Below are 72,089 nucleotides of genomic sequence, written 5' to 3'. Positions count from 1 at the left end.
AACGACTTTGCATCCTTTATCATCTCACGTGAGGGCAGAGTAAAGGCGTTCAAGCTGGTTCACGTTTCAGGGGCAATCTATTGTTCTTCTCCAGCAATCAATAAAAAACCAAGCACGTGGGGCTGCAACCATTGGGCGTTTCCCGAAAACCATTTCCTAACAATCATCTCAAATGCTAATAACAAAATTATTATACAGAAAACACACGATTCGACTCAGGATAAATATGGGAAAGAGTTTTTGTTAACGGCAAATGAACCGATGGATTTTCGAAAGAATGAAGAATTAAGAGTATGGTACGGAGAAGATTTTCATAATACTACTGAACATGATAACACTGGAAGACAATGCATACGTGTTTATGCTAGATTTTGTTGATTTAAAACGCTACATTGTAGATTAAATTGACGTACTTTAAAGTTCTTATCATCAAACCAAAAAGAATTCCCAGTGCGAAAATTACTCTCATGATTTCAAAACTGTTATCTGGCTTAAGAACTGTTTTTAGTTCAAAGGTTGAGAATCTACTTCGGGTTAAAGGCTTTGGAACACGAGAAGTTTTTTTTGCTCTATCCCATACCAACACAAGAAAAAGGTGTGTGTCCCATGGTTTCTTTTTTGCTTCATGGGACAAAACGTGAGAGAAATACCCAAAAGACACGCTGATTTTGTCCCCGAGACAATTGAATAAAGATCCTCCAAAGAATTGATACCAACAATGTATATGTTTTAGTAATATTTCTATTGAATGTTAATGATCTAGAAATATAAATCAAAAGAATATATTAATGTCTTTCTATGATCCTTCATCCCCCCCAGTTTGACGAAGTCAAAATCAAGTCAATAGGAAGAAGTACAACATCAGTTTATGTACAGTTCATAAGTATCAGTTCGTATCATTTCCAATGTCCAGTTTCTGGTTCATAACGACGAGGTGAACGACGTTGGCGTTGTGGTCGTGGGGTGGACACATCTGGGGGAGGACTCTTGTTAGGTGACTGATCTTCGGGATGGGATGGTTCGTCTTGTATGGGGACGTCAGGGATGGGACGGATTTTCATGGGTGCAGGAACCGTTGACGATGGGGACGTCGCAGGAATGCTCGGTGCAGGTTCCTGTGCCTTGGGAGGTGGAGATTCATGTCTAATGGAAGCGGGTATTGGCTGACCGACGAATGATTGCTTGCTGACAATTTCTGTTGAAGCAGGTTGGAATCGGCGAAGATGTTGACGGTTACGACGTGTGACGCGACCAGTTCCGTCGACTTTTAGTGTGTAACTACTGTGGCAATGGTCTTCCACAACGGTACCAGAACGCTCCCAGAGTTCTGGATGGGGACCGGTTTGATTCTGTATGTAGCATCGATCGCCGAAACGAAGAGGAGGTAGCGGTCGTGTGTGGTTGTTGCGTTCTTCGGCTGATCGGTGGAAACGTTGTCGAAGGGCCTCCTCCTTTTTCTTCCAAGCAGTACGCCAAACTGGGCTGATGTTGTCATTGTTGAACTTCTCCAGTCTGTTAACGAAAGCAAATGCATCACAGATTTGTCGACCGAATACGATTTCAGCAGGTGAGTTGTTGCAGTCTGGATCTGGAGTGTTTCTGAGATGCATCATTGCGCGGAGGAAGCGATCATTGTCAAGTATTCCTGATGGAGATATGTTTGATCGAAGGAGATGTTTGGTTGTCTTCACAGTAACTTCAGCTCGGCCATTTGACTGCAGGTTATAAGCAGATGATAGGCGATGACGAACTCCCCATTTGGCAAGGAAATCTTCTGTAGCTTTACTGACAAATTCTGGACCTCCATCACTAGAAATTTCTTCTGGAACACCGAATCTGGCGAAACAATTTCGAAGGCAGCAGATAAGCCCCTCTGATCCTGCTTGTGGCGATCCTTTAGGTGGGCGAAAGACATCCGACGAACCAGACAATCGATCCCCGATGACGAGGTAGACCGACACATTCAAAAAAATCAGCAAATGTTTGTTCGAAAAGTGTTGCGGGTGGGGCGGTCACTTCGCTGGGAAGGCGTGGTTGAGAAGGTGCATTCTTGATACAATCTCTGCATGATTGACGTCGACGTTCAATATCATCCGTCATGCCAGGCCAAAAGACTGTAGCACGGGCACGAAGGGCCATAGTGGAAGCTCCTTGGTGGGCTGAATGAAGCACGTCCAAAACAGTAGGTCGGAGAGATGATGGTACCACGACACGGTCATTGTAAACTATGACATCTTCGACCAGGTGGAGACTGTCGCGATAACGCCAGAATGGAGCTGTTTTCGGGTCTGTTCGATAGGCTTCAGGGTATCCTTGAATAATGGCTTCTCGAAGGGTGATAAATGTAGGATCAGTACGTGTAGCTGCTGACAGAGTCTCCCATGTTATCGATGTGAGATTGTGGGTGTCGTTTTGAATAGCTGAGGCAGCCAGACATTCCATCCATGTAACACAATCGTTAGGTTGATCAGCAGAAGGGTATCGTGAAGTTGCGTTGACTGCAGAATTTTCTTCACCTGGTACCCAGATTACGTTAAAGTACCATGGTAGAATCCTTTTCTTTAATTTAAACAGTCTCTCATTAGAAATCTCATCAAGTGTTCTATCACCGAAAATTTTGACAAGAGGTTGGTGATCTGTTGCGATGATAAGGTTGTGACATCCAAGGGTGAAGTACTTAGTCTGCTCAAGGGCATAAACGATAGCAAGCGCCTCTCCTTCAATCGATTCGTCAAGGTTCTGCTCTTCAGGGGATAGGAATCGTGATCCAGCTAGGGTGATGCGCCATCCATCTTCGCAACAGTCTGGAGTCGTTTCTGGACAGGAACAGTGTTTTTGTAGAAGGAAGTAACCGACTCCCTTTTTCGACCAGTCGGTGCGAAGGCACGTTGGTAACTCGAGGTCAAAGATTTCAACACCCTTACGAATGGCTTCGACGATGGCCAGCTTGGAATCTTCGAAAGCCTTGTTGAGTTCAGCTGTCCATTTGAAGGGATGGCGGGGTGATAGAGAAGGACGAAATGGTTCCATGTACTGGCGAAGCTGAGCATAGTTCGCAACCTGGTTCACTAGCCCAAACCAACTTCTAATGTCTGTGGTTGATTTAGGTGTAGGAAAGTTCTTGATCGCATTGTAATATTTGGGAAGTGGGTCAATGCGTTCACTAGTAATGCAGAAACCAGCAAAGTCTACCTCGCGAGAGGCAAACTGAAACTTATTTGGGTTAAGAACGATACCAGCATTACCGACAGTTATAAGAAAGTCAATAGTTCTCCACCAATGTTCTTGGAGCTCATTATCATAAAACAACGTGTCGTCTACAATGCGCTCTTTTCGATCAAAATCAGCGAGTATAGCGTCAAAGCGACGGTTGTAACCATCCCCAGATGACAAGAAACCTTGAGGAGCACGTTTGTATCTCCATCTACCATATGTTGTGATGAATGTTGTGAGGTGACGATTTTGCTCCATTGTTATAGGGACAAAAGTCAGATTTCACTTTTATTGGTAGAAAGAAAAATGGGAAAGTTTTTGTAAGGAAAAAAACAATAACTTGAGGCCATTAGTATTGATTTTAAGCAAATTATTGGCACAAAACTTTACATCCGGGAGTTGATCTGGGGGAGGGGGGGGCTCGAAAATATTTTGAGTCAGATTGGGGGAAAACTGAAGGGAGGAATGGAAAATTTTCATTTCAGGCATGGGGGAACAGACCCTGAAGGAAACTATGCCTATTTTTATGCAAAATTTGAGTTCGTTAAGATAAAACTTCGATTCCATTTGAACTTTATACCGACGTTTCAATTTTTCAAAAAAGATTGAAAAAAGGAATTTTGGCCGCCAGGACGAGTGAAAATAACCGAAACCTTTTTATCAATAAGGATTAAGTCACGCTTTTTATGAGATAATAAGTTTGTACCCCTAAAGTATTATAACATTATTTTCATATTGGTTTGCAACATGATACGATTGCAGTGATATTCAAAGTGGGATGTTTTACGGGCCTGACCGACCCTAAAACTCCAAAAAACGAAATAAAAATAAAATTAATTTCGGTAGTATCTTCTGATATTCATTGCTTTACAGACTCTCAAATTTTCAAAATTCTGGTAGTTTTTCCAAGATTTTCAGAATTTTACGTTCAGTTTCCATTTTATCCATGAATTCGACCTTTTCGTGCCTTTTTATTTTCTATTTCACATTTTTGTCAAGATGGAGTAGTTTTTGTTGCCTTTCTAGGATATTTTATATAGGTTAAATTCTACTTTTATTTTTATTTTTTTTGCCGACCGACCGACCCTCTTTTTTGGGTAGCTTGGCCCGTAAAACAACAAATTGAATTGGCCTCGCCTTAGCAAAACAGAGAAGTTCTTAGTTTCCTCAGACACTAATTTTGAGATTGGACCTTTTGCCTTGATGACAGCGATATGGTATTATAACATTATTTTCATATTGGTTTGCAACATGATACGCTTGCAGTGATATTCAAAGTGGGATGTTTTACGGGCCTGACCGACCCTAAAACTCCAAAAAACGAAATAAAAATAAAATTCATTTCGGTAGTATCTTCTGATATTCATTGCTTTACAGACTCTCAAATTTTCAAAATTCTGGTAGTTTTTCCAAGATTTTCAGAATTTTACGTTCAGTTTCCATTTTATCCATGAATTCGACCTTTTCGTGCCTTTTTATTTTCTATTTCACATTTTTGTCAAGATGGAGTAGTTTTTGTTGCCTTTCTAGGATATTTTATATAGGTTAAATTCTACTTTTATTTTTATTTTTTTTTGCCGACCGACCGACCCTCTTTTTTGGGTAGCTTGGCCCGTAAAACAACAAATTGAATTGGCCTCGCCTTAGCAAAACAGAGAAGTTCTTAGTTTCCTCAGACACTAATTTTGAGATTGGACCTTTTGCCTTGATGACAGCGATATGGTATTATAACATTATTTTCATATTGGTTTGCAACATGATACGCTTGCAGTGATATTCAAAGTGGGATGTTTTCATAAGCGCCAAACCGAAATAAACATAGTCACCAATGATATATATCTCTTTGATTGCACCATTTGAGGCAGTGGATTTTCACGAGTTATAATAGGCACAAATGCTGCTACCATAGTTTCTTTGCAATACTTTGTACCGTTCAATGTCACCCAATTAGCGTTATGAACTAAATTTTTTCTTTGTTGGACTTGAAAGGTTTTAGAAGACCATAAGGTGGGACCAATTTGATTTGTTGTTTACGCCTCCGACCGCACTTATAATTTAAAAAATCAAAATTATAATGCCTATCATTCACACAGGAAAAATCTAAAAAAGTATATACCTTGATTTTCGGGTGAACTCACATATAATTCACTTTAAAAAGTTGCAATTGTGAAAATTAAATCTGGTAAATTCACCCAAAATATCATGGTGATTTAAAAAAAAATTGCTATGTGTGACTATTAGTATAGTGACTACCGTGAGAGTGGGTAACTTGCATCAGTGGAGGCTAACATGTATAGCCCTCAAATGAATGACCCGTCTGGTCATTAAAATACAAAGTTAAATCAAAACATAAATGGTAGAGTAGAGCTGCGAGCGGAGCTGAATATAGTTTATTTCAATGACCAGCCAGGTCATTCATTTAAGGGCTATGCATGTTAGCCTCCACTGATGCAAGTTACCCAATCTCACGGTAATTATTTACAATACAATTTATTATATATAGTTATGATTCATTCTTTTTTTTGCAAACCAAACTGATCCTCTTTTTTCGTTAGCTTGCGGCCTGTAAGAAAACGACAAATTAAACAATTTTTGATAAAGAAAAATAATGCATCACACTTACACTTGTTAAACTTGTAAAAACTTGTAGCCGATCACACCGCTAACCAAAATCCAAAATTTCCGCTTTTCTGCCAAATTGATATAGTCTAAGACAACAGCTACCCCCGTAAAAATCCCCGTCTTCACGTTTGTTCCTCTTAGCTGAAACTCGTCTTAGACTATAGCATAATCTAGTAGTTCCATCGCTTGCTTATTTATTTTTTGCTGCATGAATTTACCGTGTTAAACAAAAGCGAGAAAAGATTATGCCATTGTTTTAGAATTATGTTATATAATTTAAGTTTTATGATATTTATTAGGAATAATCGTGAATCGTAAATCGTTAGATCGTGCATCTTAAATTACACCAACCCCTTTATTTGTTCTTTTTCTGCGTAGGTACTAGAGTTCAATTCTGAGCTTGGGGTAATGCTAAATTCACAGGGAACTAATTTTTGTGGGCTACAATGGCCCCGAGGTTTCTCCACTTCTCAAAATAATATCCAGAAGAGAAGTAATTTTTTCAAGAAGAGAAGTAAATTTTTGGGTTATTTTGTTTTCAACAATTTTACTTCTCTTCTTATTATTATTTTTACAAATAAACTAATAAATGGAGAAAAAAAAACTAACTACAGAGGATAAATACTAACAGAAATGAAAAAACAATAAACCAGCCGAGGCTGAAAGGTCAGTCAAAAGAGCTAAGAGGGTTAGAGGGTCAAAGGGGTGAAAGGGATAATTTTGTCGCCATTCATTCCATATCAACCATTTAGTTAAAGCCAATAACGTGCGCAAAGATCAGAAAAATCTGCTGTTCCGAACTGCGTGAAAAATAATTTGATCAATTTCAACAAAAACTGTATATAATCAATATAATTGATCAAATTCCAAAGACCATTTGTCATAATTTTGAAAGTCCAATAATAGGAGATGTGATCGTCATCATTTGGTTACCGTCATCTGACCGACCCTGATTTACGGTCAGCATGTAGAGTCTGTAAGTCTGAAAGCTTTTCCGCTGCTTTGCTGGTTCCCACTGTCAACCTCTGCATCACGCTCTGTGTTTACAGGGGAGTTAACCGAAAACTAGTTTATCCACGGTTGATGGACGGTTTCTCAATTTTTTAATTCGGACCAGTCCACGTGGATTCCCTTTCAACAAGATGTAGCTGCTTCTTTAACAGAAAAATATTTTCGACCGACCGACCGAACGACCCAACTTTTTAGTTTCTGATATATGTTTGTATATCAGAGTTTAGATGCATTTGGTTTGTTTTGGTTTTATCCGGACTCTTGAATCAGCCTCACTCTCATGTCCTATTTAAGGCCTCAGTTTCTCCTCATGGCCCCTTTTCAGTTCTTCATTTCTTAGTGCTGACTGCTGTATTTTTTGCTGTTCTGTTGCTGTCTTCTGTATTACATTTTTATATCATGATTCCTGAAAGATTATACCTGACAATCCTATTGTTCCTGACAACTCCTCCTATTACACCGGTTTCAAATGCTGACCATGATGAATCTCCTGCTGACAATGGTACTCGTAGGAAAAAGTGCCCTGGATGCCAGAGAGCTCACTCCAAACACACCTTTGGTCAGCCAAGCAAAAATTGTCAAGGTCCACCTTCACCTACGCACTCGCCATCTTTTTCTCCCGACCAAACTGGTCGTAAAGATACCGGACCTGAAAATTCAGGGGAAAACCCAGCTTCTAGAACATTGTCTGAAGAGCAAATTCTTCAATACCGCCAACATCTGGAATTTCTCAAAAGTCAGGAAGCTGAGGTTCTTGAATCCATTAGGGTAGACCAAGAGAAGTTATCAAATGAAGAGGAGTCGCTCAGACAAGAAATACAACGGCAAACAGAAAAGTTGGATCTCTTGAAACCCTTGAAAGCCTCAAGAAGCCATGCCTCTCGTTCCGCCTTTCCGCCCGAACCTCAAAGCAACCACTCAGAGGAAAACCGTTCCGCCATTTTTAATCGTTCGTCTGCCGAAATGTCTACCTTGCTCCACCGAGCTCTCCTTTCGCAACAACAACAACAATCATCTCGTTCTTTGTTTAATTTTGCTGGTTCTGCTGCTGCTCCATTGTTGAATTTTGGTTTGTCAAACTCACATTCCCAAGACTCATCTTTAATTAATCGTCCTATCTCGCAAAGTGAACTGTTTCTTCGTGCAAATGATGTAACTAGAGGTAAAACATTACGAATTATAGACTTTGTTTCCCGAATTCGTCCAGCTGAAGATGAGAAAATCCTCTCTTACGATAATGACTGTAAACTTGCTCTGATCTTACAGGACACAAAAGATGCCAGTCAAAAATACCCCCCCTAAATGTGAGGTTTGAAAAATCAGCCACCCTTTTGCTCATAAAATGAGACCGAATGTTGGCTGACATTTTAAACTAAATTCATGGTTAGATAAATTAGATAAATAGATAAATTATCTGGCTTTATAGTGATATAACTTATATAAAAAGTGGCTGACAATATCATCAGAAAACAGAGTCTAAACTGTGAGTCATTTTGGTGGCTTCAAACCTGGTGACTGACACTTAGTGTCTTAACTTGATGGGCTGTCTATTGATAAATTGCAGTAAAAATACCGTTTTTAGTATCGAAATGGCTTACAGACAGATCATTATTATGGTAAATGTAATTTTTTGGTGGCTGACAGATTATTAAGGGAACAAAAAAGTGGCTTACAAGACAAACATGCTGTTTAAAATCAAACTATCTTATTTTGGACATATATTTTTTTATCATTATAGTTCTATATCTTTAGACTAATATTTTCTTGTTTTTTTTTAGTTGTGGGGACTATTTGGTGGCTTTCAATGAACTTTTTAAAAGTTAGGGTTTCAGGGTAGTTTATGAAAGGAGATACTTACTTATACATACTTATGAGCAATGAAAGATCTTTTTTTGTAATAATACAGTTTTTACAAAGTGTTTAGAGGATTTGGTGGCTGACAAATGCCAAATAGCGACATGTTTGAGTAAATATGGCGGCTTCAATTAGACAAAATGGTTACAGTACACATTTTGAAAGCAGATATTTATACCAGCTTTAAAGTCATGTTTTGTCGTATGTCACATACATTATTTTGTTATCGTAGTGTTTTCATTGACATAATATCAGTTCTTTTGGTGGCTGACATAATGCTTTGCTCGAAAAATTGCTAATTGAATAAATGAATGAATGAATGGATAGCAAGAAGAAAAAAATGTTGCTTCTCTACGTCATTTTTTCTTTCTTCTCTTTTTGTTTTGTTTTTTTCCTTTTCTGTATCTCATCATGTACTATGATCTCATTCATTTATTCATTCAATTTTTGTTACAGCGGAATGCAGTTCTCCTTGTAGCTAACTTATAAAGCAGATCGTTGTTCTTCTCATTTTAGAAAATAGTACTAAAGTAATAGCAATATAATATCAAGAATGCAAGAATGCAAGTTTTGCAAGAAAACGTTTGCTCACAGACAAAGCAAGTTTAAACATGAAAAGTTAAGCTGTCCCCAAAGGCTAAAGACTGATGTTAACTATCCATGTGCGGGATGTGGAAATACTTTTGCAAGGAAAGATGTCTTGAAAAAGCACCTTGAAAAGGGAAGATGTAAAGGTCATCATGAATGTGGAAAAGAATTCAACAGACCAGCAAATCTGAGAGTCATATGATGACCCACACTCCCAAAGAGCTTTTTTCTTGTGATCATTGCCAAAAATCATTCAAGAGGAAAGACCATTTCACAGCACACAGGCTTGCTTGTATCGCTAAAGGATCCTCTGCTCAAAATACACAGAGTGGTGGTAGTCTTTTCCCATTAGCTGATTTTGAGATGGAAAGAGTAACACTATCCGATCTCTCAATGGCTTTTTCATCAGAGCTTGAGGTACACAGATTTTGTCTTTTTTATTGTCATTAACTTCTCTTTGATTAATTTTTCATAATACAAAGTGATAAATCGACTAAAAGAGACTTTGCTGTTCGTCTGATTGAGCCCCGAGTTTCACAACTTAATTTAGGTTTAACTTTATTTAATCAGGGAAAAAGTGATACTGAAGAAAATAACGACCATGTCTTGGCGAAAGAAGCACCAATACCTGATTTTTCATCAGAGGTAACAGCAATTTTTTTTTACGTAGATTGGATAATAAAAAATTGTACGATTGAGATATAACTAGATAATTAATGATTTTTTTTCTCAAGGAAAACAACCGTGACACTGAACCTTCAGAATCTGAAACTACTCCCACTCCTCCTTCAACACCAAGATTTTTACATAAGGTAATTTTTTGAATCTTACTTATTTTTTAATTTACAAATGCGTGATTGTAAACTTGCTATTCTAATTTAGTAGTACTATTTCAAGTTTAATGAGCAAAATAATTAATATTTTTCAGAAACGAAGTTTATCAGGAAGAAACACACCAACAGATGAGAAGCTTTCCCCATTACTTTCGCCGAATAGCCGCCAGAGAAAGAGTTATATGGCAGGAAAGGTGACTAGTCACATTCAGCAATTTGACTTGTCCAAAGTGGATCAGGTAGAAGTGTTGACGCTATCCTTAAAGCAGTTAGGAATATATGTTCAAATGAAATTCATTAGAAAACCAACAAAGGCTGGTCGAAAGTTAGCACCCCTTGCTACTAGAAATGCAGTGTGGAGTTATTGGCATGAGAACAATCAAGAGTCTACTAACACAACACGTCTCGCAAAGTTGAAGCTCTCTGACAAGAGCAAAATTCAATCAGGTTTAGACTTTATACAAACTGTGTCAGTTGTCAGACAACGAAACAGATTACACTATCAGAGCATATGCAAAACTGTTCAGGTTACATACAACTGTATGTTAAATATATTCAGAGCCACAAGGAAGAAGATCATGTATCATGGGGTACATTTCTGGCTCTTAGGCCCTTCTACATAAAGCCTAATTCGTTGAAGGAAATGTGCTGTTGTAAGCTCCACCTACACTGTCGATGGTCCATCAGCTCGTTTATCGAATGTTGCAAGCTACAAAAAATTGAAATAGAGAAACAAGAAGTGACAGGTTATGATTCTTTTTTCAGCTTTCTGACATCCAACTGTTCGACTGACCTATCAACGTATATTTCTTGGGAATGCTGTGTTGATAAAACCACTCTGTGCCCTGACATTATGTCAAACTGGCAAAAACTTAAACAAATGACCGAAAATTGCAAGCCCAACATTACTGTACCTTTTATGCATTTTGAAATGGTAACGTACCTGACTAAGAAAGGAGAACAGAAGGAGAGGCTTAAAGCCTTAAAGAAACAAGTGAACATGGATTTTCTAACAAACTTCATAGAAAAACTTTTGCCAAAAATAATTTGGCATCGAAATATGTTGCGCCACTATCGAAACACAGTCAAAGCTGCCACAGAAAATGTTAATGCAGTTTATCTTGATGTAGATTTTAGCGAAAATCTCACAGTACCTATAAAGTACGAGCCTCAATCCCTCCATTGGTCAAATGAACAAGTCACCGTGCACTCTGGTCTTATGAAGCTTCCTGGTACCAAAAGTTACCACCCATACTTTTCAGACACCAAGGTTCATGACCAAGTGTCTGTTAAAATCGTGATTGATGAAATGTTGGAAGAGGTTCCCAACTTAGGTACTTAGGTACATTTGATGCTATAGTAATTGAATCAGACAACTGCAGAGCACAGTACAAGTCTGCAAAGCACTTTAAAGATATCCAGGATCTCTCCAACAGATAACAAAAAGATATCATTAGAATTTATGGCATAGCTGGGCACGGGAAGGGTGAGGTAAGTTTACAAAGAGGCCAGAACTGCAGATTTGTTTTCATAATCTTTTCCTACAAATAGATATCAGTGTTTTAATCACTCCACTCCAAGTGTCATTCTGAGATACAATTGATTTAATACAACAATTCAAGCTTGATTCCGTTATCTACATTTCTTCTTTAGGTAGATCACGTTGGTGGCCTTGCCAAGGTTGCTATTCGCCAACAAGTAGCTGCAGGTAGCTTCTTTCAAGCATCAGAAGATATGGTAGAATTTCTAGGCAAAAAGTTTCAAAGCCGAGAGGGTCTTGAATACTTTTTCAAAGTCATTGATTGTGATCAACTTGATGAAGCACAAGGTGTTCCTTTTATCAAAGGTCACTTTTTGGAAAGGCTATACGAAAAACAAGCATCTACTCTTTTTAAGCATTTTTCTTCAAAGAAAGTGTGATTTATCCATTTGTTAACATCAAAGAAACCAAAAAGGCATTGGAATTACAAAAGACAGACTTAATGGATATAATCAACTATGTTGAAACAAACAACTATGTCCATCTTTAATAACTTTACTTTCTTATACTTTCAACTTAATAATTGTTCCAACATTTATTTTTGTTATCATTCATATTCAAGTTACAACAATTTTCATAGTTTATTGTCTTGTTCAATGTTTATTGCTTTGTCATCTTGTCAGCCACCAAAGCTTCTCTATTTTTTCAAAAGATTATCCAGAAGATTAGTCCATATTTTTGATTAGCTAAACTGATCCAAAAAATTATTCTGAAGAAAAATTAATCGATAATTATAATTATCGGTTAAAAATTGGAAAAAAGGTCTTGTAAGCCACCAAATAGTACATTTTATATATTTTTGTTTTCTTTTGTTCAAAATTAGGTCAAGGGGGTGATATTGTGTTAATTTTTTTTTTAATTTGACCAAAATGGTGGTTTTCATAGTAATATTCGTGATTTTAAAAACTTAGAAATTGGTCAGTGTCAGCCATCAAAATGCATCTTTATATCTGGACAATTCATGTACATTTAATATTCACTAGATAGCAAAATCTATCTACTACTGAAGTTTCAGATTTATTTTTTTTAAATACAAAGGAGTAATATGATGGCTGACATTTAGTGCTTATGGTTAAAAACACTCATGCAGCCACCAAAATAGCTTATTTATGTTTTTTAAACTACTAGGGTTGTTCTACACGGTTATTCTTATGCTGATGTAAAATTTCACTTGAAAAAAATAAATTCTATAAAAGTTATGACCAAAATTAGTTTTTTCGAAGCCCAGTTAAGACGGCCAGCAAGCTGTTGTAGCTGCCTCTTTGATGCACAAGCTCGGGACTGAAAAGATAGTAGTGTATCTTTCAGATCACCTAGCTTCTTGACTGGGAGCGAGAGAGTCAAAGAGGTGGTGTCAATTTCAACTCCAAGAAATACCAGTCTTGTGCATGGTGGGACAAGCTTAGAGGGGCTGATGGTAAAACCTAGGGAAACCAGAAGGGAGGAAAGAGTATCAAAGGCAGCTTGACATTCATGCTGAGTTCTACCAATGACCAAGAAATCATCAAGATACACTATGATCAAAGGGTAGCCTCTTCTCTGCATCATACGTCTGACACTCTGAGTTAAACGATGAAAAATACCAGGGGCACTGTGTGCGTCAAAAGGGAGACGTGTATCTTTTAGATACGTGTAATGGCTATCCCCACTAAATTTCCACTTCAACCCGAGAGCATCTCAGTTAGAAGGATGGACTGGGACAGATCTATACGCATGTCTCAAATCTATCTTAGCGATGAAGAAATCCTTCCCTATCAACCTGCAGGCGTCATCTAGGATCTGGAAAGGTTGCTTCTCAATATCGATGTAAGAATTAACGCCCATACCGTGGGGCATTGAACAGTCATGGATCAAACGGAGATCCTCAGAATCAGGCTTTTGAACTGCTCCAAGTGCGCTGACTATCACAGGCTTTTCAGTAGCAATAATGTAGTTTCCAGCCGCAAGTTCTCCAAGGATAGTGGCTTCAACTTTCGCTTTAGAACCCTGGTCAATAGCAGAATTGTAGTTATCCATCTCCGCAGGGCTGATTGAAGCATCTGCTGGGAGCAATTGAAACCCATTGACCACACCATCAAATAAAAATTGACGGTCCGGATCATTTTGGAGTTCTTTGTCCCAAAGTGCAGAATCAAGCGGAGAAGAACCAGGTTCAGAAGAAAAGAGTCATTGAGAGCCACCCTCATTCACAGGATGCAGAAAACTCTGATGTGATTTTCCACAAGCCTGAGAGCCAACCTTGCGGTTAAAGGCACGAGTGAACCTACAGGGTGACTTCTGACAACCTTTTCTTGAATTAAACATCCGAAAAATCTCAGAGCCGGACGAGAGATGTGTCATTGTGGGAGGACCAGAAACCTTACTGTCACCCTGAGGAGAGAAAATCAATCTTGGGTGAGGAAATATCAGTGCCATGCCCAAGCCCACGAGGTAGCTTTGCAGTCCAGCGAGGTATAAGAACAACCTCATGTAGATGGCTATGATCAGTACTCTACGAGAACCCATAAGTATTTTGCGAAATCCGAAATTCATCGTCATATTGCAACACGGATTGCCATGTGTACTTAGTTGTCAGCTCTAAGACCTTAATCGCATAAGAAAGGTACTCCTGTACATGGACAAGGGTGGAAAGCTTCCCAGAAATCTCGTAAAAAATTCTCAAATTAGCAATATTAAGTTGTTCAATTGTAACACTAGAAAGCTTAGGTTTAGAGTCCTGTAAAATCAAGGCAAGATTACAATTGTTGTCATAAGACAAAACTTTTTCATCCTCAGCAGGTCAAATACGAGAAACAAAGTCCACTATACGTAAAGCTTTACCTCTGGTAACGTCATTGGTGCGTGTTGGGCGAAGAAAAAGTTCGTTCTGTGTGAACTGACGAGAAGAAAAAGGTTCAGTGCTCGAGCCAGAATTCAAATAAGGAAGGACATTACCAAACGAAGAGCCAGGATTCAAAGTTTGTTGTTGTTGTTGTTGAGAAGAGAGGAGCGGGCGATGAAGCAAAGTAGACATTGAATCGGCAGGAAAATTGTTAAACATGGCGGATTGAGCAGTATGGTTTTCCCCTGAGGAACCGTTGCCTGTATCGGGCGGAGGGGCGGAGCGAGACGAATTTTGTTGACTTCTAAAGTCTTTCAAACGTTGAAGTTTTTCAGTCTGACGTTTAATTTCCTCAACTAAAACGTTTTCTTCTTCACGGAGTTGGTTTTCCTTATCACGTCTGATTGATTCTAGAAGCTCAGTTTCTTGATTTTTGAGGTCTTGAAGGTGTTGGCGGTAATGATCTATCTGCTCTGTTGAGAAGGAACGAAAGTCGGGGCTTTTCCTTGTCTTTTCAGCAGATGAGCGACGACTTTGTGATGGAGAAGAAGACGGAGACGGCGGTGGAGGTGGACCTTGGCAGTTTTTGCCTGGATGACCAAAATCATTTAAGTCGTGACTTCTTTGGTATCCAGGGCATTTCTTCATTCTGGTACCAGTAGAGTTGTTATCTTCACTGGTGGGAGTAGTCAGGAACATGAGAATTGTAAAGAATAGTCTTTCAGCAAGCATTTTGACGGATAAACAGTATAACAGGAGATAAATGTAAAAACAGCAAAAAACAGCAGTCTGCACTGAAGAACTGAAGAACTGAAAAAGGCCCATGTGGAAAATCTGAGGCCTTAAAAGGGGCATGAAAGTGAGGCTAAATCAAGAGTCCGGATTAGGACCAAAACAAACCAATTGCATCTAAACCCTGATATACAAAAACATATATCAGACACTTTAACAGTAAGTGAAAATACAGGCCAGATATCAACAAGTCCCATGTTGCGTACACTCGTCCCAAGTTGGAGCAATTTACGGTACTAGACAGTCCGGTGTAGTCCGGTGTGCCCTTTTGAAAATTTAATGAAGAATACACCAGACAAAAAATAACGCCGGAATGTCTGGTGTATCGGCAGGGTCGTCTGAAGCCAAACACGTCCAAGTCCAAAAAAACACGAGTGCATCCAGTTTTTATCAAATTTAGACAGTAGCTGTATGAATTTTTGTATACTTTATCAAATTCCAATAACATTATAACACCATCAATGCCCCTCTGGAGTCAAACAAGAAAAATATGTTTTTATTGCAAAATCTACTGTAATAAAAAGCAACAATAAAAAGTATCAGGAAATTCAACATAAACAAAAACTTGAGCAAACGGATTTAAACCTTCACAAGATGTAGAAAAAGAATCCCTTGATGAAAATCATGTGTTTGTTTTGCCAAGTTAAAAAAATAAATGACAGAAATTGAAGTTTGCAACAGATTCACAGTGGAAATACCTACTTTGGAACAACACTTTATCGACTTATCGCTTAAGCCGCCATCTTGAAACACCACATTATGATCTGTAAAAACAACACACGCTAAAAGTACCCAAAAAGTTAACCCGATCGGAAGAAACCTTAGAAATCAAAGTGAGATCGGGAAATCGGATTTTTTTTTTGCCGTCTTATGATGATGATGGAAGAAAATTTTACCTATTTGAATGCTCAGCTTAAGCTGACCAAAAACAAAAAGAGATAGGAGAGCAGTTAGAGTAAAAGACTAAAATCACGGTCCCCCAAAACGACTTGTATCACAGATAGATTTTATCTTTATGCCCAATATATCATGATTTTGGACAAAATCATAAAAATTGGGTAATAATTGGTAAAATTGGGGTCGCCATAAAGGAGTATTCTACACAATGTTTTGGGATTAAATGGAAACAAGGTTGTGTCAAGTTTAAGAAGGCTGTCGAACATCAAAAGTCTGTCGTTATAGTAATCAGAGCAATGCGTCCGAAAATGCTGTGTTGTTTCTACTGAATTTTGTCGACAGTTGCAGAAGGGGTCAAATGTGTCTGCAAAATTATGTCTGAACTTATGCTCACGAAACTGAAACCAACCCTTAATCGGTTAAGGAGAACAATAACAACATCGGAGAATAGCTTGCTTGAAAGACTTAATAGTGGGAAGATTTCGTATATGATCTCCGAGGTTACTCCATTCATTTATGCAAAAGGGAAAGAAAGAGGCACGATAACGCTCAGTTCTACAGAAAGGTACCTCGAATAGTGGTTTTATCCTTCGCCCTGCATTGCGCTCTTCCTCTCCTCTCTGGGGAGGAAGAATATTGGTAACATAAGCAGGAGCAAAGCCTTTTATTATTTTGTAAAAAAAATACGAGTCTTCTAATTAATCGCCTGTCTGCCAGGCTTTCAAAGCCTAACTCAAGGTAAATTTTTTCTCTGGATGTTCCTCTGAAGTATCCAGTAATTGCAAGACAAGCATCATATTGAACAGACTCGAGTTTTTCAGAAAATGTAGAATTACCAGGACGATCATATACGATATCTCCATAATCTAGGTGTGGTCTAACATAGGTTATGTATATAGTGACAAGAGAATCCCTGGGTAGAAATTTACGAAGTCTGCGAATAAGACCAATACCTTGATTAGCTTTTTTTATCAGCCAGCTTTTGATCAAGTATGAGACCAAGATGTTTTTGATGATCCTGAACTGCGATGGCTGCATTATTGAAAGTAATTTCTGGGGGGTCAGCTGGATTAAACCTCCGGGTAAGGTACACTTCAACTGCCTGTTTAGAAGGATCAGGGTTTAAGGACATTTTCCATTGATGAGCCCACTCACTTATCTTCTGCCTGTCACTGTTCAGTTCTTGAGACCAGCGAATATGGTCTAGGATAAGCGAAAACAAGAATGGATCATCAGCAAACATTTTGATCATGGAAATGATTTCTTCAGGGAGGTCATTAATGTAAATAAAAAATAGAGAGGTCCGAGAATAGATCCCTGAGGTATACCGGCCAAGACTTCCGTCCATTCAGAAGCTTGACCATCAAGAACAACCCGCTGCCGTCTCGCGTGAAGAAAATTCTGGATTAATAGAAGAAGGGAGCCAGAAACACCATATGACTTAAGTTTGAAAATTAAACCATCATGCCAAACTCTGTCAAAAGTTTTGGAAATATTAAGGAACACTCCACGAGTATCTACAATCCTGGCAAAAAGTAAATGGAATTTTACATATTCTAGGGTTTTTTCTTGTCATTTCCCTCCCCTCCCCCTCCCTACAATGTTGAGTGTCATTACGCACGAGCGAGCGCAGCGAGCGAGTGCGATTCTTTTGGCAAAAGCGCGGGAAAAATAGCTGATATGCGGGGTGATAAAATCGATTTTTACCCTTTTTAAGCCTCGTTTCCATTCAGAATTTCGTCGTCGTGTGCAACTGTCTTAAGTCCCAATATGGAGAATTATCGCCTGTACCCGACTGTCTGTTGTTTGGCAACTCCGCAAAAACAAACAAATACCATTTAGGCGTGAGACAGCGAGGCACTAGCTTTTTTGTCGTGATACGTTGATTCAATTTGCGGAACGTCTTTGATGAGGCGTAGGTTCAAGTGAATCTGTTTGTTCAGAGTTGTACGTTTTCCGTTTCTGAAGCGTATCGTCGGCAACCAGCTGTTCATTTCGTACACTGGTCACAACCACAACCCAACGAAAGCAAAGAAAAGTTAAAAGCCAAAGCTGATTTGAAAAGATTTCAAAAGAAACAGAATCTCATTCGTTTTTCAAGTTTTTCAAGTCAACAGGTATTGTGTTGATACTTTTGGGTTTCGCTTTTTTTTTAAATAATTTTTGTAGTTTTTTTGTATCTGTAATATATGGGAACTTCCAAGAGAATTTGTTTTAAAGTTTTGCGTTTACGTTTTCCTATGGAGATGTTGTACCCCATACCGATACCGATATCCAATTGCCGCTGTACCGAAATCGTTCAAATTTCAATAGTAAGCACCCAAGTAAATAAGCAACCAAGTAAGCTTTTAAAGGTTACACAGACACGATAAGTATTTAGTTTTTTCTCAAACTGCATCAATATTTTATACACTTGACTTGCGATTGTGTTGATACTTTTGGGTTTCGCTTTTTTTTTTAATCATTTTTGCAGTTTTTTGTATCTGTAATATATTGCTGGGACTTCTAAGAGAATTTTTTTTAAAGTTTTGCGTTTACGTTTTACTATGGATATGCTGTACCCCATACCGATACCGATACCGATATCCAATTGCCGCTGTACCGAAATCGTTCAAATTTCAATAGTAAGTACCCAAGTAAATAAGCAACCAAGTAAGCTTAAAGGTTACACAGACAGATAAGTATTTAGTTTTTTCTCAAACTGCGTGATTATTTTATACACTTGACTTGCGATTGTTTTGATACTTTTGGGTTTCTCTTTTTTTTTAAATCATTTTTGTAGTTATTTGTATCTGTAATATATTGCTGGGACTTCTAAGAGAATTTTTTTTAAAGTTTTGCGTTTACTTTTTCCTATGGAGATGCTGTACCCCATACCGATACTGATACCGATATCCAATTGCCGCTGTACCGAAATCGTTCAAATTTCAATAGTAAGTACCCAAGTAAATAAGCAACCAAGTAAGCTTAAAGGTTACACAGACAGATAAGTATTTAGTTTTTTCTCAAACTGCGTGATTATTTTATACACTTGACTTGCGATTGTTTTGATACTTTTGGGTTTCTCTTTTTTTTAAATCATTTTTGTAGTTATTTGTATCTGTAATATATTGCTGGGACTTCTAAGAGAATTTTTTTTAAAGTTTTGCGTTTACGTTTTCCTATGGAGATGCTGTACCCCATACCGATACTGATACCGATATCCAATTGCCGCTGTACCGAAATCGTTCAAATTTCAATAGTAAGCACCCAAGTAAATAAGCAACCAAGTAAGCTTTTAAAGGTTACACAGACACGATAAGTATTTAGTTTTTTCTCAAACTGCATCAATATTTTATACACTTGACTTGCGATTGTGTTGATACTTTTGGGTTTCGCTTTTTTTTTTAATCATTTTTGCAGTTTTTTGTATCTGTAATATATGGGAACTTCGAAGAGAATTTTTTTTAAAGTTTTGCGTTTACGTTTTCCTATGGAGATGCTGTACCCCATACCGATACCGATATCCAATTGCCGCTGTACCGAAATCGTTCAAATTTCAATAGTAAGCACCCAAGTAAATAAGCAACCAAGTAAGCTTTTAAAGGTTACACAGACACGATAAGTATTTAGTTTTTTCTCAAACTGCATCATTATTTTATACACTTGACTTGCGATTGTGTTGATACTTTTGGGTTACGCTTTTTTTTTTAATCATTTTTGCAGTTTTTTGTATCTGTAATATATGGGAACTTCGAAGAGAATTTTTTTTTAAGTTTTGCGTTTACGCTTTCCTATGGAGATGCTGTACCCCATACCGATACCGATACCGATATCCAATTGCCGCTGTACCGAAATCGTTCAAATTTCAATAGTAAGCACCCAAGTAAATAAGCAACCAAGTAAGCTTAAAGGTTACACAGACAGATAAGTATTTAGTTTTTTTCTCAAACTGCGTCATTATTTTATACACTTGACTTGCGATTGTTTTGATACTTTTGGGTTTCTCTTTTTTTTTAAATCATTTTTGTAGTTATTTGTATCTGTAATATATTGCTGGGACTTCTAAGAGAATTTTTTTTAAAGTTTTGCGTTTACGTTTTCCTATGGAGATGCTGTACCCCATACCGATACCGATACCGATATCCAATTGCCGCTGTACCGAAATCGTTCAAATTTCAATAGTAAGCACCCAAGTAAATAAGCAACCAAGTAAGCTTTTAAAGGTTACACAGACACGATAAGTATTTAGTTTTTTCTCAAACTGCATCATTATTTTATACACTTGACTTGCGATTGTGTTGATACTTTTGGGTTTCGCTTTTTTTTTTAATCATTTTTGCAGTTTTTTGTATCTGTAATATATGGGAACTTCGAAGAGAATTTTTTTTAAGTTTTGCGTTTACGTTTTCCTATGGAGATGCTGTACCCCATACCGATACCGATATCCAATTGCCGCTGTACCGAAATCGTTCAAATTTCAATAGTAAGCACCCAAGTAAATAAGCAACCAAGTAAGCTTTTAAAGGTTACACAGACACAGATAAGTATTTAGTTTTTTTCTCAAACTGCGTGATTATTTTATACACTTGACTTGCGATTGTTTTGATACTTTTGGGTTTCTCTTTTTTTTTAAATCATTTTTGTAGTTATTTGTATCTGTAATATATTGCTGGGACTTCTAAGAGAATTTTTTTTAAAGTTTTGCGTTTACGTTTTCCTATGGAGATGCTGTACCCCATACCGATACCGATACCGATATCCAATTGCCGCTGTACCGAAATCGTTCAAATTTCAATAGTAAGTACCCAAGTAAATAAGCAACCAAGTAAGCTTAAAGGTTACACAGACAGATAAGTATTTAGTTTTTTCCTCAAACTGCGTGATTATTTTATACACTTGACTTGCGATTGTTTTGATACTTTTGGGTTTCTCTTTTTTTTAAATCATTTTTGTAGTTATTTGTATCTGTAATATATTGCTGGGACTTCTAAGAGAATTTTTTTTAAAGTTTTGCGTTTACGTTTTCCTATGGAGATGCTGTACCCCATACCGATACCGATACTGATATTTTATTGCCGCTGTACCGAAATCGTTCAAATTTCAATAGTAAGCACCCAAGTAAGCTTAAAGATTACACAGACACATAAGTATTTAGTATTTTCTCAAACTGCGTGATTATTATAATTATATACTTTTTATACACTTGCGATTGTGTTGATATTTTAATTTCTGACATAAAAAAATCTAAATTTAGACAAATGGTGTCAACGCAGTGTTCATTTTCCTTAGAAAAAACTGACATCACAATGAATTTTCCTAACAACGGGCAAATTCTGGGCAGTTTAGGCTTGTTGTCATGCAAAAAAACGCAATTGCATTGTGCAAAAAGCCGTGTAGCCTGCTTCAAAAAAGTAACTGATTAGCAATGCATATGTTATATTAATATTAACTTAAAGGTAATTAGACTATTAATTGACTAAAAAGTGTTTTCTCAAAGAACTTATTGTTACATTACTGCAACAAATAGCCACTATGGGAAGATTTTCCAAAATTTTCCCATACATCAGCCTCTATTTTCCTTTCATAGTGATGAATGTTTTATAATCTATTTTCTTACATTTTCTAGGTTATCATCAAAGTGACACAAATATCTAATATGACTGAACAAGCAAACTTTTTGGTAGCTCGAGCCTGTAGTATTGGACTGGACATGGTGCTACATCGCCCTACACCTACTGATGGTAACTGCTTTTATCATGCTATTCTTGAGCAAATTCATCGGCCCAATGTTTATTTCACACTTCCAAAGGAAAAACGATTTGAAGACATTGGAAAATTAAGAATAGCAGTCATTGAATTCCTGAGAGACCTGACACCTGAGACGGCGTTTTACCAATATTATTGTGAACAAAATCAAAATCGTTTCTCTGGCCCTCAATGGGAGATGTATTTGGCTAATCAAGAGAAGAACGAAACCAAGGCTGATTTCCTTATTCGTGTTGCAGCTGCCTTTTTTTTAGATGTCAACATTTTGATCACTAGTCAATCAAGCACTCAAAACATTCCATATTTTGAATTGCACCCTGGGGCTTCTTCTGGCATTCAGATGTTTTTGTCATCATCAGATTATAATCTATTTCAGTCCCTCGTACCTTCAACAGAAGAAAGTGTTTTACCATTTGATGTTGAAAACTCCCTTCAAACAAGTAATTCTAAAATGACAAGGGTGCCTTCTCCAAAAGAACGAATTGCAAAGAGAGCATATTATATGGTTGCCCAAGCACGCTTCATTGGTCTTGATGTCTCCCATCACAGTCCAACCCCTGGAGATGGTAACTGTTTTTTCCATGCCATCGTAGAGCAAATACACCGAGGTGCTGTTTATGAAGGACTCCCTGAAGATCGAAGATACACAGACATTGGAGAGTTAAGAAAAGCAGTTGTCAAATTTCTTAAAGACATGCAGCCTGATACAGACTTTTATCATATAGTCCAGAATTTCGGATTACAAAACGTCATTATGCAAAACCAAATTAATCTGGGGGGTGATCAATGGGAAATATTTTTGGCAAATCAAGAAAAGAATGCAGTTTATGCTGAGTACATTCTCTGTCTTGCAACTGCCTATTATTTGGATGTAAATATCTGCATCACCTGTGAAACAAGCACACAAGATAGACCGTATTTTGATTTGAACCCTGCAGCTTCTTCTGGCATAGAGATGTTTTTGGCATCTTCCAACAACGACCATTTTCAGTCATTAGTACCAACAAATGACACAATATTGCATTTTGAGGGACGCAACTGTCTTCAACCAATCTTCTTTTTTGATGATTGTGATGAAATGGAAATGGACTTTAGTATATCTGCGCGTGGTAAACACAGTAGTGGGTCTGATAGTAAACAAAGACGTTACAAACATCACCATATTTCACATTCAAAGTCTCGATTGGCTGAAAAAAAACTCCTTCAACAATGTCAAGACAATAATGTTCCCTATGTTCAACCTGCTAATAATGAAACAGACGAACAAACCAAATCACGCACAAAAAAGATAAAGAATAAAATCAAATATCAAAGAAGAAAAATAAAGCAGCAGAAGCAAGATGATTTAGCTGACTTCAACAATTTGCAACAATGCCGAAAAGACAATGTTGCTGACAATATTGACGTCCCTATTGAAAATTCACAAGAGGATCCTTTACAGCCAGATATCCCAATCATAGAGGATCAAAACCCACCTATTCCAATGGATGTGGATATTAATCCTGTACCTGGTAACGATGCTGTCCAGCCCGATGGCCATGTGTTTGACTCTCTTCACCCAAATCCTGAGGTTGGTCAATCAGTTATTGACTTTTTGGAGGGTGAAAATAATCATGGCGTGGCGACATGTGTAGTATGCAGAGAAACACGTCCAGTATACAACCCATCCTATAACAATGCTCAAGCACGTGTCAAAATAAAGGTCTGGAAGGTTAACAAAGCTGGCATTTGTGATCGATGTCGAAAGGATCGAACAAAAAGAACCTCTGAGTCAAACAGAATAAACAAGAGGAACAATAGCTCCAACAAGGGTAAGGAAAAACAAGCATCCCTGAAGAAACCTGCAAAGTTTTCTGGACACCTTACAACTGATGATAAAGATTTGGGGCCATCTTCAGACAGGATCCGTCACAATGGAATGCATTTTCTTCCCACGCCACCTTTTCTTCAACACCTTACCATGGTTGAGAGATTGATGATTGCTAAAATCACTGTATGTACTAATATTCATCTACTTCGTTATGGTATGCTCTCAAGTAAAGGTCACAGTGTCAGCATCCCTAACAAGATGTCGATAGCTAAACACCTACCATTGCTGCCAGAGGAGATTGGTGTAATCATTTTGAAAAGGAAAAATCAAAACATCACCAGTAAGCAATATGGTGTTAGGAGACATAAAGTTGAGCAAGCACTGGATGGACTTTGCTTTGGATATCCAAATGGAGGCTATGAAGATGAACAGCCTGAGACCCAAAAATATGATGGGCCAAACTGTATGGGTGTTCAGCTGAATGGAAGATACTTTCAATACTTCCCCAATTCATATTATGCTGACACAGTCATCCATCAAGATAGAATAAATCAACTTCCAGACGAGGCCGCTCAGCTGCCAGGACTAAAAGTTGTTGAAACACAGGAGGACATGACAGAAGATGAAAAAGGACCTGCTCCCAATCAATTTTTCATTCCATTCAACGAGGGAGATGACAGTGTTACTGGGTCAGGCATCACCTGTCCTGTCGATCCACAGGATGCTGATAAGGAGCTCAAGATGATCATACAAAAAATGACTGGATCTGAAGAAATTCTACATCAAGGCGGTGTTGCATCCGCTGATTGGGATCGAACTCGAGAAGTTCCCATAAAGGAATTGAAAACGCCTGGTTTTTTTACCATGGTTGCTCCTGACATCTTTGTCAATGGAAGTTGTGACATCACCTGCAAGAAGTTGGTAACTGTACATCTCGACGAATGGATACAACATATTTATTTTGTTGGGGAAGATCGTGTTCCAAAGCATCCATTTCTGAAATTTCTTCTCCATAACCTGAAATTGCGGCAACAGGCACTTGACCATGGAAGCTTTTTGGTCGCCCAGCAGTTGAATGATGCACATCTGACAATTGACGAACTCAGAACAAATCTGAATGAAAACAATGATCAGAGTGTCCCACTCAAGATCATAAAGATGGGTGGTAATCTTGTCAATACCCACCCTTACTGGGTCGAAAGAAAAAAAGAGCTTGAAGCATTTATGCACTATCGCAGAAAGGAGTTTGGTGATTTACCCGCATACTTCCATACGAACTCCATGGCGGAGTTCCATTGGACGTCTCTAGCCTTAATACTGTCCAGGTATAAGGCCCAATCATGCGGCATTAATCAGCAAGACTATTATGATCGGCTTTCAACTGATTCAAGGTTCTTCAGACAGACAGTGCTCGAAAACCAGCACATTGTAACAAGCTACTTCAGTGCCAGGACCATCAATTATTACAATACTGTAATCTCTAAACTTCTTCAAACAAACTCCTTTTGGTTCAGATTCGAGTTTGCCAAAGGACGTGGTCAAATCCATTCTCATGGTGTTATCTTTTCTGAAAAACATGCCAAAGAGGTAGAAGAGAGTCTTGATTGTGGAGAAGAACAAAGAGCAAGAGAATTACATGAATGGCTTCAAACTGTATCTAAGAATTCTGATGGGGTATTCTCACCAATGTTCACGAGTTTGCATCCTGCTGGTGGCTCAGAGGTTTTAACAGAAAATGAAGATCTTGAATGGAATCCTAATAAAGAAGGATGGGCGCCTCCAGAAGGAACAAGAGACCCCCCTGACTATGATCCTTTAGCAGTACCTGCTCTCGAAACATGTACCAACGAAGATGATTTGAATGAGTTCCACATAGATCTTGCCAACATGGTCGCACTGCACTCTTGCAATGGATATTGTTTGAAAAAGAAGAAGAAGGAATCTAAAACACGTTATTGTCGTTCCCATTTTGGTAAAGAAGATCCAATAACAAAGAAAACACCTGGTAAAGAACTGCATCCCTTTGAACCTCGCATCGTTTCTGGTGGTCATCCAAGATATGAAGGACCTCGTGATCACCCTCGAATGCTGAATCACATTAAAACTTTGCTCATCTCCTGGCAGGCCAATTGTGACTGCCAGGCATTGATCGATCAGGATCTGTTGAATTTGGTCAAGTACATTTGTTCCTATTGCTGCAAAGGAGCGTGCAGCACAGAGGATTTTGTCACCATTTATCGAGAGTTGTTGGATTCTGCAGAAATTGGCACAACTGTGAAGAATGTTACCCATCGACTCTTAATGCAGATTGTTGGCATAGTGGATGTCCCGTCTGCAGCAGCAGACTTTATCAACGCTGGTGGTCAACTCTATCATTCAACAAACAAGATTCAACGAGTTGGCCTGAGTGGCTATCGTCAACTCAACTCTAAAGGACCGAAAAATGACGAAAATGCTACTAATGAAACACCCTTAGACCAATTTCTGGGTGAATCACGACGACAAGAAGATCCTGATCGGACTCTTTATGACAATACCAAAATATGCAGATGTAAACCTCCATGTGGACGTGACCATGTTCCATTGTTTACTGGAACAGATGTCAAACCAATTTGGCCACTGTCTGAAAAATTTTGTAAAGGTCAGTTAATGATCCACTCTAAAGGCACGTGGCGAACACCAGATGATCTGAAAGATGAAGAAGAACAATTTTCTGATGCGTTCGCTGATTTCCTCAACGACAGTCCTGACTGCCCAGAATTCTTAAAAGAAATCGTAGCTTTATCAAAACAAAATTATGACAAGAAAGTAGAAAGGGATAGGCGAAGAAATAGGAATGTCAATCAAGATGAAATTCAAGAAAATCGGGATGTGCAGCTTAGTCAACCACCATCTATACAGCTTTCCCAAGACTCCCAACAGTCATCTCAAGATTCCGTGTATAACGACCTGCGACTTGGAGAAGCATTGTTGAGAGATATCAGACTGAACAATAATGTAAATTTCGATGCCATTATTGGTGACGCAAACCTCTTTGATGGTGGACCAGGCTTTGATTGGAACCTGTATGGCAAAGAATGTTTCGGTTCCAACGAATGGCCAGCTAATACCAAAACATGGTTAAAAGACCAATACGATGAGGCAGAAGACATGATCAACACTCATCTTAACAACCACGACCTTCCAGATGTCAATCTTTTATGGGCGAATCCTAAGCAAAGGCTTATTATCGCAATCAACCTAGAAAAGCTGCTAGATGTTGCCATCGGTGAAGAAGAAACAGAACCGTTACGCCTCCTTGTTCAAGGATTTGGTGGTACAGGCAAAAGTTTCACAATAAACGCTATTACCTATATTGCTCGGCGTTTATTCAGACGAAATGGATCAGCCCTCAATATTGCTCCAACTGGTGCAGCATCTACCTTGATCCCAGATGGAAGAACTCTTCACAGCACCACTCCTATTCCTTTCATGACGCGTAATGAAAGAAGCACTGTCAATATGATTGATCACACTATGAACAGCAAGAAGTTGAAGAAGTTACAAACAGTGATTAATTTCAACAAAGAAACTAAAAGCCATGGTTTGTACGCCCTTAATATGGATGAACGTTCCATGTACTCTCCGAGGTTGCTGGCGTGGTGTAACCAGAGATTTATGGAGGCGACTGAAGATTTCAATCATGATTTTGGAAATATTCCAGTTGTCAATTTCTTTGGAGATCTTGGACAACTTGGTCCGATAGAAGGAAAAGACCTACATATCCATCCGTCAAAGAACGTTACACCAGAAAATTTGAAAGGCCATGGAATATATAAAAATTTCACTCAATGCGTTGTTCTAACCCAAACAATGCGGCAAAAGCCTGATCAAAAGACTCTTCTTGAAAGATTAATGCGAATTCGATCCGGTAACATTACTCAACAAGATTGGCTGGATATCAACGCAAAGTATGAAAAGAATATGACAGAAGAACAAAAAGCTTATTTCCAAAATGGACGCGTCATTACCCTGAATGAAACATGGCAAGAAGTGTTTGACGAGAACCGAGAGAAGCTTACCGAATTGGGTGTCCCAATTGCCACAATTCCTTGCACAGAAGGAAGAGGTACATGCCATAAAACAACTGGCCAAAAACAAATGGGTCAAATACCTGGCATATCATACCTCGCTGTTGGTTGTCCAGTCATGCTTACAAAGAACCAAGGTCCCTTAACTACCTTCGGTTTAAACAATGGTGCGATTGGTACCGTTATCGCGATTTTGTATGCTGAAGGACACCGACCACCTTCAACACCTGATGCAGTTATTGTTAACTTTGAAGGTTATAAAGGACCTGCTTGGTTAGATGATCATCCAAAATGGGTCCCAATCGTTCCATTGAAGACACTATGTGATGCTCACAGCTCCTGCACTCGAACCGGTCTTCCATTGATTGCTGCTTATAGTATTCCTATAGCTAAAAGTCAAGGAATGACTATTGGGGAGGGTAAACCGGCAACTCATATGAGAGTAAAACTTCAACAAAAGAATTTCATGGAGGCCCTATCACTTGGAACGACATACACTGCTCTCAGCAGGGTAGAGACTGATAGCAGATGGTGCTTGGTGGAAGAAATTCCCCAAGACCGTCTGCTATACATAAATACCCATCCTGCCATGCCAGGAAGAAGAGAAGAAGAAGAGAGATTGAATACAATGTCCGACGAAACCATCGCACAATATTCTCACTACATGGAAGACATCGATTCTTATATAAACTTGTTGAATCGATTTGACTCTGTTTGTAATGATGGAATCATTTCCACTGATTGTAGAAGGAATAATGATAGCTGTCCATGTTTGCTTTGCAAATCAACTCATCGTCAATAAGTTTTCCATCGGATAGGTAAGAATAGGACACAAAATCGAAACAATCGTGTCCCCATTCAAAATTTACATGACATGAATTTACAGCTCTTATTTGTTACTCCAGAATTGTCATCATCATATATAATAATGTCCTGAAGAACTTCTCTCTAGGAGCATAGAATTTCATTTCCAACTTAAAAAAGCATGAGCGAGTTGGAATCACTTTCCAGCCATCATGACGAATAGGGACCTGACTCCCGGCGCCCATCCCATGACACACACTGACCATTACATTGTGTTGTTACCAAGACGAGCTTTGTGCCATAATAGTGGAATATTAGTACACGGCGCCCAATTTTGACACAGTTCCTCAACTGTTGTCTGCACTACAAGCTTATCTTATCGCTGGAATAAAGATTCCTCTTGCAGGACTGTAGATGGAACTCTTAGTATTGATGAAGTAAATCTTCGCAATCCATGTCTTATTGTAAATTTTGAATGGTTGCCTTACGAGTCATCGTACTAAGGTGTGGTTATGGGCTGACTATTAGGGGTGTAGGGAGGTCAGCCACGATGACTCGTGTTGGTTTCAAACTCATTTTGAATAAAAAAGATTGACACTGATTCTTTTGATGTCTTTTTAACTTCTTTTTTTTTTTCGTTCATAGATTGATGAATGCATCTGGAGATCAACTAATCACAAAAGTTTGAAATTCAACTTTATTAATTAGCTATATCGTTTTCGAGTGCTTTAATCTATTAGCAAGTTGAGTATTTCTAATGACTATTATTGCTTATGTGGGACTTTCCAAAATGTGATTTGTAAATGGTTAAAACCCAATGCTATCTACTTTATATCTTAATTTTACTTCTGCAGATCAATCTTGACGATGGATACCGAACTTCATTACCTATTTTCTACCTATTTATTTTCATTATCTACATACACCCGTCACGAGACAACAGGTATTACTTATAGTAAATCGGATTTATTTTTACTTATCAGCGTTTGAAAAATCTTTTTTGCGATTCTTCCAAGAATAACTTGTAACAGTTCCTGTAAATTTTCGTCAAAACTTTAAAGTGTATTTTAAGCAAAATCTGATTACTTGCTAAAATTAATTATGTGCGATATTTACTTTTTACCTTTCCTGTTTTTACTTGCAGGTCCCAATCGACTATTCTCTACAAGACCAGAAGGAAAACGAATGATATTTTAAAATATATAGTATATTCTAACAAATGTACAATATCCTTCTTCTTTAAGAGATTTATACTTTAATATGACATATGTCTTTCATCTTTTATTGAAAAATCCATTAAACACTCGGTTGAAGTCATTTCCAATTATTTTCCCAAGAAAAAATATTTATTCTACAGCAAGAATATTCGATAGATTATAGAAAAGTAAGAGCAAAGTATCCACGTCTGGACTAATTTCCTCATCAAGTTTTTTTAGCTTGTTAATTTGTCCGAGGTTATCCTCTTTTCTCGGTCTCCTATTGTCTGTACACAAACCCGATTCTACGGCTAATTTCAAAATTCATGTACTTCGCTACGATAATCGTGAGATACACTCTGGTACAGAGTAGGTCTCCTAGGAGCCAAAAAATCACTCAACATTAGGAAATTGATTACTCTAAGGATCTGTTTTCGGAGGTCCCGGCCAGCAAATTTTTTTTCCGTAAGGGGTCCAGGTCCTGATTTGGCGGCCCAAGACCTGGGAAACTTTGCCACTTTTTTGACACTTGGTTTTTTGCCATGAATTTAGAATTTATAGTGGTGCCGGACCTGAATTTTCGGCCTAAAAGGTTCTAAAAAACTAGTAGAACACATTCATCAGAAGATCATCAAATTGAAGTACTTTTCCATGGGAATATAACGGTTCGTCTAAATCATAGGGCTTGAACCACTTACTCTCGGGTGCTTAATAAACGTACAGTCCAAAATAAACGTACGGGGGAGAGAATAAAATTGGAATTAATAAACGTACAGGCTGAAATAAAGGTACAGGCGAGAAATCAGAGCTAAAATAAATAAATGTACAGGCTAAAATAAACGTACAGGGAATAATCTACCAATTTCTCAAAAGTAGAACATCCAGGTCGAAACGACTGACTTAAGTATAGGTATATCTCTTATAGATCAATGACAAATACTAAATAAGCAAAACGTTCAAATTTACTCTTGTAACACTCGAAATCTCCCACAATACGTTCGAATGTAATTAACGGCATATCTTACTTGAACAAAAAATAACAAATTTTTTGCAGTATGAATTGGGCGATATTGGGTGAAAATAAATAAACGTACAGGGGGGAATAAACGTACAGGCGGGAAAATTCTTCAGAATAAATAAACGTACAGTTCCTAATAAGGTGCGTACAGGCGGGAAACTTGACACAAAAAAAATAAACGTACATGTACGTTTATTAGGCACCCGAGAGTACGGAAATTGGTAACGCAATTCCCCTAAGAAAACCTTTCCATGGGTTGAGACCATATGTCAAGCGCTTTAACGCTTAAGGGCAGTAGGGGGGCTGTAGTTAGTTCAACCCGACCCGAAATTTCGGGACGATATGGAGTTTTTACAAGCTCTTATTTGATTTGGTCGAGTGGTCGTTAACCGGTAATTAAACAATGTTATTACTTTTTCTATAGAACGCGTCATTTTTATTACTTCAATAACCAACTATTAAAGTATGATCAGCGTAAAAGCTGATGTCAGATGTACGTCATACGTTACGTTCGAAAAGTAGATTCAATTTTTAGTAAGTTCTTTAACCTTATATGGAAATTCGAATATTCGAATATGATAATTAAGAATGTTCTTCATATAAAGAATGAAAGTTCTTCTAAACAATCAAACTCAATTATTAACAGTTAGAGGTAGAGGTAATAAACCATGGCTGAAGAACAAGAAAGGCAAGCTGCTGAAGTAGCCATCCAGCAGCAAATGCAAAGTAAGTAAAAATTTTTGTTCATTCCATATATGTGGAGGTTGGAGACATTGATTATTTCTTTTCCTAAAAGACAAAGACATTTGGGAATTTTTTGAAAAAAATTCAAGATTCCATTTTTGTAAGACCTTATGTTTTTACCATTCCTTTCAACTTTTAAAGCTGTTGTGTCTGTTGGGTAGAAAACAGTTTTTCCCCGATTTGATTAATTATAACTTATATATAATTTTTTTTTTCAAGGAGAACGAGATCGCGCCGCCAAAAGAAGGGAGCAGCTCCTTGAAGAGGCGGCAAACGAGCAAATGCGTAAGTATCAATTTGCCTATTGCCACATAAATTTTACTAAGTCTTGCTGCCTATGACAGAGAAGGAATTGGTATGATCTCATTTCCAGGTTTCTGTAGCCTAAAAAGGAAAATCATCAGCTTTATTTCTGTCATGTCAATTATGAAGCATTTAATTATAATATTGTGATAGTAGACATTATGTTACATTTCGTTGCTAAAGTTTTTGTTCAATATAACACTTTTTATGTATGAAAAAATATTTGTTTAAATTTACAGCATTGTGGTTCAATGAATACCAGACCACGAAACCCAACAACAACAACAACAACAACAACAACAACCACTCGAGTAGGAGCAGTCATCACCAGCTCCAAAGGGATGAGGAGAGGGAGATGATGCATTTTGGCATGTGGGTACACAGAGGGGGTTTTCACATACAGGCAGAGAATAGGGTGGCAGATAATGCAAAAAGTATGTTATTATTTCGTAATTTTCAAATGAAAAGCTTGTTTTTACTGTAATGAATCTAAATTGATTATCTTTAAAGTGATTTTTGACATGCTCCTCCCCTGTTTTTGACTTTGAAACCAAAATGCAAATACATATAGGGCTACATTGAGTTAACAATCACAATTACAATATATAATTCTTTTCTCAATAGCACGTGCATTTCAGCGCTATGCGAAGGCGAAGAAGAAGGCAAATCATCGCCATCCAACAACAATGCTAGAGTTTGGCAATTGGTGTGCCTGTGGTGGCTTGTTTTTTGATGTGCCAAGGAGCAGCAGCAGAAGAGACCGCAAAAGAAAAAGTTCCAGGTAAATTGACATAAACAAAACGTATCTTACTACCTACACTATAATATATTATATAAATGTTGTATTAGGAAGATGAAAAGTTCATCATATCTTATCAAACAATTTAAACATAGTGTAGGAGGTAAATTACCTTTTGTCTATGTCAATTTACCTATTATTTATATTATATCATAATATTTTTTTATATTTTTGCGGCCTCTTCTTTTCTTTGGTGCATCATAAGATAGCATACCACTAGCACACCAATTCCCAAACTTTAGCATTGATGTTGGGTGATGATGATTTGCCTTCTTCTTTGCCTTCGAATTTACATATTAGTCATCTGCCACCCTATTTTTTGCCCACCTCTGTGGACCCCTTTGTCTAATTGCATCATCTTCCTCTCTTCATTTCTTTGAAGCAGATGATGACATGAGTGTTTCCCTCCTTTGATGTAAACCAAAAAAAATTTTTTTGTTGTTGTTGTTGTTGTTGTTGGTCAAAAGTTACTCCTCAATTGAAAATTACACTGATTAAGTATAGTTAGGGAAATTTCTAGCATCTAATGGTATTTTTGTCTCGATCCTTCGTACGATTTACGATAGATTAAGTATAGATATATGCAGCCATGATCATTTTACAGTTTTACAAATTATAAATATTATACTATTGATCTTTCAAATTTACTTTACAATACTATCTTTCGTTACCTACTGATCTATATGAAGATATATTATGTTCGAAATAAGCAGACGTATTTGCTACGTATTTGTATTGAGTCTATCACCCGTGCTACCTCCTGTTCCTCATAGTACTCTTTCAATAGAAATTACATTAACACTATTAATTTTTATAAAGCCATCTTGTCCGAATAATGTTATTGAAAAATTTTACCATATACAGTATCAAATTTCAAAATAGTAATTATAGTAATATGTACATTTTTTGTATAAAGATAAAATTTCCAAATTATGTATTATGGACAAATCTTTCAGATATGACGTCTAACATTAAAGTTATCATATTGACTTTTATTTTCACCACCCAACATCTAAATGGTAACCTTTTTATTTCGACCACTAAGTTGATATCGTGATGGGGATTGTTATACCGTTTTCCCGTCATCATATTTGCTGAATCCTCTAATCCTGGAATTTAAAAAAATTACATCATCGTCACACAGGTTTTTAGATGTTCAAATACCGGAATTTAAAAAGAGTTCATCCCGTCACTTCGTAAATGTACAAACCCCCTATATTTATAATTGGTACTACGGAATTTTTCGGTTTTTGCCTCCTACCAAATATTTATATCTCCGTAAAAATTTTAAGGCGTTTAAAAAACCTTTCGCTTGCGAACACGAGATTTTCGTATCGTGCGTAACCCCTTTTACAATTGATTGTTATGCTAATTTTAATGGTCATTAAAATCTAGTTTTTAAACTAAACTCTCTTTACAATATATTTTTCATTTCGATCAAAATTTACAGAGATTTTCATTTAGAGTTCGACTTTTCAGTTGTTAACCTGTTATCAATGAAAGTTCTCTTTTACCTGAAGGTATCTTTTAAAATGGATATTCTAATTAACACTTTATCACAGTTGATAAAATTGATCTCAAATCTTTTTTGATGGTTATATTGGCATGAACTGAATTCTAATGATAACTTATAATTCCTTGGATCAAACACTTGGCATATTTTATTTAAATCAGCTCATCATTCACACAAAAAGTAATCTCTTATTTCTCATTTCTACACCAGTAGCAGATCGTAATACCTAACTGTATAACTGAACATGGTAATTGTTATGCTAATTTTAATGATCATTAAAATCTAGTTTTTAAACTAAACTCTCTTTACAATATATTTTTCATTTCGATCAAAATTACAGAGATTTTCATTTAGAGTTCGACTTTTCAGTTGTTAACCTGTTATCAATGAAGTTCTCTTTTACCTTGAAGGTATCTTTAAGAAATGGATATTCTAATTAACACTTTATCAGTGTTGATAAAATTGATCTCAAATCTTTTTTGATGGTTATATTGGCATGAACTGAATTCTAATGATAACTTATAATACCTTGGATCAAACACGTGGCATTTTTTACTTAAATCAGCTCATCATTCGCACAAAAAGTAATCTCTTATTTCTCATTTCTACACCAGTAGCAGATCGTAATACTTAACTGTATAACTGAACATGGTAATTGTTATGCTAATTTTAATGATAATTAAAATCTAGATTTTAAACTAAAATCTCTTTACAATATCTTTTTCATTTCGATCAAAATTTACAGAGATTTTCATTTAAAGTTCGACTTTTCAGTTCTTAACTTGTTATCAATGAAAGTTCTCTTTTACCTTGAAGTTTTCTTTAAGAAATGGATATTCTAATTAACACTTTATCACAGTTGATAAAATTGATCTCAAATCTTTTTTGATGGTTATATTGGCATGAACTGAATTCTAATGATAACTTATAATTCCTTGGATCAAACACTTGGCATATTTTATCTAAATTAGCTCATCATTTGCACAAAAAGTAATCTCTTATTTCTCATTTCTACACCAGTAGGAGATTGTAATACTTAACTGTATAGCTGAACATGGTAATTGTTATGCTAATTTTAATGATCATTAAAATCTAGTTTTTAAACTAAACTCTCTTTACAATATCTTTTTCATTTCGATCAAAATTTACAGAGATTTTCATTTAGAGTTCGACTTTTCAGTTGTTAACCTGTTATCAATGAAAGTTCTCTTTTACCTTGAAGGTAACTTTAAAAAATGGATATTCTAATTAACACTTTATCACAGTTGATAAAATTGATCTCAAATCTTTTTTGATGGTTATATTGGCATGAACTGAATTCTAATGATAACTTATAATTCCTTGGATCAAACACTTGGCATATTTTATCTAAATTAGCTCATCATTCGCACAAAAAGTAATCTCTTATTTCTCATTTCTACACCAGTAGGAGATTGTAATACTTAACTGTATAGCTGAACATGGTAATTGTTATGCTAATTTTAATGATCATTAAAATCTAGTTTTTAAACTAAACTCTCTTTACAATATCTTTTTCATTTCGATCAAAATTTACAGAGATTTTCATTTAGAGTTCGACTTTTCAGTTGTTAACCTGTTATCAATGAAAGTTCTCTTTTACCTTGAAGGTATCTTTAAAAAATGGATATTCTAATTAACACTTTATCACAGTTGATAAAATTGATCTCAAATCTTTTTTGATGGTTATATTGGCATGAACTTAATTCTAATGATAACTTATAATTCCTTGGATCAAACACTTGGCATATTTTATTTAAATCAGCTCATTATTCCCACAAAAAGTAATCTCTTATTTCTCATTTCTACACCAGTAGCAGATCGTAATACCTAACTGTGTAACTGAACATGGTAATTGTTATGCTAATTTTAATGATCATTAAAATCTAGTTTTTAAACTAAACTCTCTTTACAATATCTTTTTCATTTCGATCAAAATTTACAGAGATTTTCATTTAGAGTTCGACTTTTCAGTTGTTAACCTGTTATCAATGAAAGTTCTCTTTTACCTTGAAGGTATCTTTAAAAAATGGATATTCTAATTAACACTTTATCACAGTTGATAAAATTGATCTCAAATCTTTTTTGATGGTTATATTGGCATGAACTGAATTCTAATGATAACTTATAATTCCTTGGATCAAACACTTGGCATATTTTATCTAAATTAGCTCATCATTCGCACAAAAAGTAATCTCTTATTTCTCATTTCTACACCAGTAGGAGATTGTAATACTTAACTGTATAGCTGAACATGGTAATTGTTATGCTAATTTTAATGATCATTAAAATCTAGTTTTTAAACTAAACTCTCTTTACAATATATTTTTCATTTCGATCAAAATTTACAGAGATTTTCATTTAGAGTTCGACTTTTCAGTTGTTAACCTGTTATCAATGAAAGTTCTCTTTTACCTTGAAGGTATCTTTTAAAAATGGATATTCTAATTAACACTTTATCACAGTTGATAAAATTGATCTCAAATCTTTTTTGATGGTTATATTGGCATGGACTGAATTCTAATGATAACTTATAATTCCTTGGATCAAACACTTGGCATATTTTATTTAAATCAGCTCATCATTCACACAAAAAGTAATCTCTTATTTCTCATTTCTACACCAGTAGCAGATCGTAATACCTAACTGTATAACTGAACATGGTAATTGTTATTCTAATTTTAATGATCATTAAAATCTAGTTTTTAAACTAAACTCTCTTTACAAAATATTTTTCATTTCGATCAAAATTTACAGAGATTTTCATTTAGAGTTCGACTTTTCAGTTGTTAACCTGTTATCAATGAAAGTTCTCTTTTACCTTGAAGGTATCTTTAAGAAATGGATATTCTAATTAACACTTTATCAGTGTTGATAAAATTGATCTCAAATCTTTTTTGATGGTTATATTGGCATGAACTGAATTCTAATGATAACTTATAATACCTTGGATCAAACACGTGGCATATTTTATTTAAATCAGCTCATCATTCACACAAAAAGTAATCTCTTATTTCTCATTTCTACACCAGTAGCAGATCGTAATACTTAACTGTATAACTGAACATGGTAATTGTTATGCTAATTTTAATGATAATTAAAAATTAGATTTTAAACTAAAATCTCTTTACAATATCTTTTTCATTTCGATCAAAATTTACAGAGATTTTCATTTAAAGTTCGACTTTTCAGTTCTTAACTTGTTATCAATGAAAGTTCTCTTTTACCTTGAAGGTATCTTTAAGAAATGGATATTCTAATTAACACTTTATCAGAGTTGATAAAATTGATCTCAAATCTTTTTTGATGGTTATATTGGCATAAACTGAATTCTAATGATAACTTATAATACCTTGGATCAAACACTTGGCATATTTTATCTAAATTAGCTCATGATTCGCACAAAAAGTAATCTCTTATTTCTCATTTCTACACCAGTAGGAGATCGTAATACTTAACTGTATAGCTGAACATGGTAATTGTTATGCTAATTTTAATGGTCATTAAAATCTAGTTTTTAAACTAAACTCTCTTTACAATATATTTTTCATTTCGATCAAAATTTACAGAGATTTTCATTTAGAGTTCGACTTTTCAGTTGTTAACCTGTTATCAATGAAAGTTCTCTTTTACCTTGAAGGTATCTTTTAAAAATGGATATTCTAATTAACACTTTATCACAGTTGATAAAATTGATCTCAAATCTTTTTTGATGGTTATATTGGCATGAACTGAATTCTAATGATAACTTATAATTCCTTGGATCAAACACTTGGCATATTTTATTTAAATCAGCTCATCATTCACACAAAAAGTAATCTCTTATTTCTCATTTCTACACCAGTAGCAGATCGTAATACCTAACTGTATAACTGAACATGGTAATTGTTATGCTAATTTTAATGATCATTAAAATCTAGTTTTTAAACTAAACTCTCTTTACAATATATTTTTCATTTCGATCAAAATTTACAGAGATTTTCATTTAGAGTTCGACTTTTCAGTTGTTAACCTGTTATCAATGAAAGTTCTCTTTTACCTTGAAGGTATCTTTAAGAAATGGATATTCTAATTAACACTTTATCAGTGTTGATAAAATTGATCTCAAATCTTTTTTGATGGTTATATTGGCATGAACTGAATTCTAATGATAACTTATAATACCTTGGATCAAACACGTGGCATTTTTTACTTAAATCAGCTCATCATTCGCACAAAAAGTAATCTCTTATTTCTCATTTCTACACCAGTAGCAGATCGTAATACTTAACTGTATAACTGAACATGGTAATTGTTATGCTAATTTTAATGATAATTAAAATCTAGATTTTAAACTAAAATCTCTTTACAATATCTTTTTCATTTCGATCAAAATTTACAGAGATTTTCATTTAAAGTTCGACTTTTCAGTTCTTAACTTGTTATCAATGAAAGTTCTCTTTTACCTTGAAGTTTTCTTTAAGAAATGGATATTCTAATTAACACTTTATCAGAGTTGATAAAATTGATCTCAAATCTATTTTGATGGTTATATTGGCATGAACTGAATTCTAATGATAACTTATAATGCCTTGGATCAAACACTTGGCATATTTTATTTAAATCAGCTCATCATTCACACAAAAAGTAATCTCTTATTTCTCATTTCTACACCAGTAGCAGATCGTAGTACTTAACTGTATAACTGAAGATGATAATTGTTATGCTAATTTTAATGATCATTAAAATCTAGTTTTTAAACTAAACTCTCTTTACAATATCTTTTTCATTTCGATCAAAATTTACAGAGATTTTCATTTAGAGTTCGACTCTTCAATTGTTAACCTATTATCAATGAAAGTTCTCTTATACCTTGAAGTTTTCTTTAAGAAATGGATATTCTAATTAACACTTTATCAGAGTTGATAAAATTGATCTCAAATCTTTTGTTGATGGTTATATTGAATTCTAATGATAACTTATAATATCTTGGATCAAACACTTGGCATATTTTATCTAAATCAGCTCATCATTCACACAAAAGTAATCTCTTGTTTCTCATTTCTACACCAGTAGCAGATCTTAATGCTTAACTGTATAGCTCTTTACAATATCTTTTTCATTTGGAGCAAAATTAACTGAGATTTTCATTTAAAGTTTGACTTTTCAGTTGTTACCTAGAAGTATTCTTTAAGAAATCGATATTTTAATTAACACTTTTATCAAATTTGGCATAATTGATGTCAAAAAATTTTTTGATGGTTATATTGGCATAAATTAAATTTTAATGAAAAGCTATGATGCATTGGATCAAACACTAGGCAAAATTTATGTGAATCAGCTCATCATTTCCAAAAAAAATAATCTCTTATTTCTCATGTCAAGACCAGTAACATATCGTAATACTTTACTGTAAAGTTGAATATGGTAATTGTTATGATAATTTTAATGATCATTAAAATCTAGTTTTTAAATTAAACTCTCTTTACAATATCTTTTTCATTTTGAGCAAAATTTACAGAGATTTTCATTTAAAGTTCGATTTTTCAGTTGTTAACCTGTTATCAATGAAAGTTCTCTTTTACCTTGAAGTTTTCTTTAAGAGATGGATAAGGATATTTTCTTTAACACCTTTATCAAATTTGGTATAATTGATGTCAAATCTATTTTTTAAGTGTTATACACGTTTTTTTTTTTTATAAGGAACACGTTTATAAGGAACTCGAGGCTGAAAATGCTTCAAAAAATAAGGAATTGTTAAGGAACTGCTCAGGCTGAGAATAAGTGGATTTGAAAATAATGTACCTTATTGGGACTAATTTGACCAAATTTTGATCTTTCAAGGGTCAAAAAGTTCAAAATTTCCTATGTAGTAAGGAACTCGATAAGGAACTTTGAGACTGAAATTCTCTGTAAAAATAAGGAACTCCAGGCTCAGAGCAAAGTTAAGGTTCCTTATAAAAAAAAAAACGTGTATTGGCAAGAATTAAATTCTAATAATACTTTAAAATGCATTGGATCAAACACTTGGCAAAATTTATGTGAATCAGCTCATCATGTACACAAAAATTAATCTCTTTTTTCTCATGTCAAGACCAGTAACATATCGTAATACTTTACTGTATAGTTGAATATGGTAATTGTTATGCTAATTTTAATGATCATTAAAATCTTGTTTTTAAACTAAACTTCCTTTAAAATATCTTTTTCATTTCAAGCAAAATTAACAGAATGAAATAAAATAAATGAAATAAAATAAAAGAAAGTAACTGAGATTTTTCATTCTGGATTTCAAAGAAATCATGCATATCAGGGTTCAATGACTGTATAGTTTCACCTATCAAATGTTATTCTAGTTTTCTTTGAAGTTCAGTCGGCGAAGTTAGATTTTTAACAATCATTTTTGTTTTTGTTTAGAGAAAAACTTTTACAGATCTTTTATCTAAAATCCAACTTGGCTGTTGACTTGTTAAGAATGACTGTTTCATTTTTCCTCGACCTTTTCTTACAGCAAAGCAAACAAAGTTTTATCTAAAATCTAAACATTTATGACAAATTTTAGTCTGTTTTTATAGGGTTAAATAATTTTACGACACTTAAACTTTGAAAACAGTTTGATCAAATTTTTACTCCACAAGAACATTTTTCTGTTGGTTATGTATACTAAAGTATCTTGTTTTCCATTTTCCTTTTATCTTTTGTTACAAAACAATGAACAAATTTTTAAATAATCTTATTAATAATTACTAACTTCTAAAAATTTCTGTCAACATTTTTTTATTTTTGAGGGTTAAGATAATTCATAAGACTTAAACTTTGAAAAGAATTTTGATCAAACTCTTAAAAGTTTTTGCTCCACAAAGATATGTTTTCCGTTGGCTATGTATACAAAACTATCTTGTCTTTCATTATTCTCTAACTTTCTTTTTTATAAAGCAATAAAAATCTTTTTTAATAATTTTATTAAAGTCCTTCGGAAGATATGGGACCCGAAATACCCCTTGGTAGCACTTTTCTGTGAAACATCAAATCTCCTAATTTTAAAAATAAAAACGGGGGTAGCGATGATAAAACAGTTTTTCAATCATATATTATAACACATTTTACGATCTTTTTACGATAATTACCTCATAGCCAAACTGTGCTTAGTGTTTTGGGAATATTAGCAAAGTTATTTAATTACTTAAAAATAACAAAGACAATATAAGCTCAATATGCTTATCGTTTCAATAAAAATAATCATATTGTGGATTTACCTTGTTTCGAAATGATCAATGATACCAATAATACCAATGCAACAACAATTAACTCTTTCCAACAAATCTAATGTTTTGGATTTGATGTTGGTCAATTTGGTTTTTGTTTTAATACCGGTGTCGGTACTAATTGATAAACTCAAAACGCACTTGAATGGAGCGCTCGACCATGGGCAGAAACCATTCGCAAGCTCGATCTGTTTCAGTGGCCACATGATTCAATCTTGAATTGAAATTGAACATTCTGTTCTGATATTGGGCTTTTCCAGAAAATAACCGTATGCCCCCTGTTGAGGAGGTCCATTTCTGTTCCAAGGGTTTGGTATGTGGCGGAATTCCATAGGGAGATACAAAAGTCTGTCAAAAATAACTGGAATTCCATGGCGGTAGCCTTTTAAATCCTACTAAAATTCAGAATTCCAGAGGGGTTTAAGCCTGAAATTGCCTGGAATTCCAGGGGGTTGCAGCATTTCTAGCCACAAAATGATGGACCTCCTCAACAGGGGTATACGGTATTTTTCTGGAAAAGCCCATTTAGCTGACGAACTAGCCTACCGGACAACCTTTATCTCCAAATGGACAACTGATACCGTGAATGTATAAACCAATACGTCATATATGGTTCCTTGCGCTTCTTGTCCATCTTGAAGTCTCCAAAAAGGTATGGGGTATTGTTTTTTTTTTCGTTTTCTATGAAAAGCTGTAGAAATTATCCTCTATTCGATTAAAAATGTTTTTTTGGATTTGTAATATATGTTTTGCGTTCTTACCTGACTAAAATGTTGTCTTATTTATAGATCAAGTTGAACTTCATGATGAAAGGGTAAGGATATTTCATATATTATTATTTGTCTATGAAATGACTGCTAGCTAGTAGCCTAATCCAAAACTGACTAAATCGTTCTTATTTAGTTATTTTTGGAGCGAATATAGTGGCTTTATAATTAAATTGTGAGCTGAAAAGAAATTCTCTTTGGTTATATACTAATAAGATGCCGAAAGTCACTCTAGAATTAAGTCTTGTCCTTTTCTAGCATTTTCTTTTTCAATACCATTCAGACATACACATTGATTAATTCTTTTCACGGATTTCAACCAACGTTTGGGTTCAGTGTACATAAATGGTAAATAATTTCGATTTCGTTAATTTTGGGAGTGGTGGGGATCACCCTGAACGTTGGTAATTTTTAAAATACTTTTCCAATAAAAAGAATTTCACCAGTATGCGCGAAATGCAGTAGTCTCAATAATGTCTCCTTAACTCGAACGATCCTTTTGGTACCGTCAGAACAATGAAAATCTTGTAGTCAAATGATATGGGGCCAGAATAGTTGTGTATTTTTTAGGCCACCAAATAGTCAGCACTCTATCTCAGATAATCAATACCTATCATTGATTCACCAGAAAACAATCTATAGCGAGTTTATGTTTCCCGTATTTTCGATGGTGGCGACGCAGGGGGGGGGTCGGTACTAAAATCTCAGACATCATGACATTTAGTGACGTGGTGGTACTGCAAAAAAGCTCAAAAATAATTTTAGTACCATGTGTACTAAAATACCAAAAAGGGTGGTCCCTTAAAGAAATTTCTGAAAAATCTTACTATTTTGTTCTAAAATCAGCCAAAATGGAGCATTTTTTAACAATTTTGGAAAATATTTTTTTTTTTTCAGGAATTTTCGAAAAAATCTTCAGAAATCTTTCAGAATTTTTCCAATTTTTTAAATATTTTTTAAAAATATTTTTATGTACAGTTCAGCACAGTTTAGTAATAAAATTATATTATTTTGCAGATTTGATGCACTAAATTCGACTAGGTTTGTAACAATGACTTCATTTTGATAAATTTAAAGCCGTAAAAGGGCAAAAAATGGGTGGTACCTATGTTAAATTGCTCAAAATAATTTTAGTACATGTGTACTAAAATAACATTTTCGAAAAATAGGTGGGGGTATGTCAAAAATTAGCGAAAATCCTTTTAGTACTCATGTATGTCTTACATTTTAGTACTGACCCCCCCCCCTGGGCGACGGTTAGTTTTTTATTTTTCTCTGCTGAGGACTACGGTAAATCAGCGTTTTTCCCGTAATCGATTTTGCGAGTCAAAAATCGTTTCAGGACAAAAGGTAGATACATAAACTCGCTTATGCCGCGGTGTGGGGTAGAAATATTTGAAGATAATGGTTCGGTAATCTCATTTTAGATCTTATGCGTGTTTTCAGGGAAACGTACAAGCCAATGCCTGAAATATCATTGATGGAGTACATTTACGATATTCGGGAATGGTTGGGTCCAATGATGAAAGGCCTTCACAATATTGTGTATCCGCACTGTTTCAAGATCGTTAAGTCCAACGGTGTGGTATAAATGAAATACAAAAACTGGGCGAACGACAAAGAATGGTTGCCACTTGACGAGACACTAAAAATTTTAAATGTAAGTGATATAATCATCAACTTACAGTATCGTTATAATAAAGGTGTGGACCCTACGTGAGACATTTTGATTTGCGGACTGCAGACTTCTATATGATTTGAAAGATTTGCCATAAAGACTGCCTCCGAGAAGAAATGTTCATTATATATCCGTGGTTTTGCGATCATGAGACATACGGAGGTAAAAATAAAATAACTGTAGATCCCGGTATTCTCAATTTTGTGAAACTCTATTTTTACTGTTCATATAAGAGGAAAACATCAACCTTCAAATCACACCGAAGCTTGTGCCAGTTAACAAAGATTGCCAAGACTTTGCACGCCTGAAGAACGATATTGGAAAGTACTACCGAGGATCTCGTCTTTTCAAGAGCGAACTGAAAGAGGAGTGGAGTGACTTTTGAATATCGAGAGTAAGTTGTACCAATACAAAGGTGAAACTCAATGGGGGCTTCCGAAATTGTTGGAAAAGACCTATTCAACGGACTTCACCGCCAATACCGAGGTGCCTGGAATCGAAGTCGCTCGTACAGTATACGATATGGACCATGGTGAAGCTCCACAGGTATTGAATCATAATAAAGAATCATTTGAAGTTAGACATAGCTCCTACTATAGCCGGGACTATACCTCATGAACTTATCATACTAAAATGTATGATCAATTATAGTTTTATAATACAACTGCGAAAATAGATAATTTTCCGATACTAGGTCACAGTGTGGATGTAAACCACACTGAAACGACCGCCTTCCATCACGCATATCACCCTCGCGAAAGAGCGCGCGCACATTATTAACGCCTACATGTCATCTCCAGTACATTTTAGATTATTCATTTAAAGCAGATTATAATATAGTCGTTTTTCATGTCTCGATTATTCAATTCCGAATAAAAGACATTCAGGGGTAAGAAAAAAGAAAAACACCCGGGTAATCTAGTTAAAAAACCGAAAGTAAATGGTAGACAAAGTCATGAGCCAAAGCAAAACGAGATTAGCGTACTACTATAAAAGAAACCGCCTCCGGCGGTCGATAATATCGACACTTCGAGGAGGAGAAGTAATTTGCCTCTTGAGAGGCGTGTAGGGATGTTTATTCGAAGTAATACGAAACAACAATTTTTTACAAACAAAACTCTATTTAAAACTTAAATTCTTTTAAGGAATACACGGGAGCATACAAGCAAGACATGCAAAAGGGAAATGCAGTGGAAATAGTATCGGAGCTAAAAATGGAATATGGACAGATGGTGCGGCAATATGGCTGATTGATAGCCAAACACAACCTACAATAGGTAAATATTTAGAATACTTGTATTCTTTCACTGGGCTCCGCTAGATAAGTGACTCGATTGATTACCGACCTACATATTTCATCTATTGATATCAACCTTTTGATTTCTTAGGGAAGATGATCGACGTTGAGGAAAATCAAGTGAGAGTACAGTAAATTATTGGAAGGGAAGCTGGAATAAGAAATGGGTTCCTCATATGCTCTATTCAAACGACAAAAGGCACAAGATGATACCGTGAGATGGCTGGATTCCAAAAGCAAGCGTCATTTTTTATAGGGGTTTACACTAATCAACGACGTCCTGACCAAGTCACATCGGGAATATCTACGTAAGAAATACAAGGAATTTAAAGAGATGAGGCTAGATGTATAATCGACCGCCGGAGGCGGTTTCTTTCATAGTGGTACGCTAATCTCGTTTTGCCTTGGCTCATTACTTCGTCTACCATTTACTTTCGGTTTTTTTAACTAGATTACCCAGGTGTTTCTCTTTTTTTTCGCTGAATGTCTTTTATTCGGAATTGAATAATCGAGACATGAAAAATGACTATATTGTAATCTGTTTTCAATGAATAATCTAAAATGTACTGGAGATGACATGTACGTTATATGTGCGTTAATAATGTGCGCGCGCTCATTCGCGAGCGTGATGGAAGGCGGTCGTTTCAGTGTGGTTTAGATCCACACTGTGACCTAGTTTAACCTTTAATATAGGCAATTTCACGGTCGTAAAGCGTAATGAGAAATAAGGACCACTGAGCACTGAGCACTGACAACTTATTATTGGTCAAGGTTTTTTGCGTCAAGCTAACCGGAAGTCGTTACTAGAGGGCAACTACTACTGACAACCATTTGAATAGTTTTTCATTGTAATCATATAGTAAAAACGTCATTTTGTCACCACTCTGTACAACCTGTACTTAAACGATTTGCCATGCTTTTCGAACTCCTGCCAAAACTTGAAATACCTTTCTCACCGCTAAAAATTTATAGCAAGCCTATATGTAGTTATCGTTTATTTTATTAAATTTATCAAATAGTAAAATCTTGTGAAATACATCTTAGTTTTACAAACTAAAGATATTACTATATGTTCATTATCTGTAGATCTTCCTCAGGTCTTTCACTGAATACACAGTATTTTATATTTTATTATGAAATCTGCCTTAGCCTATGTGCTTATTTTCAGCAAATATTAGCCTAAGACCTTCTTATCAAAGTTTTAGATTTTAAAATCAATTACGTCACTACGTCAGTCTTTTGACATCTCTTCGATATCTGGACAAATCAAACCTGATTAAACCAACATTGTTTTGGAAAATTTGAAATCTTGTCAAAACATACATACTTATCCAGTTTTGTGAAAAGAGAAGTCTAAATTTATTAAAATGTCCCATTTTCTTGCTTTCTGCCTGGTCATGTTCTTAATTTTTTATAGGATTTGGACTAAATGATAAAAAAACATGTATAAACGTGCTGTTTTTTTAACAAAAGACCTATTGTTTGCAAGCTTAAATTGAACACGCTTGATTTGCTTCTTATGAACTTTGTGCTTTTGGAAATTTTAGAACGTCCATCAAGAAACAAAATACATCCTAACTTGTTGGAAAACACCAGAAAATGCTGGCGAGACAATCTTATAGAGACACCAGCAAATGCTGACCACATTGTAAAAACACCAGCAAATGCTGGCGACACAATTTTTCAAAAACACCAGAAAATGCTGGCGACACAATCTTATAGAGACAGCAGCAAATACTTGTCACTAAATACACCAGCAAATGCCGGCCATCATAGTTTCAAATGAAAAACCAGTTAAATCGGCACCTAAAGTTTAAAAAGAAAATCAGCAATTGCTGGAAAAGAATCGTTTCTATAACACCAGCAATCACGTTTTAGTAAAGAAAATGTACACGTCTGTAATATATAAGAGAATGCTGGAAAAACGTATTTCAAATAATTGAAACAATTTTTTTAATCTTTTGCTGTTTTCTAAGACATTCCAGCAAAACAAAAATCTAGTTAGAATAAGATCCAAAAATTCAACCCAGGATCAAATTATTCGGAGTAAAAAGTAATGGAATGTCTAATTATTTCTCACATTGACGGAATTTTAACCATGTAGAAATTGCATAGTTTTGGAAATCAAAATTATTCTAACACATGACGGAAACTAAGCGTAAGTCTTAAGATTGATTTTTAAAATTACATCTGGCTATCTTATTTCTAGTAGCCGTACCAGCAAATAACTTTTTAAAAGAGCTCAAAAAATGCTGATTAATGAAGAAACCAGAAACCAGACGGAATTGCAACATTGATAAATCTTAAAAAACAGAAACCTAAGCACAGGATACATTATTAGTATATATATGCCGGAAAGATATTTTTCGGAGTTGAAGAAACACTGTTTAATTTAGCTCTCTATTTCTTTCTCCAGCGTAGCGTCTCAAATCATTAGTGTTTTGCGTAGTTCCTTGAGACTTTTGATACTGTTTTTCTATTTTTAAAATTTATTCTAGCTTTTTATATCATAATCAGGCAATTATGACGTAGCATCTTGAAGGTGTTTAACAGCGTTGACTTTCGTGTCTTTTTTGAGTTCAAGCTATTAAGCTTCGGGGACATAATAATAATAATAAAATTCTACAACCGCCCATTACTGGACATGGTTGGACATGGGAAGGTATCTCACCGTGAGGCCTATTCACTTAGAGGTATTTTCCCATGTCGAACTAATTAAATTCAAATTCACATCATTACTTCTTGCTTAAGGCAAGAGAACAAAATTGACTAATAGAAATCATTTTATGACCAACAACTTGATCCAACAAAGACTTGGCAGGGCGACCTCTTCTCGTGTATTGGTCATCATTAAATGTTAATAATTTCAAAGAACGAGAAGAGGGCATACGAAGGACGTGTGCAGCATAGTGATGTTGCTGTGATTGAATAAAATAGCTAACATCAGAGGTTCCACAGATCCTATGGAGCTGCGCATTGTTTATTGAAAATCTGTAATCATTTTGATTCTCATTCACAAATCTGAAACCACCGCGTACCATTCGACGCAGAAATTTTCGATACGCCACGTCAAGACGATTAAACTGTTCTTGATTAAGGTTCCAATTCTGACAGGCATACACAAGACGACTTCGAACAAAACAATTCAAAAACAAAACTCTCGTTTTCAGCTTTAAATGAAAGTTTTGTAAAAGATTTGACATTTGTGAAAATTTTGCAGATGCTAATTGAATACGGTGAGTGATCTCCTTTTCACCAGTATTAGGCTGATTCGAATTGAGATAAGCACCAAGATATTTAAAATCTGACACGTTTGACAGTTGACTTTCGCCGAGATCAATAATTGAGGATGGGTAGGGTATTTCATCTGGATGGTTGAGTATCATCGTTTCGGTTTTTTGAGAGTTAATGGATAAACCAAATTTTGTAAAGACTTCATTAAGCAGAACAGTAGCGCTCTGGAGACCAGTTTTTGATTGTAGAAATAAAACTAAGTCATCAGCATAGCCACACCAAGGTAACAACGATGTTCCTGATGAACTCAAGCCTTTCTCGCGCATTATCACCCTTTCATTTCTTGAGATTGAATGACTATTTATGCGATACTTGTGGACAAAGAACTGGATTAATGGATCGTTACGGCTTTTCTCGATCATCAGGCGCATAACAAAGTCTATGTACAGATTGAAGAGAAAAGGGCTTTCTGGGCCACCCTGACGAACACCGGATGTGGTTGCGAAAACTTTTCCCTCGTATAATAGAGATGTATGGTGATACAATTTTTCAAGAATTTTGAGCAATATTGGAGATTGACTGTTGCGAAATCGTAAGCTTATTGAATCAAATAACCATTTACGTGGGATATGATCGAACGCAGCAGACAAGTCAACGAATAATAGGAATACAATCTGTTTCTTACGGTGGCTGATTTGATGTACCCTTTTAACGGTATAGATCCCGTCTGTCGTACCACGATTTGAACGAAACCCATTTTGCTCGTCTGAAAGCTGTTTCTCATACCATTCACGGAGTCTGTTGAGAATGATATTAACCACAAGTTTGCAGACAGTGGACCCGATACTGAGTCCCCTGTATTTTGAGGGATCCTTCTTTGATCCTGAAAACACGGAAACAGTTTTTATGCAATTGCAATAAAAAAAGATTTGTTGCATTTGCATAAAAATTGGTTTCGTGTTGCATGGGCCTAGCACATGAAACAAAATTTATAAAATTTAATTTAGAACACGTGGGACAGTGATTCAAGAGATTTTGATTTGTGTTTATTCGTTATAACAAACTTGATTGGTTAGAATAAAAATAAAAGGTTTCAAAAAACCTTTCCGAGGTGAGGGAACACGAGGGTTTTTGTATAATTGTCAATTGCAACATGAAAACTTTGTTGCTGCAGCAAAAACATTTCGTGGAAAATGTTGCAAAATAGTGATATCTGATGTGGACACAATAAAACATATCCATGCGATTGCAACAAAAACATTTACCGGAAAATGTTGCAAAATAGTGATATCTGATGAGGACACAATGAAACATATCCATGCGATTGCAACAAAAATTTAGTTTGTTGCAATCGCAAGAAGATTTGTTTCTGTGTCCCCAAAGCTTTACACTGTAGAGAGAGGTGAGAAGATAATTTTGATAACTTTTAAGAAGAGATTTTTATGCTTGAAACTAGAAGCAAATTTTTGTTATTAGTAAAGAATTTATGTTACATTTGAGGTGAAGTTTTTTCCACGGTCAGGCCAATGTACTATTAGTAAGTATATATTTTCCCTCATACTTTAGCTTTGTTATTTTGGACTTTAGCCTAGATTTCTTGATGCCTTGTCAGCAAATTTTTAGGCCTTTTTAAAACATTTTTCTAAGCAAATTTATTGTACTTATTTTTAGCCTGCATATTGAGTCAAACATCAAACGTGAATTTTTTACAGTAAAAATACTAGTGCACCTCCCATATGTTAATCCGACGGTATGCATCTGCTTAGTGGGCGGTTCAAGGTGACGGAGCACTACCGCCTGTACACTGTTGAGTCGAGACTTGTGCATAAAAACTTAATCGTTACTGAAATTAACCGTACAATCCACGAAATGTTATAGCCCGCATTAAATGAGCCTCATGCTGAAACACAAGAGATCGAGAAGGCCTTTGAAGAATTAGACAGGCAATATCGCAGCTCCGTAGCTGTACACGAAGAATGTCAGGGGTTATTCAGACCAGATGAAAAGGAAGGAGAACCGGTTAGCAAACAGTATAGTCGAAAGAATATGTCAATTGAAGACTAATTACCATCAAACAAAGGCAGAGATGAAAAGGACAGAAAGTCAAGTTCAGAAAGATGAAGAAAAGTCAACTCGCAGAAGTTCTGGAAAAAGATCAAAGTCGGATCTTCAAAGTCGTCTAGAAATTCCTGGATGATACCAAGAACGTCGGCAAAGTCAAGTTGGACGCTGAGTTGAAAGCTAACAGATTGAGAGAGGGATCAGAAATGAAAGCAAAACAGTTGATCGGAGATGCAGAAATTCAAGAATTGCAACTTGAGAATGAGTACCAGATCGCAATGGCGACTGACTGACGATTTTGGTGAAGTGTCGAGTAACTTCATCAGCTACGGATGTTCGTCGTCTTCTACAAATATTGGTCTTTATGTTGTGCCTGTAAAACTGCGTCATGTCAATCATCAAAACAAAGTCCACACGCGTGCTTTGTTTGATCCAGGAAGTAACGGATCCTTCATCAGTGACGAGATTTCAAGGTCATTTGGTTCTTCAGAAATTCACACATCTCTCACTGTGAAGACTTTGCATGGTAAGAAGCTCAACAAGTGCCATTTGATCGGAAATCTTTGCATCTCTTCTACAACAAGCGATAGCTCCATCGAACTTCCACGTTTGTATACCCAAAGGGAATTTCCGGTTGACATAGAAGATGTTCCAACGTACGATAATGTCAAGAAGTGGAGTCACTTGTCATCAATCTTATGCCACTTACCAAAATCACTAAAGGATTTCAAGGTTAGTTTTGTTGATCGGTTCCAATTGTACAAAGGTATTAGCCCTTGAAGGTCATGGTGATGGACCTTATGCATTCCAGTCAAGGCTCGGATGGTGTGTTGTCGGAACACTGAGAGGATCCAAGTCATTGTCACTTTCAAGCCATCTTGTCCATTCTAAACCCGAGGAGATGACTTGTCCATCATGTCATTACTACCGATATGAAGAAAGATTGAAAGACAGCTCGCTACATGAGATGCTTCAGACAATGTACGAACATGACTTCAACGAACGATCAACCTCAGAATTTGATCGCGATTATTCGCAAGATGAGAAAGCATTTATGGACGTGATGAATGATGAATGCAAGTTTGTCGACATAAAGTATGTCATGCCATTACCTTTCAGAGAGGAATCGCAGTTGTTCAACAATCATCATATAGCAGTTTCAAGAGCAAGCTATTTGAAAAGGAAGCTCGTGAAGGAGAAAGGATAAGGAATGACTACTTGATTTCGATGTCTAAGTTGTTCGAGCATGGACATGCAGTGTACTTCGACTGCTATGAGGACACCCGGTGATGGCGACGTATGGTACATACCACATGGCGTTTACCATCATCCGCGTAAATCTGACAAGCTTCGAGTCGTCTTTGATTGCAGTTCAAGATACATGAGTATCCCGGGGGGGGGGGGCAGCTGGGCAAAAGGACCGACGGGTATGTGCGGGTCCTAAGGGTACCTTTTCCAATATGTTTAAAATGCACTGTAAGGGTCGGAAAAACTAGAGATGCACTGTAAGGGTAGAAATTTCAGAAAATTCTTGAAAAATCTAGATATTTTGACCAAAAATGCTATAATTTTGACCATTTTTTGCACGAAAGGGATCGAAAATTTGGGGGAAAATGCACTCAAAGGGTATGATTTTCACTGATTTTTGCTGCACTGTAAGGGTGCAATGTTAAAAGCCAATTTTTGGCCCGCACATACCGTCAGTCCGCAAACCCAGTGCCCCCCCCCGGGATGAGTATCTCCTGAATAACACTTTATTACAAGGATCAGACTTGACTTTAATTGTTGTTGACATTTTCTCATTTTCATATGAAGTTTTATTTAGAGCTTAAGCTGCTTTGTATATACTGCTAACTCATTTGTTATGGAGATTGCTTATGACAGACCTGTCTCTTTGAAGGTGGAAATTTTTTCCCTAAGTGGTGACATAAATCTCATTGTTTAAATCATTATCTTGTAAACCATTATATTTTTTAAATTTTATCATATTTTTAAATCTTATTGCTCCAAAATTCAGTGGGGATGGTTTTGAAGTGCAATTCTTTCCGTTGAATTTTAAGTGGGAATGAAGTCCGATTTCCTAATGGGGCTGAAATGGCAGGGTATTTTTTCTACCCGTCGAAATTTTGGGCAAATTTTCCATTAGGGCAGGGGTCCCACCGGGTCTTTTAAAGGGAGTTTTTTGTTTCATCTTAACAAGGAAGGAAATAAAAATCTAAATCCAAGCAATGGAAGCTTTTATCATACCTGTACAGAAACTGCCGAACCTATATTGATATTTGACATTGTTTTGTGTAATCTTCTTGTAATCACCTTTACAAATCGTAAAGACTTTTATTAGCCTTCGTTGCTACCTCTTAACACCCCTGTCTCACAGCCCCGGTGGAACTTTTTCCCTCAATGGGGATAAAAACTCCTATTAAAATCCCATTGGCATTGGGGATAGAAATTCTATTGTTCCAAGGTTAAAAATCCAGTGGGTTGATGGGTTTGGAGTGCAATATTTAGACATTGAATTTCGAATGGGGATGAAATCAAAGTCAATTTCCCAGTGGGGCTGAAATTTCAGGATATTTTCCAACCGGGGACGAAATTTTTGCAAATGTGGGGCTGGCAGGGGACACAGGGGTGTCTTTTAGTCAACTTGAAATAAACATACATACATACAAATATTTACGACCTGACTTGATTTTTACTCAAAGTATACTTAGTTTTTCGATTTTTAAATCAGTCGTACCTTATACCGTATTTGGATGAAAAGACTGCAATACAAAAACACAAGATATATGATCAATTTTTATAAGAACACATAAGAACATAGCCAAAATATTAATAACAGGTTAAGAACATTTGAAGGCTTCAAAAGTTTTGGATGTTTTAATAAAAAAGGTAAACATATTTTTAATTTTGTTGTTTGCTTTTCAGCTGATACAAAAGAAATAAATGAGAAATAAAAATGTATAAATAAATTGATCATTATTGTTGATAGCGTGGAAATGACACATCAATATGAACAAAGGTAAGGCCCATGACATCTTACCAACTACTCAACAGCTATTATTGAAACTCTTCTCGAATTACACGCCTGGAAATGTTCGTCCGCCCCTCGCCCCCGCCCATGCATATAAAATGGAATGGCCCAATGATGAAGGATCCTACTCAAGACTTATTAGGGTACTTGTCTGGCTAATAATCCTACTAGAGTCCTGGTAAACTGACTAAATAATGTAAATGAGACTGGATTTTGATATGTTATCCTGCTGTGTCCAGAAATGTAGACTCCGGATATCCTAGACTCCCCAATTGCCAATTTTCCCTTCAGGTATGGTTTGAAATACTCCACCATAAGAAATATTCATAAAGGGCTTTAAATTCAATCTGTGGTTTCCCCATATGAACCTCTTCTTTTTTTCGATGTTAGGCCAGGCTTACAAATGGATGAAGCTGTTGATGCAATTAACAAAGGACAGACATGAAAATATCCTGTTGAACGCAAACAGTAATGTTCTGTCATTGACCCAGAGTTAAGTAAGTCAAAATATTGGTGTAATTTGACTTTTTTGAAAGTATCCCGGTGGGTTTTTAGAGTCCACTGGTTCACTAAGACAGGAGTGTTATAATTTTAACTGGACTTTTTACCATCCAATTATGCGCTTTTTCTTTATATCTTTATATCTTATTTTCTAAGTATCTATACTCTATAAGAATATTCACGTTGAAATTAAGATTAAGAATACCGGGTGTGTCAAAAAAAACGGGCCTAAAATTGAAATTTGACGTAGCTTTCTCTATTCACGCTAGGCTCATAATATTTCGCAAATATGACATTGAGCCTATTATAAAACTTTTCTGAAAGTCTCATTCGTATAGCTTATTTAGTTTTGAAGATATATAGAATTTGCTAAAGAGTATGCAAATCGAATTGTTTATAGATTTGACGTCAATTTTTTCCTTTTGAAAAAAAAAATATTTACAAGTTATTTTCCCTACTTTCAAGAATTGAAGAATAAACCTAACATATAATAAAATGATGAATAACTAGTCGATAATTCTTCACGAGTAAATCATTTTTATTGATGACCCATTGCACTCGTGAACAGCAGTGAGCCGTCCGACAAACTCTTTCATTGATTTTCGTAGCGGTTTCAAGTTTGTGGCACATTCTTTCCACACGGCTTTAATCTTTGCAATCATCTCATCCTCTGATTCAAATGGCCTTTTCAAACGTCCTTCGTAAACTTTTCTTTTGACCTCATTCCAAAAATAGTAATCCAAAGGATTACTATCAGGGCTTTTGGGAGGCCATTGATCCTTTGCAATAAATCTTCGAGGGATCGTCTCGTTTAAAAAATGTTGAACACGATTGCTCGTGTGAGAACTGGAGAGGAAAATCACTCTCGTCTTGAAAAACAGCCCGTTCGATCATTCTCGGGTTGCTTTTGAATTTCTGAGCAAGACCTGCAGCCCGATCAACACGTCTTTTTCTCGTTGACTCATTCATTTGAGGGGTTTTGAGTCTTTTAAATTGGCCATAGCCTTTCTCCTTGAAAATTCTGCGGACTGAGGAGTGTGAGATTTCGAGCTCGGTTGCGATGTTTCGAGGTGTTACATGCGTACCGGGCTCGTCCTCTTGCGAACAAATCATCTCCTCAACCAAATGTTCGTTTTCCTCTGTTCTCGCACTTCGTGGTCTACCAGAACCTTTTCTTCTATCCATGTTGCCATCTTCTTTAAACTTTTTGATAAGCCGTTTTACCGACGAATAGTTCCACTTCTTTTCAGGATTTTCCTTGCATATTTGATAACCGGAATAACCTTTTCCAACATAGTGTTTGATTATCGCTTTATCGTCTGCCGAAAAAACCATCTTTTTACAATCTGCAAAGTTTTAGAAGTGTTCTGCCATATTGAATTGTTGGTCGTCCTGGACTTTATGTAAACAATTGTCAACAATGCAGCGGCTTCTATTTAAATTGACACTGCAATGCTTCCAATTTTAAACAAAAACAAACTACCAAATGCACTGAGCAAGGTTTACACAGAGACGTTGATGACAAAGATAGTGCTGGGGAAATTGGCGTCAAATCTATAAACAATTCCATTTGCATACTTTTTAGTAAAATTTATATATTTTTAAAACTAAACAAGCTATACAAATGAAACTTTCAGAAAAGTTTGATATTAGATTGAAGATAATATTTGCAAAGTTTTATGAGCCTAGCATAAGTAGAAAAAGCTACGTCAAAATTTCAATTTTAGGCGCGTTTTTTTTGACACACCCGGTACTCTAAGAACAATCATAATAATCACAATAATACTTCAGTTTGTGAAGAAAAGCATGAAACTTGGCACAGACATGCACAATTGTATTCTGTCCGGAATGGGAAAACAGAGAAGCAAATAATATCTTAATGGAACTAGTTTTTGCGAGACTGAATTTTGTGGCTTTTGTGGATTTAGGCCAAACTGCAAAATTGAGTTTCCGCAAAATTTTCCAATGCGAAAAACAGGGTCGAATAATTTGAAGATCTTTCCATAGGTGCATAACTTGACATAACAAAAACGCCTACATCTCGTTAGCATGTATATTAGTTAACAAAAGTCTTACTGCGATAACTCTGGTATGGTGGCCGAGCGTTGTAATAGTGAAATTTTTGAAAAAAAAATAAAAAATAAAAAAAAATAAAAAACATATTTTGAAAAAAAAAACAACATTTTTTTGAAAAAAAAAAAAAAAGATTTTTGAAAAAAAAAAAAAATTTTTGAAAGAAAAAATAAAAAAAATTTTTTGAAAAAAAATAATTAAAAAAATTTTTTTGAAAAAAAAAAATCAAAAAAATTAAAAAAAAAAAAAATCAAATGGAGTTAAATTCATAACTCAGGTTAATTGAAAAGAGAGTCTTTGCCGGCGCCCTAGTAAACGCCCTTTACACCCTGTCAGTCGTATGCGTTCACCAGATCTACTTTGACCAGAAAGTCTGGGTTCTAAATTTAGCCGACCTCGTGCGTGGTCTCATATATAAAATACCTCAGTCTCTAGTAACGCTTCTTTCGAACATCGTCAGTCTTGGTTACTCAAAGCAGTCATGAAGATATTTGTTTTTATAAATCTCACAATTCTAACCTTGTGCTTGGCTGATCCTTCGGGTTCGAGCAGTGACACCAGCAGCTCTTCAAATTCATCATATAGTTCTTCTGATGAGGAACCACCACCACCTAAGAAGAGAGCAAGAACAATGCGGTTGGTGGACGAGGAATCGGTCTTGTCAGACAGCCAACACGAGCCACAACAAGACACAAGAACTGATGCTATAACCCATTCATCATACCAACGTTTCACTAAAGAGGCCCTACAAGACGCCTGCAAATTACGAAAAATTCAAACTTCAGGGTCACGCCCTACATTAATTCTACGGCTTGAAGCGTTTGATCGCGAGCAAACCATCTTAAATTCGAACAGACAGAGACAGCAAGAAGAGAATTTACATCGTGAAACCCCAACTGCCTCTGCCACTCGTCGTCGTTCGAGGAGAAACCGAAGAAAAACTCGTCGTACGAGAAGACACCGCAGGAGGAGAGAAAATAATAACAATAATCCTGCACAACTTCGCCGCCATTTTGTACGCAGTGCTGAGGCTCCCCCGTATACTTTCGAGGCTAATCTTAGTCTACACAATAGACAGATCCAGGCTTTTAGGCCTTACTCTTGGTCTATAGGCACTGCTATAGGCGGCCACTAGTGGCCCCCACCGGGAATTGCTTATTAATAGGTTTAAATATAATAGACAACATTCACAAAAGATGTTTATCAATAGAGATTTTAAATAAAAGAATGTTTAAAACACAGCTGATTGGCTTAGGTTTCGAAACTCTCTATTGTTTCATTAAAACCTTAGTGCGCATGCGATTTATCTGGAGAATTTCAATATTCAAAACAAGAGCAGTGCTCATAGCCCGAAGAGTAGGAGTTTTACGCTCGAAACGAAGGAAGATATGACGTAGCCTAGGCTAATCTACACCCTCCACCGTTTTCAAACCGTCAAAACATTGCCATTCCTGGAATTCCACAGCAGCATAAAATTCAGAAGGGTGAGTTTGTTAACTTTAATTTGCTTCTTCCCCAGCCAGCTTCTGCCTCTAATTCAACTCAGTCATTTACCCTTTCTGTTTCGGAGGATGATCCTGGGAGCCTTTCTATTTCTGGTACTGGGGACTCAAATCATAGACTGTCAAAAGGTAAAGTTAAAGTTTCAAACCCACAATGGTGGTTTCTTGCTTGGTCGTTGTTCTTTGGTGCTATGATGGTGTTTCATGAACACTTAGCCCCCTTACTGATTAGATACCAGGAAAGGATTTGCAGATTTTTCACGACGTATCCCTTTCAATGTGTGGCTGATTATGACGTCCAATTCAGAAGGAAGTTGGCTGTAAACCCAACCGAAACTTCTGGGACAGAATCGACCTGGACATTTTTTCTTCAACTTTGAGGCTCAGGTTGGTAGCTTTTCCTCCAGCCAAGCTGGTTCGTTTCCTGATGTGACTTGCTACAAATGTAAGAAAAAAGGTCATTATGCAACTAGGTGTCCTAACCCTTTGTCCTCACAGGAGCCAAACTACTAGTACTTTCACGCAGTCTCGACCACCTAGACCTCCCATTTCTGGTGCTAATGCACAAAATCCCTTTCAAGGAAGTGCCCATGATGCATCGACTGAGGCATGCCCCTATTTTAACTCTAGCTTCTGCAGGAGAGGCGCCACGTGTCGTTATGCCCATAAATGCTCCTACTGTGGAAGGCCAGGTCACCCAGCACACAGCTGCAGAGCATCCAGGCCCTCTGGATAGTGTACCCGCAGGATTGTTTTCCCTTACCTCCTTCTGCTATTTGCAGGATTAATTTACGATTGTTTCTTGTTTTTCTTGAGGGTCATCCTGACCCCTACATTGTTGATTTTCTTAAGTCTGGTTTCACAGATGGTTTTCGTGTTGGTTTTATTACAAAAATGACACCAGGAAGGAAAAGACCACTTTCTTCGTTCAATGATGTTTCTGAGGACATTTCTACAGCCATTCTCAAAGAGATGAACAGGGGACACACAAAAGGTCCCTTCACTATACCTCCTTTTAAAAATTTCCATCTTTCTCCTTTGGGTGGTGTGCCGAAGCCTGATGGTTCGATCAGAGTTATCCTTGATCTCAGCAGCCCAAGAGGGTCATCAGTCAATGATGGTATCTCTAGGGAAGCTTTTTCTGTAAAATATTCTAAGTTTGATGATGCGGTCGATTTAGCTGCTACACCTACAGGTTGTTCATGGGAAAAAGGGATATTAGGCACGCTTTCCGGCTCTGCCCAATTCATCCGGAAGACTGGCCTTTAATGGTTTACTGGTGGAAAGGCAAGTATTACGTAGACATTGTGTTGCCTTTTGGTTTGCGCTCTTCCCCATACATTTTCAACACATTTGCTGACTCCTTGGAGTGGATTTGCAAAGTTAAAGGAGGAATTAAAGACATGTTACACTACCTGGATGATTATTTCTTCACTGGTTCATCTGTAGATATTTGTACACAGGCAATGAACCAATTTGACAGGATTTGTAACAGTTTGAACATTCCCCTAGCAGAGGACAAAAAGAAGGCCCTTGTCAGACAATAACATTTTTAGGCATAGAAATAGATACTCTGAACAGGTGTTGTCGATTACCAGACAAAAAGTTAAAAGATTTGTTAGGTAAGTTACAAGGCTGGAATAACGCTTCTCAGACTTCAAAGCGAGAGTTGCTCTCGTTGATGGTTCTTTGTCTTTTGCAGCCAAGGTCATTAAGCCAGGTCGCACTTTTATGAGGCGGTTGATTGACCTCTCCACATCGGTGACAGAGCTTAGTTGACATAGTGGAAATTTCCGAACCTGCTCTTGAAGACATCAAGTGGTGGAGTGATTTTGCTCCGAGATGGAACGGGACCGCTTTTTTCCAGGATCCTGTAGTAACATCAGAACACTTAGATTTCTTCACAGATGCGTCTGGTTTCGGGATAGGTGCTGTCTTGGGTCCTAAATGGTTTTCTGTTGCCTTACCAGCTTCTGCACAAGGAACTCCTATTCATATCTTAGAGTTTGTTGCAGTTGCCATGGCTGTAATTACTTGGGCGGATAACCTGGTTAATAAGCAGGTCACTATTTCTACAGATAATTTAGACATTGTTCTCGTTTGGCGTTCAGGTTCCTGTAAGACAAACTTTGATGAAACTAGTTCGACACCTTTTTCTTTTCATTGCAAGGATAAACATCAATATTCTTTTGGTACACCTGCCAGGCAAAGATAATGTTTTTGCTGACTTACTTTCTCGCCTGCAGGTTGGCCGGTTCTTGAGTCTAGCCGAGTCCGCCAGTCCAGAACCTTCCAGGATCCCGGAGGAAGCATGGGAGATCTTAGACTTGCTCGAGACCGTTTACTAGCTGAAGGTATCTCTCGAAACTCTTTGCGCACATATCAATCAGGCTTCAATCGCTTTCAAAGATTTTGCTTCATGTATCGCTTTGTGTGGTTTGCCGCCACCAAGAATTACATCTAGAACTATTTGTCACTTCTCTTGCGAGACAAGGCCTACAGTACAATACAATAAAAGTATATCTCTATGGAATTCAGTTTTGCGCACTCCAACAAGGCGTCGAAGTTAGAATTGCTTCCATGCGAAGACTCTACTATGTCTGTAGAGGGATAAGGCGCACTCAAGTGGCTAGAAGAAGGACTAGAAATCCTATCACACCTGCACACCTTCGACAAATGTTATCTTTTATCTCTAGCAGTCAACTTTCTGCCTACGACCAAGCACTTTGGAAATGTCTAGTGCTTACAGCTTTTTTTGGTCTTCTTCGAGTTTCAGAGTATACCTCAGCTAGTTCAAGGTCATTTGATCCGTTAACAAACCTTTGTGTGTCAGATGTTTCCTTACAAGGACCTAGTGTACTTATCAGAATAAAAGCAAGCAAGACAGACCCTTTTCGTGTAGGAACCAGCATCACTCTGTGGGAAGGTTGTGCCCCCCCTCTGTCCTGTTAATGCCATATCTTCTTTTTACTTTTTCCGGATTACACGTCCACCTGGACCGTTCTTCGTTTTGGAATCAGGCGAATACATTACTAGAAGTCATGTCACCAGATTTTTAAATTCTTCACTGCGTGATGTCAACATCAGCACACATAGTTTTCGCATCGGGGGAGCCTCAGCCGCATCATCAGCTGGTATTCCTGACTCGGTTATACAATTGATGGGACGATGGAGAAGCAACTGTTTTGTGTCGTACATACATCTCAACAACACCACTCGAAGAAACTGGTCGAGAGAAATTGGACAAGTACGCGAACTAAGGAGTGTTTGGAATGATAAAAATTAAGACTTTCAAGAAAGTTAATTGCTTGACGACGTGAACAATAAAAATGGATACCTGGACACTAATTGCTCAAATGAATTTGGTATACTTTATAGTTCTTAAAAAATCTAGTATTATTTTGATACCCAGGTCTTAGTTTGGGGAGTTTGGGGGTTGGCTTCGCTACGCTACGCTTCTATTGAAAATTTTGAATCTTCTTCATGCCAGTGATGATGTAATCAATAAGATTATTTCCACCCGGTAACCAATCCGGTTGATATATTTCCCCCCGGTAACCAATCCGGTTGATATATTTCCACCCGGTAACCAATCCGGTCGATATGATATTATGATATGAGATTATTTCCACCCGGTAACCAATCCGGTGAATCCGTTATGCGGTGTTATTTGAGATTTGCACCCGGTAACCAATCCGGTGAAATGATATGAGATTATTTCCAACCGGTAACCAATCCGGTGATATGATATTATGATATATGAGATTATTTCCACCCGGTAACCAATCCGGTGATATGATATTATGATATGAGATTATTTCCACCCGGTAACCAATCCGGTGAATGTCATTGCTGATTCCTGGCATCTATAGTGTTACTTATATGATTTTAGAAAAGCGTAAGCGGAGCCTTCCCCTATAATTCCCCAAAAAATAATTATCTTCAAATTGAAATTATTCACTTCTCAGTTCCTTCTCGATGCATCAATTAAATGGAGTTATTCATAACTCAGGTTAATTGAAAAGAAAGTCTTTGAAGGCGCCCTAGTAAATGCCCGTTACACCCTGTCAGTCATATGCGTTCACCAGATCTACTTTGACCAGAAAGTCTGGGTTCTAAATTTAGCCGACCTCGTGCGTGGTCTCATATATAAAATACCTCAGTCTCTAGTAACGCTTCTTTCGAACATCGTCAGTCTTGGTTCCCGCCCTCCCACACCTTTCCTTCATAACTTTACTATTTGCTAATATTGAAAATAAAATGGATGCAAGTTCCTGTTTGTTAGTCATTTCATTTATATTTGCATATTTTGAGTTTCATATAAACGTGGAGTTAATTTAGTTGATTTAATTTATAGTATATATGGTTTTCTATGTAAGTAGTAATTTAGGGGTTGGCTTCGCTACGCTACGCTTCTATTGAAAATTTTGAATCTTCTTCATGCCAGTGATGATGTAATCAATAAGATTATTTCCACCTGGTAACCAATCCGGTTGATATATTTCCACCCGGTAATCAATCCGGTTGATATATTTCCACCTGGTAACCAATCCGGTCGATATGATATGATATTATGATATGAGATTATTTCCACCCGGTAACCAATCCGGTGAATCCTTTTATGCAATGTTATTTGAGATTTCCACCCGGTAACCAATCCGGTGAAATGATATGAGATTATTTCCACCCGGTAACCAATCCGGTGAATGTCATTGCTGATTCCTGGCATCTATAGTGTTACTTATATGATTTTAGAAAAGCGTAAGCGGAGCCTTCCCCTATAATTCCCCAAAAAATAATTATCTTCAAATTGAAATTATTCACTTCTCAGTTCCTTCTTGATACATCAATTAACAAAAAAAAATTTTATTTTTATTTTCTTTTTACCGTGGCTGATCTGGTATTTCGAAGTTTTTAGTTATTTTGCTTTTAGCGGCCGCCTTTTAAGAGGCGGTATAATTATGAGTATATATTATGAGTGATAGGGTTCAACACGATCATTTGATTTCAAACCACGTACATTTTGGGATATCATTTGCACAACATTTGTTTTCGCTTTTTGTATTCGATGAATTGGCACAGGCGTTCGCGACACGCCTGTGTCAGGAGCTTGTTGGTTCGCCATTGCCATTGCGGAAGAACTGGGGCTCTTGCTGACAAATGACCTCTATAGACAAACCACTCCAGAATACATCACACCATCATCTTGATCTTTGTGGGTGTGGTGGTACCGCTCTTAGTGCGTCGGATTCCCACCACACCCTTTCTATTAGTTATCTGGAATAACAATTGCCGAAGCCTTAGACTCAAATTTGGAGTAATTGGTGTTTCTTTATAATTGTTCGATACAATAATTGCAAGCAATTCAAAGAGCTCCGTTCGTTTTTTTTCTATCATGAAAGATGAAAAAATTTTAGGGAGTGGAGTGTTATGACGAACTACAGCACGTATTCCTTGACCATGCGACTCTCGGGTCTGTGATTTCAGGCTTGATTGTTCGTGACTGGCAAGCGATAAAGAGGCGAGAGAAAAGTTAAGCTTTGAATTCTTTCTTTGGATTTGGTTGACATGGACAGATTGGACTGCTTGAAAATGATTAAATTGTTCTTTGGAATCACGTCATACAGGGACTTCTTCTCATTTTGGAGTCGATCTTTGATGAAGGTTTGAAATTGATCTTTACCAGTCTTCTCAGTCTTCTTTGCTTGGTTTGTAGCCTCTTACGGTAGAACAGTTTTGGATGACATTTGGACGAGGTTTGTTTCCTTTTCTATAAACGGATTACCTATTTCTTCAACGGCGACTATAAGTGAATTGACATCCGAAGCTGTTTCTCGAATGCTGGAGTATCTTCATGATGTTTTAAATCAGTTTTATCTTCGTCTAACGCGATACGATCACTTCTGCATATCTCAGCGATGATAGGGTTGCAGACTGACCATCTAAGTAGGGCTTCGGGGTTGTCAAGCAAACCAACTGCGCCTCCACGAATTTTGACAAGTAGTCTACTACGTTTGATGATGAAGTATCCCTTTTCGAATTTGCTTCGCGTGGAGGTGTCAAGTTTTTCCAAATCACTAATGAAGATTGGAAGCCAACGGACATAATGCGTATGATCCATTGAAAACATCCATTGACATATACGTTTCACAGCTTTTAGGAATGCAGTGAAGTCCGCATCACGTAGGCTCTTGACAACATCGAAAAACAGAACTTGCATCTCGATCAGGCCAAACCAAAAACGAGCGTTAGCATTTTCTGACGAGAAAGATGCTTTCCAACTTTCAAAATCAGAAGTTTTAGTTTGTTGATCAAATGCGTTTCTTGCATTTAGATCCGGATAGGAAACTTTCGATACGACCTGTTGTGGGCACGTTTACCTTTTTCAGTGCTTCTACCCACCCTAAAGCTTCAATTTAGTTGAGCCCTGTATTGACTAAACAATATCGAAAGAAACATTTTATAACAGTTCTGAGCTTGCAATGACTGAATCTTAGCCAAATTGACGTTTAGTAGTAAAAGCAGGGGATATAAACCTGATATAATTTATATAAATAAATAAATATAAGCATATTTTACTGGTCTTTATTAGCCTCCGTCTCGGAAGAGGACTGGGCCCGAATTTGCGGACGTTTTCACAGTTTCACTTTCGTTTTCGGCTATACGACAGCGTTTTCAGGCAGAAAGCAGAGGAAATCTGTGAAATTATGGCAGGGAATGCTAACCTATTTTTCCAGTGTTTCTCAAGATTGGATCAAGATTATTGTTCTAGGAAGTTCATAAAGGCCTAATAGTTTCCGATTAGTATGATTTCATCAGAAAAAAACATTTACACCAAAGCTCCTTATTGATATGTGAAATCTACCAAAAATAGCAATGTCCTCCATCAGAACAACTTTAACATAAGGGACAAGGACAGTCAAGAAGTCTATTTTGTTGAAAATTTGCACAAAATACTTAGAGAAAATGGTACTATGGAAGCCCATTCTATACTCCTAAATGATAGTTGAAAGATCAGCAGTTGAGAGCAGAGAGGGTTGATTAAAATAGAAATCAAAGCCCACAATAAAGTATACATATATATTTGTCCAGAAAGAACTGGCATGTTGTTTGCTTTGTTTTGGTATTTAAAAATATGTACTTATCAGTCCTAAAAAAATACAAATTTGAATATAATGAGGGCAATGAGTCTGGTTAAATGTTACTATATTTACAAGAAAGGATTACTGAAAAAATACTACTGTAGATGAACTAAACTCAAAAACTAAAATTTTACCATAAATTTACACTACGACAATTTAAAAATCTATCTTTAATAGCAACAAAGAAAAAAACATGGCTCAAAGTTTTAAAAACAGAGCTAGTCAGAGCTTCAATTCAGTAGGTATAGAGCTTTCAAAATTTGAAAACAGACACTGCATTGGTTTACAAGACTAGAGAAAGATGTCAACCATCCACACGGTTTTTTCGATTCATGAAAAAAATAAAGTATTTATCAAAAAAAGGTTCTCTTTTTTTTGGTAATCAATTCCAACAAACAACAATCGATATAACAGTTACAGTTTTTTGAAAACCATCCCACAGTGTAAACATTATCAACCAACTAAACCCACACCGCCAAAATTGTAAAAATAAGTCAATATAATTTCTTTCAACAATTTCTCGTAAAATGTTTTTTTCCAACATTCTGATACCAATCATGGCTGGAGGCATCATGTGTAGTGACTGTGTGGCATTTCATTGCTTTTAATGATCATGATACCAAACACCAACCAAACAAAACTGACGCCAAGCCAGATCTGTCGATTAAAAATTTCCATGAATGATGAAAATTATAATTGAAACTTATCTCGTAAAATGCTTTTTTCAACATTCTGGAGGTGTTCAAAGTTAGAGGTATCATATGTAGAGCCAAGCAATACATGAAAAGTCATTTGCTATCCCATTTGCCATGAGATATATGAGTCAACAAATCAAACAAAAACCAACAAATCATGTCTCTTCACTTTCATGTCACATCGTGTTTATATGGGGTATCAGAAAGCCAATCTACAAGAAGAGCCATCTTCCTTTATTATGGAGTGTTCCAAAACTATTGGTAGGTTGTTTGGAAGTAAAGAAACCCATACAGTTTGTTTTATTTTGAAGATTTAACTTGAAAACAAACTGCATCTTTCCAGCAGAAACTCATGTTTCAACCTGCTACATAACATTGGTCAGTCGGGTCTGCTACTAATATGTAATAGTTTTATTATAGCCGAGCTTGAGAATCCGTACGCAGAACTTGTAACATGTATTATATGTATAATCATGTCAGTCGACTTGAATCATGATACATTACTCACATTTCACTGGATGCATTTTCGCTGTGAAATTATCCGCAAAATTTTCTGACCGCGTTCTGAGACGGAGGCTAATATAAAAAAATTGTACCTGGTGAAAATTTACCTCAAATTTTCCGACCCGGCGAATTTATTCAGTCAAAAAATCTGCCCCCGTGAAATCCTGTTATTTTCTTAGCCACCCCGGTGAGCTTTTAAACTCTACCGGGTTACTGAGACAGGGGTGTAACAAACACTTTTTGAGGAAAAGCAATGTCTTCTAATCTGTTCTGTTCTACAGCAATGCAAGCAATGCAAGTAAAGACGCATTTAAAAGCATCCTCTTTCGTCTTCTAGACGTCTATCAGTTTTGTACCCTAAATTTTTGTGATTTTAGCCATGTTGCAAAACAAACTCAATAGCTTTTATTGGCTTTATTTTCACGAAAAACTCTTAGAAAAAAAGTTGTTCATGATGAAATTTCCTTTCCAACGGTATATAATACTTTTTTTTTGAAAATTTTTGATGACGTCACAAGTCAACTTCAGAAGCTTCTAACTTTCATTGGCTTGAATTTTCGAAAAAACTGTAAACAAAAAAGTTGTTCAGAATTGAATTTCCTTTCCAACAGTATATTATAATTGATGGTTTAGACATCTTCAAAAAGTTTTCATGACGTCAGCAAAAAATTGCTGACGTCAGCAGTCACGTGGTTTTCAGACATGTCTCTGTCAATTATTTTGTTCAGAATACAATTGTGCATGTCGATGCCAAGTTTCATGCTTTTTTCACAAAATGAAGTATTGTTATGATATTTTGGTCTAACAGACTAAACTATACGCGTTAAGTTAAATGTTTTGTTTGATCCTAATCTAAAAATACTATTGAGAACATTTGCATGATTTTTAGCAAAATCTTCAGAATACTCATGATGGAATGGCGTACTTACAACCAATCAGAGTTGTTCTAAAAGTGACGTAATGTCTGGGGACATAAAGAAAATTTATTGCCTTGGTCCTTTTCACGATCCTACCCAGTACATCTGGAAAATGTATATAAGAACGTATCACTCCTTATTAAGATACCTTTTTGGTGGTCTCGATACATTTAAGTTATAAAACCCTACTACATAATCATTACACAGAACCCTTTTAATGAAGGTTTCAAGGTCGGTGAGGGAGCTGATTTAGACCCTGATTTGAATCTTATTTTGTTACGACGCCACGCCCTTTAGCGTATCTAGCTAGAGTGGCTTTGGTAGGCTGTCCGCCCATAATATGCGCCCGTCGTATTTGCTCCTTTCGGTAGAATCTATCAATCTGATGCGCACATTTTGTACAGTCTGCAGATATATTTTTCATTTTTTCTTTTTAAGATATCTGGTCTGTAATTTTAACAAAGCTTTTCCTTCAGCTCTACGGTCGAAGCTCAAAAATACAAATATGAACAAAAAGTGAAAGAAAACAACCCGGGGAAAGGTCAGACAAATTGACCGCGGGTATGTGCGGTGGTAACTCTTGCCTCCCGAATAGACGGGGGGGGTCCGAATAAGCAGGGGGGTAGGACAATTTTCAAAATTCTAATAAGCGGGGGGATGGAATAAGAGGGGGGGTAATTTAAAGACATAATTTTGTTTAACTGATATCAATTTCAACAACAAAAAAGGAACTTTAACAAATGAACACGTAAAATAAGAACCAATACTAACAAAAAGGAAAATTTTAACAAGTTTAAGGTCTATCTACACTGTAATAAAATATTTAATTATTATTCGAATTTAATTAGCAGGGGGGTCTTAATAAGAGCGGGGGGATGGATTTTTTTTCTCTTAACAATTAGCAGGGGGGACGTCTATTCAGGAGACAAGAGTAAGGGTACGTTTTTCAAAATATCAGAAATGCACTGTAAGAGTGGACTTTTGATAAATGTACTGTAAGGGTGAAAATTCCAGCAAATCTGGAAAAAATAGCTATATTCTCTTGACTCTAAATCTTGACTTTTTTTGCTCTAGAAGAGTTTAAAATTTGAAAAAAATGCACTGTAAGGGTATGAATTGGACCGATTTTCTTCTGCACTGTAAGGGTGCAGATTTTTTCGCCGCTCATACCGTCAGTTGGTAAACCCACTCCCCCCCCCGCGGGAAAACAACCAAAAGCACTCCAACCTCTTCAAATGAATTGAAGTACCTGAAAAAGATATACACAAAGGCCACGCAGTATCGAAAAGTGAAATGCCAAAGCTTAAGGTGAGTTATTTGTTTGTTTTACCATCTTAGAAAGGTACAACAACACTCCCTTTTGAGTTTGTAGAATCCCTTTTGAATTTGTAGAATCATAAAGAAGTAATGTTAGAAATATTCGATATAACTCTCAAATTTATTGTATATACGTAACTTGAAATAATCTGCAACATATCTGTAAAACTGACGTGACAAAACAATTATATGGAGCCACAGTGAGCAAAGAACACCCACGCCAGTGTGGTAAAAAATCATACCTCATGAAGTCCAATTCAAGCATGAAAATGAAGTTTATGAAGCAAAATTTTGTTGGTGCACACAGAAGATGTACCAGGGCACTTAAATTCAATAAATCTAATTTTAATTTCCAAATTCGTTCATCTGTTTGGAGGAGAGTAGAATAGATTGAGACATTTTTCAATTAAGTTTGGCGTTGACATATTTGGCTAACCCATAATCAGTTTTGGGGAAAATTTAGTCCCCTGCTAGTGATAAACTAACATAAACTAGAAATACGGTTGCCGGCAACCAATATCTGTAGGGCGGGAGGGAGGTAAAAAATTTCTGAGACTTGAACACCGCCATCTTAAACCTTGTTTGTGCTTTGAGAGTATAGCCAACATCGCACGGAACCAAGTGAGAAGTAAGGCTACTTGCAGGCGGGGCGTCCCGGTAGTACCGCAGGCGGAATAAGTGATTTAGACGATTTAACGCCTACTTCTTTTTCGAAATTCAAATATATTTTCCAATCTATGATTTGGTGTCAACACTTTACTTTCCCGTCTGGATTGGCAAGAGAAGACATAAATTTAATCAACATAAAAGGGGTTGCGGAACGACCGTTCCGTTTTCGCAAAGCGAAGAAATTTCGACACTAACAAATTATTTTTATAAGTTAAACTTTTATTGATAATGTTTTCTAACTCAACTCTTTCTTTTTTATAAGAATTTTATAAGAACAATACGAGGCTCAAAAATTAGATACGCCGGGTTTTGAGCAATTCAAAAACAATTTCAGGCTCAAAGTGCAAAAAAGGACAGCCAAACCTTTAAAAAAATTTACTGGTTCTTATAAAAAATAGTGCAAGTGACAAAAAAGAACACACATGTTTCTTGTGCAATGGCTGAATGACCAACAACAAAGATATTACATTAGGCTTTAGGCTGGTAGTTTATCTGAATAAATTGAAAGACTTTTATCCCATCTTTTTGTGAGTTTTTGAAACAATTACTTAGCTCTCTATAAAACTTTTACAAAGACAAATTTATCAACAATTCAAAAATTATTATACATTTCCCTTCAAAATTTAAAAGAAAATAGTGCGTAGTTTGAAATATTATCTTGAGCTTTTCAGCCATTAGAACCTAGTATACTGTACAATCTCTCAAAATGTGCTACCTCTTTATGATATCATTCACTTCAAATGTAGTATTAATTTTCCGAAAAGAAATCAGCAGCCTAGCAATAATTTCCAGTAACATAAATCAAGACTAGTGAGATTTTTTGCGCGATGAAATATTGTCTTTTTGTGAGTCTATTTTTGCGATATTGTGTGTTCGGCAAAAAGATGTTCCTAATGTTTCATTTATAAAATCAATCCAAACCAGTCCAAACTAATTTTTTCAAAAACCTTGCCTTTTAATAAAATTAAAAAACTTCTATAATTCATATAAGTATATCTAAGTAATGCAATTACTATTTATATTTATTAGGCGGTAATAATAACAAGCGTTACCTACAATCTCACGTCAAAGAGTTTATGAAAATATAATAAGTTGATTCGCCAGTAAAAAACACTTTTTTGTGAAAGATATCTTGTTTGAAAATATCTTCGAGCTAGCATCAAAAGTAACATATAGGTACTTTTATCATTTAAGTTGTCTTTTGGGCTAAAGTCATCAATCATCCTTTTGTTATCACTTTATCGTACAAATATAAATCGGCATTATTCTAATTGATGATGATCAAGCTCCAATGTTAAACAAAAATCTCTCGAGAGTCAGCAGCAAGCGATAATGGAGGAATCAACAATCAATCAAGCCAAATCAAAATGATTCCATTATTGAATAAATATTGAATAAATCTTCAATGACGAAAATAGCAACTAGTAATTATCATTTTGATTCTGCTTTCCAGTACAGTCTTCTCTTTTGTCTCGTAAACATTGCACAGAATATAACATGGAACTGGCACAATTTATTATATTCAGCAGGATAGGACCATTTTATTATTCTCCATCAATCACAATCTGTTCATACAGTCATAATGCTATGTATATTTTGGTTTTATGCTGCTTCTTTGTTGTGCACGTGCACCCACCAAAACTCTGTTCTGAAACACCCATCACATCAATCAAGCTCCTTCACCTGAACCCTGAAGACAGAAGAGATGAAAATAATTATAGTTAGAGTAAAATGAAATAAACACACGACCCATATGAATAAAAATAAGCCTGTGGAAAGAAAACATGGCCATATGATATCCATGAAACACATGGCCGAGAAAAAAACATTTTGTTTTGTGAGATGAAATCCAATTTAATACAAAAAAGTCAACACAACGAAAAAGTACTAATGTAACATTCCAAAGGTAGTTGAAACTATAAAGGTGAAAAAAAATGAAGATTTACCTTTCAATGGGCCATAATCAGTCCAAAAGTTAATGCATGTACCTCAAAAACCGAAGAGATTCGTTGGTTTTCAGGGCCATCTTTGTTGTTTTGAAAATGAAACGCAGAAAAAAAGACTGGGCCCAGACATCTGGAAGAAGCGGGAAAAAAGCAAAGAAGATAAAGCTTTGACACTCTTACTATTAATTGTACAAAAGTTGCAATTTTAATCAAAAGTCTTACTTTATAATACTTTTGATATCAATCATATTCTATTGCAATAAATATTTTTACAAAACAGATACTTTTAATAGTGCTACAGAAAATTGATCCCATCCAACACGAAGCAAAGTCGATATGTCACCCTACGATTTTTTTTGAAATTTTCGTACATATAACATATACAATTTTTTTACGCCACACGCCCAGATCTAGAGAAAGGATGCTACACTCCCTATTCGGGCGCTTCGCGCCCTCAAAACGGTCGTTCCGCAATAATGTGTTTACGTTTCTTTCAGATCCTTGTGCAGATGAAAAGTTTGAGAAGACAAACGACTAGAATGAAGATTCTCGCAATCGTATTGATATTATCTCAAGTTCAGGACAACATTTTCATTTGAGGTATAATTCAATTCTCAATCTTATTATTTATTTTCTTTTTCTGAGTAATAATGTTATCAGATCATCACATCTTTTGAAACGGTCGACACTTTACTTTAACGCCAGTGCCTTTTATACCGGCTTCTAAATCCGCTCCTGCAAAATTTTGAGCTTAAACCAATTTGAAGGCCGTTAATAACACCAAAACCCCTAACAGTCGGTATATCCGCTTCATTAAAAGTGACAAAATTGAGTAAAATTTACATATTGCAAACTTAACTTTGTTGCTGTACACATTTATGCTATAAGTGAAACATAAACAACAAAATCATAATAAAACGTAACGATATTTCGACGCTCGTGTGTCTTTATCAAGTTCAAATTATGTTATAAATATACAAACTTTATTGAACCTACGTCGGACGTAGTGTGGGTAGTGTGCTAAGTGGCTGGGTAGCTCAATCGGTAGAGCATTAGCCTTACAATCTAAGAGTTCGATCCAAAGTCTCCGCCAACTCAGCGGATGAGTAGCTTTAGATTGGGTAATCTGATCTAAGCGGTAAGTTACTGGGAGCTGAGAGTAGGTGTGGCCTCAGCATTCAATCCCCCAGATCTAGCGCAAACATTGAGTTTCAATCCCGAAGGGCTAGAGGTCAATCTCTAACCTTTCTCAGGCAAGAAATATTGAAGCCTTAAAATATGCGCCGTATTTTTGATGACGGATTGAATCTAGCAATT

The 72,089-nt window shown here is 36.3% G+C and overlaps 3 protein-coding genes and 2 long non-coding RNA genes across 11 annotated transcripts; 4 read left to right on the top strand and 1 right to left on the bottom strand.

Moving 5' to 3' along the window:
* The first annotated feature begins 17,816 nt into the window (after positions 1-17,816).
* LOC136813662 (uncharacterized) lies at positions 17,817-29,866 on the top strand. Of its 3 annotated transcripts, none has more exons than XM_067070162.1 (3): positions 17,817-18,288; positions 21,780-29,546; positions 29,748-29,866. In XM_067070162.1, exon 2 carries the CDS (start codon positions 21,810-21,812, stop codon positions 28,599-28,601), a length of 6,792 nt encoding a protein of 2,263 aa, XP_066926263.1. In that variant the 5' UTR covers positions 17,817-18,288; positions 21,780-21,809; the 3' UTR covers positions 28,602-29,546; positions 29,748-29,866. The 3 variants fall into 3 exon arrangements, 2 of the variants coding, with proteins under 2 accessions (XP_066926263.1, XP_066926264.1); XR_010847524.1 differs by having other exon boundaries at positions 17,828-18,288; positions 29,249-29,546; positions 29,748-29,827; XM_067070163.1 differs by lacking the exon at positions 17,817-18,288 and having other exon boundaries at positions 20,525-29,285; positions 29,458-29,546; positions 29,748-29,827.
* A 1,167-nt stretch (positions 29,867-31,033) lies between these two features.
* On the top strand, positions 31,034-32,744 carry LOC136813660 (uncharacterized). Its single transcript, XM_067070161.1, has 4 exons — positions 31,034-31,543; positions 31,781-31,846; positions 32,104-32,298; positions 32,489-32,744. The coding sequence occupies exons 1-4, from the start codon at positions 31,486-31,488 to the stop codon at positions 32,647-32,649; spliced, it is 480 nt and encodes a 159-aa protein (XP_066926262.1). The 5' UTR covers positions 31,034-31,485; the 3' UTR covers positions 32,650-32,744.
* A 5,651-nt stretch (positions 32,745-38,395) lies between these two features.
* LOC136813661 (uncharacterized) lies at positions 38,396-45,527 on the top strand. 5 transcript variants are annotated; one of them, XR_010847523.1, is made up of 8 exons: positions 38,396-42,090; positions 42,227-42,252; positions 42,489-42,553; positions 43,652-43,714; positions 43,779-43,865; positions 44,117-44,429; positions 45,029-45,160; positions 45,272-45,527. It is a non-coding gene; the product is annotated as an uncharacterized lncRNA (long non-coding RNA). The 5 variants fall into 5 exon arrangements; XR_010847519.1 differs by having other exon boundaries at positions 43,652-43,865; XR_010847520.1 differs by having other exon boundaries at positions 43,633-43,865.
* Positions 45,528-47,915: 2,388 nt separating this feature from the next.
* Positions 47,916-48,740, bottom strand: LOC136813657 (uncharacterized). Its single transcript, XM_067070159.1, has one exon. It carries the CDS (start codon positions 48,738-48,740, stop codon positions 47,916-47,918), a length of 825 nt encoding a protein of 274 aa, XP_066926260.1.
* Positions 48,741-53,404: 4,664 nt separating this feature from the next.
* On the top strand, positions 53,405-71,366 carry LOC136813659 (uncharacterized). The gene is made up of 3 exons (XR_010847518.1): positions 53,405-53,494; positions 53,897-54,003; positions 71,270-71,366. It is a non-coding gene; the product is annotated as an uncharacterized lncRNA (long non-coding RNA).
* Positions 71,367-72,089: the final 723 nt, after the last annotated feature.

This window comes from Clytia hemisphaerica, unplaced genomic scaffold (genome assembly GCF_902728285.1).
Source record: "Clytia hemisphaerica strain Z4C2 unplaced genomic scaffold, Clytia hemisphaerica genome assembly, whole genome shotgun sequence".
Classification (NCBI taxonomy): domain Eukaryota; kingdom Metazoa; phylum Cnidaria; class Hydrozoa; order Leptothecata; family Clytiidae; genus Clytia; species Clytia hemisphaerica.
This window is presented reverse-complemented; position numbering and strand designations above follow the sequence as displayed.

Bases quoted from the DNA above. Each gene is read 5' to 3' on its own strand.
- LOC136813657 (XM_067070159.1), bottom strand. From the start codon at position 48,740: ATGCGCGAGAAAGGCTTGAGTTCATCAGGAACATCGTTGTTACCTTGG.
- LOC136813662 (XM_067070162.1), top strand. From the start codon at position 21,810: ATGACTGAACAAGCAAACTTTTTGGTAGCTCGAGCCTGTAGTATTGGA.
- LOC136813660 (XM_067070161.1), top strand. From the start codon at position 31,486: ATGGCTGAAGAACAAGAAAGGCAAGCTGCTGAAGTAGCCATCCAGCAG. The intron at 31,544-31,780 runs GTAAGTAAAAAT...TTTTTTTTCAAG, and splicing joins CATCCAGCAGCAAATGCAAA to GAGAACGAGATCGCGCCGCC. The intron at 31,847-32,103 runs GTAAGTATCAAT...TTAAATTTACAG, and splicing joins GGCGGCAAACGAGCAAATGC to CATTGTGGTTCAATGAATAC.